Source organism: Hippoglossus stenolepis, chromosome 20 (genome assembly GCF_022539355.2).
Source record: "Hippoglossus stenolepis isolate QCI-W04-F060 chromosome 20, HSTE1.2, whole genome shotgun sequence".
Taxonomy (NCBI): Eukaryota; Metazoa; Chordata; class Actinopteri; order Pleuronectiformes; family Pleuronectidae; genus Hippoglossus; species Hippoglossus stenolepis.
Genome location: NC_061502.1, coordinates 16,003,505 through 16,074,220, shown reverse-complemented (window position 1 = coordinate 16,074,220; position 70,716 = coordinate 16,003,505). Strand labels below are relative to the sequence as shown.

The window sequence follows — 70,716 nt, the reverse complement described above, 5'->3', positions numbered from 1 at the left end:
AGGGAATTTTTCATATTTTTTTATTTTCTTTTAAACAACACGTGAGCTGCTGCTCTTGACACACTCACTACATACCTCTCTCTTACATGAAATAGACTGGACCAACTGATTGTCAAAAGAGCGAGCATGTGTGGTGCACGACTGACAGAGTGATTCAAGGTAATGAATCGATTGTTAGATTTCCACTTATGATTGTTGTATAATTAGTTTTTAATAACTTACAGTTTATAAATCATAGTATATGTCATTAATATATACGTAAAAGCCACAAGATATAATTGAAATTCTCTTAATTTTAAGTAATGCATATAAAAGGAATTAGCTCAGACGTAGGTGACTAGTCGTGTATATTGCGTGGGATACTTTTTATTGTCGAGTGAAAACCTACAGCTCTCTCTCTCTCTATTTAACCATTTTCATCCACGACAACGTTTTTTTATCGTCACGCCTTCTTATCGATAACTTCAGATCGACGATAATCACCTCAGACGCAGCGCGAAGACTCGTCCCGTTTTTATTGTAGGTGACAGCATCACAACAGCTGCTCCACTAACTTAATACCGCACCAATTCTTCCTCTTGGAAATGAATGTCACTGAACGTCAGGCCGTTTGCTCTCCCAGCTGTTTTACAGTGAGATCCAAACACCTGCTCCTCCTCCATCTGTGCCTACCATTTGTTAGTCAGCACCAGCCAGGCGAAGCTCCCACCAGCCGCTGCCACCGCCACTGCGTCAGACTCCCCAGAGAGAGAGAGACAGAGAGACAAAGTGAGAGAGAGAGATGGCGTGCTGCTTTTGGTATAACTTGAATCCCAAGTATGGCTTTAGTGGCACTTATTTGTGACCTTACAACTCTTCTCTGACCGTATTGAATGTGAAAAGAGCTCAACCCGAAGCCGACTCCTCACAAAGTTTACGCCGGGTCGCTTTGGAGTTGTATCTTAATGTTCTGACAAATCAAATAACTTTGTATGATGATATCGAGCTTGTGTGTTTTTTCTTAAACGAAGCTCTACGTAGACAACCAACTTTTTTGGGGTATATTTCTATACCAAAGAGTTTGGCTTTATTTTTTTGAAGGCATTTAAACGTTAAGACGTGCTGACGCGGTTGCTATCGTCGCTCTTTTGGAATGAGAAGGACTTATTGCGGAAAGGGCGACACTGCGGTTGTTTTTTTATGTTTATGTACAGCTTTTTGAATGTGTGCGTGCGTTAAAAATCGAATCTCAACAATGCAGCATGACAGAAAAAAAAAAAAAGACCAAACTACAGAAGGAGCACAGGCAATGCTCCAACCTCTATGGAAACAACATCTTTTTTTTGTATGATGTATTTTTTACATTTTTACACACAATTCCTCTCAGGATGATGAACTGTTCTCAGGGAATTAACCAAAAAAATGTATTGTGTTCTTTTGGGAATCATCCACTGACTGACTCCGCGAAAACTCTGTTAAGCAATGGTGACGAGACGTATGTAACCAGTTCATGTACTGATATTAGCAACTACCTCTTGAGTTATACATAGTTGTGCATTTCTTATTTTTTTTGTTCTGTATATGTTTTGATGAGCTTGTATGGTTAACAGTAGGTCTCTGTTGGACCGAGGTGTCGTGTGAGACGTTCCCTAGTGTTGCCACAGACTCCCCTGGTCTTCCTTCCCAGATTTGATGAGTTACTTTCTCCTTCTTTTTTTACTGCAGAAACTCTTCTTTTTTTGTTTACAGCAAAAGCCTACCTCATACGCGCTGTTCCTCCACACACTCTTTACCTCCTCCCAGCCCCCTCTACCTCCTCCATGCAGTCGTTTGTTAATTGCCACTCGTCGCACTAGAGTCTCACGGCATTTTCAACGAATCAGCCCCTCGATGCGGCTCATCACTCGTGACTCCAAATATATCTTACAATCAAAAAGGCCCTTTTTTGAAGTTTTCAGAATGGGCGTGTTTGCCTCACACATCCAGGGTGAAGTTTTATCTGCCAGCTCCGTGTTGTACTGCGGGTGTATACCCCTCATCACGTATACCCTCATCACGTATACCCTCATCACGTATATATAGCTGCAGAAAAGCCAGTGAGTTTACCTCAGTTTGTTGGGCCAGCGATAGACATTGGTAAATATGAGATATTTTACATTTCTGTGTGAACACATATTTGAAAAGACATGGACTGTTGTTTTTAGTTTATAAGTATTTTATCATAACCGTTTTTTTGTTTGGTAACCACTTGATATGAAGGGCTGAAGGTGGAGAAGAGTAGGATTGTACTTGGCACAAGGAGGTGCTTATCTCTATGTTCTGTTTGTCTGACCCTATTACCAAATAGATATTTTCTTCCTTTTGGGCTCCATGGTAACGGCCTTTGTCAGACTTCTTCTCTTTTTTCTTTAACAGCCCCAGATAATCAGATGTTACATGTGGTTTGGAGACGATGCCCCTTCTTGTTGCAAACTACATTTTGTAGTTTAGAGCGGCATTGTTAACATTTAACATGAAATCAGTAGATTTTTGTACTAATGGTGACATTGCATAGACCTCATTCTTAAAAAAAAAAGGTTTATGAAGATGACTATTATCATTACTTTTTTGAAAAACTAACTCATGAGATTAAAGATTGATTTTTTTGGGGTTTTGCTTCTGACTGCAGTATTACAGTTGAGAGAATCACTACGGAGTATTGCCAGTTATGAACAAAACACACAACCACAGTCAAATATAGTAATATTATTGTTCTTAGTAGCTTTATATTTTCTTCCAATCAATGTAACTACTGATTGATCTCTTGTTTATTGTCCTGTTCAGTATTCAACGCAGCCGAGGAAATAACCCCCTTAACTTAGAAATAATCAGATGGCTTGTCGAGGCTGCATGTAGGATGACAAATTGGTGTTTTTAATATTTCCCCACTCTTTCTTATTAATCATGCAAACATGAGACGACACATGCAAAGACTCCCATCCATGCAATCATCACAAATGTTGCATAAGGTTTTACCCAAGATGGAACATTTGCGATCACGCGTGTACCGGTTGTATCTCAGCAAAACCTTGAACAGTGAACATGGTGTGTCAGATCTACTGTAATACACAGACACAGTATTTACTGAGGAATAAAATCAGTATACTTACAAACTTAATTTCAAATTTATACCAATCTGAGACTCACTTCTGCCCCTGAAGATTGATTCACTCATATATTTGTTGAGAAACTGGGATAAATCAGAAAACTGTTTGAACCTGTAGTGAAATAAGAGTTTCTGTGTCGTTGTGTTTCTTTTCTAAAAATGAAATTCATGCTTGATATCTTTGTGGTCTCATGATCCAGTATTTAAAGTAGATTTTTTTGATTTTTGTTGCTGTCCTGTGAAAACCGTGTATCTCCAAATATCAAGGAAAAGTGTTTAACGTTTGGGGAAAGGCTAAATCAACATCTGTCAGGCTGTTAAATCTTAGCTTAGCTTTACACCTTATTATAGCAACACTACAGATTTTAAATGAGCAGAAATGTTAGCTTACCTTTGTTCAGAGTACGACTTGCTGATTCCAGACCTTGTGCTAAGCTAAGCTAACCAGCTGCTGGCTTAACTTAAGTCCCAGTTATTTGCTTCTTGTTTATTAGCATACTTTCCCCAATCCTAATGCTAGACTGAGCTAGGCTAGCTCCTTCCCTGGGTTCCGGTCCTTGTGCTAAGCTAAGCTAACAACCTGGTGGCAAAGAATCAGTTCTTTGCTTGTGTATTAACACACATTCATTCAAGCTAGCTGTTTCCCCTTGGTTCTAGTCTTTGTGCTAAGCTATCCACCTGGTGCTAGGCATTAGCCCTAGTGCTACACAGAGCTACGCTAGCAGTTATCCTCAGCCTCCAGTCTCTGTGCTAAACTAAGCTAACCAGCTGTTGGCAATTAGCATGCATTCCCTAATGCTAATGCTAGACAGAGCTAAGTTAGCTGTTTCCTGTTTTTGTGCTAAGCTAAGTCAACCCACCTCTGGCATAACTTTTCCATTGAGCATCAAGTTTAAATTCTAATTTTTAAAAGATTCAGTTTGTCTGAAAACTTCCAAATCACAAAATCTGGCAATACACGGTTTTCATTGGACAAAAACTCAACGCTAATTTAAATTAGAATAACGTGAATTGTATGTGTAATTGAAGGAAAAGTCTGTTTTCATTGAATAAAAACACGCACACCTGGTCCAAAGACTACACGAAGACCCAAGAATGATATAGAATATAGGCCTACATTCATATAATGAATATAAAAACCTTAATTATCATTAAAGATGTATGAAAAGCCTTTGGAGACGGACAGGATGTATCACGCCATGATCCCAGACGACTGAAGTTCACATACCTCAACTGCTCTGTGCTTTGCCTTGACTGGAGAACAATGTGTTGTAGGGGATGATGATGATTATTGTTTTTTTTAAAAACTGTATTATGTTGGATTCTTATTGTGTTTATGTACATGAAATCATACTGAACCGTTGGACCTCTAAAGAACCTATAAATCCAACCAAGGCAGTTTAAAGTGCAGATACCTCCTTGTATTGACTCGTAACCTCGCAGGTCTCATGTTTGTCTGTGTGTTCTCACTCTCTACATCAAGGCCAGAGGGAGTCTTCTAAGCTCGTTTCCTCTGGAGTACGTCTAGAGCCAAGCACTGATTGCTTTCGAATGGGGAAAATGTTCTTCTGTGTGCATATCACTCATTATTTTAGCCCCAATATAAGTGTACTGCCTTTTTTAATCTCTGTGAATCTTGGATTGGATTTTTAAATATGTCTTAAATGTTTTACTTGATTGGAAAATAAACATATTATATTGGCATTAAAGTATGTATAATTTCCTACTAGACATCGGAGTGGTTAGATGTTTGCTTCTTCTCTATGGGATTCAGATTTAAAAATTCACTCACACACACATTTGCATGTCTATCTGTCTATCTATCCATCTATCCATCTATCTATCTATCTATCTATCTATCTATCTATTTTTATACCTTAAATACATATATATGTATTAGTTTCTTTGAAATATTCTGGTGCTGAAACTGTTTCTTAATAAATATTGAAATCAACACCAATTATAACGAGTCATTTAAAACATGTATGGTGCAAAGGTCCAAACATCGGTTAACAAGAGACATATTTTTGGCTTCTAAGATTCTCAGTATAAACATCAACATGTATGCACATACAGTGGTTTCTAAAAGGCTAAAATCAATTTCCCATTCAAGTGAAAGTGGTCTCAGACTTATTGATCCCACTGCATATAGAGACAGGTGAGTCTTGAAACTCTACTGGAGGGATGAACACCATTCTTTCAAAAACATATCCCCTCATTGACCAAATAACCCTGTCAAATTACACATTTTAGGGAATTTGGTTAGTTTTCAAGCATAAAAACTGCTTTAAACTACATGAAAAATTATATGTTACCATAGCAGCGTTGTTTCTGGAAAATCAAAAGAGCATTTTTAAGGTCTCACAATACTCTGACCAGATTTGAAGCTCATCTGTTAAACCTGCTATAGGAGAAAAGAAAAATAAATTTTCTGTTCCCAGTAGGTGGCGCTGTGTCCTAGTCTGACATTTGGCCTGTAGCTGTCTTCAGGCCTGAACTCAAACATGTGGAAGATCTGATGATGTGACATCTGATGACAGAAGAAAAATGCCTTTTTCTTTATTCCGTCCGTTCTCAGCTCCGCTCACTAGGGGGAAACCTGGTGCTGTTGTATCCTCGCTCCCCCTCAGGCCTGTGAAGGACACAGCCAGAGCAGATTAATCACCTCAACACATCTGACTCACCAAACACACTGGTGTTCCTTCACAGCCGTCTCTCTATTCTCCTGCTCCTCTTTAATGGCCCAGCGCCTTGCTTTTTATAACCAGCTGTCTCTCTCACTGTCGTCCTCCTCAGCACATCCAGGCTTGAGGGGGTCCATTAAATCCACGCTCTTTGTTTACAGTTTCCCTTTGTTACCCGCCATCATTTCCCTATACTGCTCTCCCCCTTCATTTCCTCCCTGTGTACCATCTCTGGAGATGGCTTCGTCAAGGTCAGCTGTTTTTTACAGCTTGTGATATTGGAGGTATCACAGGGAAGCGGCGATAAGAGGAAGAGGAGGAGGAGCACGGGGGGGGAGAAAGGACGGAGAGAACCAAAGGATAAATACTGTCATGCCTTTGCTGCAAACAGTAAGAGGGGTGTGTTTGCACGATGTCAAAGGCATGTGAGCGGGCCGACGAGATGAGAGGGGTACATTTCTTCTCCGTCTTTCTCTCTGTCGTCCTATTCCTCATTCCTAAACTGCGTGTTGACCTTTGTAGTACCGCCTCCAGGCTGTATGCTTTAACCTTTCCAGTGAGAGAGAGGGGGCCCCTGCGCTGGGAATACAAGATAAATCACAACTGCTGTCTGCTAATGCGACAGACAACAAGACACACCGGCACGCAGGAGGCACCGCGGAAAGCTTTGTACCTCCTCGGCTGTGCCTCCATGAAGATGTTCACACCATTGGCGCACTGGGCTATTACTATCTACAAGTGCACCCTGAATTATTCATCCTTCATTAAAATGCACTATGGGTGATGATGGCCATGAGTGTGTTTTGGGGTATTCTTTTTTTTTCTTTTTTTCTTGAGTAAAACACAGAGGTCATTAGGAGTCATTTCTGGTCAATTTTGTATGATCAACCATGCTCCAGAGAAAGACAGGAGAGAAAAAAAAAATCCAATTTACTTTCTGTGCATTGGGAATTCATGTTGAAAGAGATCAAAGGGGACAGACAAAGAGATGAGAGGATCGACATCTTCTCATCTCCATTTGGCTCCCTATGAGAGGGGGAAAATTACTTTAAAGCTGCAGCCTTGATGAAAGAAAAGGGGCCTTATGCCTGATGTATTTCTCCAGAGGTGGAATCAACACTATGAATGACTCAAAGGCAGAGAAACAGAGAGAGAGAGAGAGAGAGAGAGAGAGAGAGAGAGAGAGAGAGAGAGAGAGAGAGAGGGAGGGAGAGAAGACGGGAGGAGGAGGAGGGAGAAATGGAACATTTGTTTGAAAGAACCTAATGGGGTATTTTGGTGAAGAACGAGAGTGCTATTTGACAGCAGTGAACAAAACAGCGATTCCCCTGTCAGGAGATGTGACTATAGCTCCAAACTCAATGGCGTCATTTCCAGTGTGTGCATTTTATAGAAATGGCAGCAGATATCATCAGAAGTTGCTCATACACGGCATCAATCAGGAGGATTTTTATCAGACTGAGCAGCGTCAACGCATCCATCTGAAATGTGATTTTTAGTCTCATATCCTCCACCCTCTCTTCTGAACAAGTGTAGAAAACAGGTCCTGGAAATGAAATAGCCTCCGAACGCCCCATTAGTTTCTCTCACCCCTCGCACTCTGAGAGACAACCGGCGCCGTCATCTTTCTGACAGAGCTGTCAAAGCATCGAGCCAGCCACCCTAGTTACACATAAAGCAAATAGAAATGAAAACATTGTCAGTGAAAAGACTCATGGGGTAACGGAGACGCCAGGAGCAGGGTGAATCACTTAGCAGGCTGTGCGCCTCCATTCTGCAGCTGCCACCCACCACAACACATCTGCCACGGCAAAGAATAAAAAAAAAACACTCGGGTAGAAAACCAAATCCAAATGAATGGTTATGTGACACAAAGGATCACTTCGTCAAATTGAAATTCATTTGCAGCCGAAACAGGGTTTGTCCCCCCGGGTACACGTGTGTGACCGTGGAAACCCGCCTACAGGTGGCAAATGGCGGGAAAGTCGACATGCAAACACACAGATTGACACTTAGCGGCAGTAAAACCATTAGATTTCTTTGTGTGTGGCCGGTGGTTCTTCAAATATGCCCCCCCCGTGCTATCTCTGGGCAGACACATGGCACCGCTGGGCAAGATCCTCATGCGTATCAAATCATCACTTTTCTACCGACGACGCCTCAGCCAGCCACTGCAATTCCCCGTTTTTTATTGCACTTCCCCAGGATTTCATATTATACATGCTGAACTTCACAGACAGGAGAGCTGAAAGTGTCGACTGTCGGGGAATCGTCTACCGCAGGCGGAATATTGCACCGACGATTGCTACCGGCTTTGTTGATATGAGCCACACAGTAACAAATGATTGAATTATTTATGCAGACCATGGCAGGAGTGATTGCTTTACACTGAGGGGAGGTGAATAAAGACATGTTGAATATTAAATGAATGTAGTTTAGCTTTTTCTTGGCAACAAGTATACTTTTGCACTCAGTACTTTAATTCACTTTTAGCTGATATTGTCTGTTTGGAATATATATTATTCAAATTTTATAATGTTTTCATATTTAACGCAATGCCTTAATAAATAAGTTAGTAAAATACTTTTCCTGTTAAAAGTTTCGGTCCATTTTCCTGTATTTTGCACTGATTTAAAATAGTTGATATTCACTGAAAAAGGAGATAAATAAAGTTCAATTGGCAACCCACAAATTAACCATGTTCTTTATTTTCATTTTCTGGAGAATTAAGTTAAAAAAGACTCAAAGATTTTAGCTAATTTCGACATGCCAAGATGCTCACAGTGCTAACAAGTTGTTTCGCAGATATGATGACTCACTGAACACAAATTGCAGCAGAGGCTCATGGGAACGCGATTAATGTGTTTGGTTGTGACCTCAGACTAATTAGAGATCTGACCTGATAGTAAGTGAAAAGTCACCTAATGTCATAGAAATCCATCCAATATCCTGCTGGTGGCGCCAGAGGAAAGTCTGGTTTCTCCTTCATCCCCATGGGAACATGAGACGTCCATCAGTCCAATGGCTGACGAGATATCTCAGTCTGGAATGACCAACGTTACCATCAACAGAGCCGCAGACAATAAAAAGTGTTTATAGATACAATGACCTGACAGAAATGTCACATCAAAGCAAAAATAATATAAAAACCAGCTCCTCTCATTGATTCGTGCCCTTTCTCTTCAAGATTCTAAGAAAATAAGGACCACCAGTATAAACTACGGTAAAACCTCTGATGATATATATTTGATGGCCCACCCTTAATGTACATAATGACTTTACAAGTGCATATACTTGCTTCTTGTTCCACCGAGGAAGATCAAAGTGGGTCGACATGATTCTTACTCTGTAATCCTGAATTATTAAACTCGCTGGGAAATGAGCTGAGGAATACATTTCCTCCTTCACCGAACCTTCCTTGGCAGGTGCTATTACCCTCTAATATCTGTATGACAAACCAAAGTCACATTCAGAAAGCAATTTTGGGTCCACAACGCAATCTCAGCCATTAATTGCCTAATGAACAAGATGTTATCTAAGGATACCTTTCCAACGACCACTTAGGAAAAGAAGGAAGAAGACTTAATATGATGGAAATAAGTGTGACAGACTAAACGGCCCCTGCTGAACGCACCGACGCATGCTCTGACCTTCCCTGTCAATCTGGAGGGCAGACAGGGTGGCCATTTATGTTGTGGCGGCAGAGGTCGGCCCGCAGAAACAGTTTTCATCATTACCCGCATAGAAGAAACAAAAAGGCTGGAGCTGTCTGACCGCCCGCTGTCGTCTGTGGGAGGGAAATAACAATAAACAATGAAAAAAAACCTGAGAGTCAGAAGGGAGCATTCTCCTGTTTGTTTGTGCAGCCTCCTGCGTTTCATTGTGAGTTCTATACACTTACAGTCGTCTGGATTCCTGATTTCGGCCGCCCGGCACACAGCCAGGTGGATAGATGCACCCAACGGCCAGTCGGGAAAAACAGCTGCCCAAACATACTCACAATCCTAATTTAATTAACAATTTAGCAATTACCTAATGTAGTCATTTAGATAATACAAATCAAGTCTTTGGGCATTTAATCAATAGGAAGAGTCGGACATTTCAGAACACTGCAGGACGTAGTGCTCATCATCGAACGCACTCTACAATGAGGTCCCACAACAAATCCCAGTTTTCTGCTGCATCTCTTACCCAAATCAAAGGAAAGCACTGTAGGAGAATGGAAATAATATAAGGCAAAACTACAATTATGACATTTTTTTAATGACATTATTTGTAAAACCTTGCATCAATGTCAAATTCCATGAGCTCATTTTTTGTTTTTCGACAGGACAGCAAAGCCTTTGTAGTCGTTCCCTAATAAATTTTCTGGGTACTCGATCGGTTCAGCTTATAGCGATGGGTGGAAAATGACAAGCCACACTGGTAAGAACGCCATCGGGTTCCAGGCGTACATCTCCTCTGTCAATCTTCATAATGTGCAAATGAAATAAGTCATTAACTATATCCATCCATGAACAGCTGAGATGGCATCGTGTTTTATTCTTTTACTTTTTTGGAATCTGTGGAACAACAGATCAAATGATTAAATGGGTAGAATGAGACGACAGGGGCAGTGATGCCGTGACCTACCGAGTATGCTTGTCATTTCTCAACATGGAACAGCGTCAGACATGAGGTGCAGCGGGGCCACGTGTGATTGGGAAGAGAAAACACGTTTGGAGACAATTAGTGGATAAATGATCTGCTCCGCCCCCACGCCGCTGCCACCCTCATCATCATCATCATCATCATCATAACATCATCATAACATCATAACATGAGTGACTTGGCGGCTCGCGTAAGAGCGGAGGCGAGATACACGGTAACAAACAGCAAAGTGCCTCGTCGCTGGCCTTTATTCCCACATCTGCAGCCTAATGTTTCACACATCGACAAGTAGCTTATAAATTCCTTCTTGAGCTTAGAATCAGCAGTTGAAAAAAAACAAAAACAATATCACCACAGGGTTCGTTAAGTGGCCAAACTGGAGCTGCTGGTCCTATGACATGATCTTCATCAGCCAATGTTCAGAGTTCTCATCTCACGTTGGCTTAAAGGAGACAAATTATGCTCATATTCAGGTTCATAATTTCAATTTTAATTTCAGCCTCTGTCGGACAGACTTTTATAAATACACAGAAAACCTATAACACTGAAAAAAGCATAACACGTCTCAAATGGAGAATGATAACTGAGCTACGTCTCCTGATGATGACCATCTGAAACGACAGAAAGCTCCAGGAGAGCCCCTAAACAGACCATGTGGTGTAAATATCAACATCTTCTCACGTCATTTCTGTCCATCATCGAGTCCTAAAGGAAATGTTTCTGAGATAAGTGAAAAATATGAGATTATTTAAACCCATCTTTTCATTTTTTTTAACTTTTTCTTTATTCAAGTCGAGCCAACAGTCTTTTGTCTTAAACTGTAGATAGTGATGCAGAAATTTGAATTTGATGGCCTTATCCAAACTGAACAGCACACTCTTATCATTATAATCAATTATTTGTAGAGCTTCTCTGATAATGTGGTCAGGCGAATCTTAATTTAGAGCAGATACTTTGGAATGGACGTATATATCAGTTGATAAGTGACAAGAAACTGCAATAAAAGTCTTAAGTAGTTTAGACAATGTTTGTTTTCCCCAAAGAACGTCTACAAGTTGATTTGCTTTTACAGTTACATGTCCTGGTTTGTATGAATCCATATCAAATGTATTTGATTGTTTGTTATTTAGCAGGATTTAGCAAAAATAATACTCAAATAGTTTTCATGAGATTCTGTGGAGGAGTGGGACGTGACGAGAGGAGCCATTTACATTTAAAAAATACTGTTGGCTGATATATCATCAGCAATGACCTCAGAAAACCCAGTATAGGGAACAGTGTGTTGTATTATCATATTTTTTATTATTATATTATATTCACTAATCTAAAAAAGTAAGACTTGATACAAAAAAAAGAAAATCTGATTAAATCTGATTTTTTTTTTTTTTTTCAGTTTCCTGAGGCTAAAACGCAGCGTGATAGCAACATCATCGCCTGGTATCTACAAGCTAAACTCGCATATTTTACTATGACTCACCACAGCTAGTTGTCAGTTAGCCGCGCTAACCGCTCGGTGCGGACTGTGCTGACAGTTGCAATTTGTAGGATGAGTCACCACCTTCGTTTACAGTCTCATTGTTCTTACACACCCGCCAAAATCCACCACATTGTCCCCAGACACTGTAATCGCTGGCCCCACGAGGCCGACGGAAAGAAAAAGACTGACTCTCTGAGCGATGAGAGACAGAGATGAACCCTACACAGCAGAGTTTTGGAGCCGCGCAGCCGCTGCCGCCTGTTGTCGGAGTTTGAGGGCTGAGTTGGTATCTGCTACATATTTTATCCACGGGAGGGGCTACCATGATACAAAGTACTACAAAACTTCTTGTTCTTGTACAAAAAAAACAAACATTTTTTGTAGAAATACTGCATTTTAAACAACAACCGATACAGAGTGAGAGCTGCAGACCGCGCGTGAAGGATGGACATGGATGAGGACTTTGACAGTGTACGTTTGCTTTTGGAGGCTTCGAAACATAGAAGGCGTGATGGGAAGTTCTTATACGATGGCGGACCTTTGGCACGAGAAAGGCGTTACAGAAGAAAACGATGGGTGTTCAACAAGGTCAGCGTAGATGAATCCGAACTAAACATCACTTTTATACATCAGTCTCACGTCAGTAAACCTGCTTGGGTCAGTCTACCGCTCCCGCTGTTGGTGTGAGATTAGCGTTTTGCTCAAATCATTAGAAAGGAACTCAAGCCACTGAAGGGAGGGAACGGAAGGGGGGGGGGGTCACACACACACACATGGAGGTAAGACAAAAGGGCATTGACATCAACAGAAAAAACTACATCTGGTGTTACTCTCACAATAGACTTTCCCCTTCTGCACAGGTGTCAGATGAGTGTGTGTGCATATGTGTGTGCATACATGTGTTACGTGTGTGTGTGTGTGTTCACACTTATGTTTTTTTTTTATCCCAAACCCTACTTGGATCGTTTCAATTTTACACACGTCATCAGCACAACAAACCCCCACGAGTCCTTCCTTTTCCAGCTCCCTTCAAAGTAGTGAACGTCACAGTGAGGTGACACTGCTCAGGTATCTATATTTCCACAGGAAACATCCGTCTACATAAGCGAGTGGGTTCAAAAGGAATCCTGTTTTTTTGGACTGCTAACTTCAGTTTGGGGTTAAGTCAGCATTAATGTCTCCCAGTGTCCCCCTGTCCTCTTGTTGGTTTTACTTGGAGGGGGTGTTTCGGGGTGCGTTCCGCGCTTCACGCCATGGTTTCCTTTCCCGGGAGTCTCCTGTCGTTGAACGTGTGCATGTTAATGACCTCCTCGGTCTTAACGATGGCGGGGGGCTGAGGCTTTTGTTTGAGCCGGCGTTGGCACTTCAGAGACACGCGTAGCTCGTCCATCATGGCGCTGCAGAATGACCGCTGCAGGAGGCAAACGGGACAGAAGGAAAAGTTATGGCCGGCGCCATGACATCTGGCACATTACACACACTTACACAACTCTACTGTGTACTGCTAATGCTGCGGTAGAGGTTTCTCCAAGGATACATGTCTGGACAACACGATGGAAATGTGTAGCAACACTGTTTGCACTGTCCAACATTGACAAAGGTTACGTGTACAATTTGATTGTGACTTTAGCGTTTTTAGGTCAATCTTGAAGACATTTGTTTTTCAAGAAAAGGTTCATTCTCTAAGCGCTTTGAGTTGTTTAGTGTGTTACTCCACTAAACTGACATTTTTCTAAAATTGGTGTCATACCCCAATACCCCAAATATTTGTTGTTATCTTTCAAATTAGTTGTCATACCTGCATTATGACCTAATAGTTATCAAGTTATAAGCTTTTGCATTTGGGGATTTCAAGTAGGTGAACATAAAAAAAAGATTACATTTTAAGGGGTAACATTGTAAAAAACAAGATTGAGTTGTCTAATAATGTTATTTATAATCAACAAGTTGGAAGTAAGGTAAGCAAATGTAATTATAGATTTATTTTTTATGTTTTAAAGGCGTCTGTATATCTTCAGTTTTCTGCCGTCTCCTCAGGACCGTGTGGGTGTGGACAAACTGGGTTTTGACTGACAGCTCCACTCTTCTGTTAATTTTGCAGCACCTGTTTGGGCGGGTTGACTCGCTGACCTACCATCACTCTTATTGGTGCACACAGATTAGTGACATCATAAATCTCCTCCGCGGTCCCGCCCGTTTTTAACCTGAGCAGCGGGTCCAATCAGCCGCAGTAATTAAAAAAGCACCTGTGTGGGCGTGAACAGGCTGTAAAACTCAAAGTTGAGTTCCAGCGATGGACACGCCGAGTAAAGTCGAAGCTATTCACCGAATGACTGAACAATGTTTTGGGTCTGATGTGTCCCAGATTTCCTCCTTTTTAAACTTCACTGTCACACAAAGGTCTGAATGCTGCTCCGGAGGCTGTCGCTCGCTGCCAGGAGCTAAATCCAGAGCTAAACACGCTCAACAACACTTGCAGTTGTTGGCACGCGAGAGGAAAATGTTAAGACACTGCAGAAAAGACGAAAACATCCACTTTCAACAGATTAAATCCCCCTAAAAATATTGGTAGCTTCTTTTAAAGCATCAATCACCCACTCACACTGACACGTGTTATGTAACTTCTGTAATATGAGCGTCTGTTTGTCCCTGCATAATGCATGCGGTGTGAAATCCCATAAAACGCCAATATGCTTGTGCGCCGACGTTGCGAAGACAAATTCACACACATTCACTTACTGATTATGCAAAATCTAATTCAAATTCTCGGAGGGTGTGGGAGGAGAGGAGATATAAGAGCGGAGGGAGAGCATTAAAGTATGAAGCTATTATTTTTCTGTTTGTGTGGGTGTGTCAAATGGATATCTGTGGGTGGCTTATGCACCAGGTATATCTGTTTGTTTCTACGCTTTTTACATTTGTTTGTCTGGCATACGAATGAGATAGATTGTGCACTCGCGAAAAGATGAGTGATTATGGAAGTGGAGAGGGTCAGGGAGGGTGAGCGGGGGGAAAATAATGGTGAAAAATAATGAGGAGGGATATGGATTAGGCCGATGGAGAAGATGGCAACTAAGGGGATGGAAAAAAAACAGAAAACTGGTGATGTTGTGGTGGAGGAGGTTGGCAGGGCGAGAACACCGAGAAGGAGAAGCTTGTCGTCAGCATGTAAATTACCAGCACCTTCGTAGCCCAGAGACTGTGGCATTTGCAAATTATCGGAATATGTTTGACCCAGTCTTGCAGCTCTTGATTAATGACATCAAGGATGTTCTCTGAAACATATGCAGCCCGTAAAAAAAAAGGAAAAGAGAGCCAGAAATTAATAACCGTGGCAATAAAGTAAAAATACCGTAGAGCTGTAATTCTGTGGATGTAAATAATTAAAGCGTACCTTCTACAACATCACTGCACAAGTTCAAATGCACCTAAATACTCCACACTGCGATGAATCATGTGCACGGAAATAGAGCCCGGATGGGAGAGGCTGGGATTTCAAGTATAGAAACATAACCAGAGGCAGGAGACGCTGCACATATGTGTGTTTTCACTTCATATAAATCATGTGATGAAAGGATAAGCTAAGGTTTTTTTATTTTTAAAACAATACTCATACTCATATGTACTAAGAGGGTTGATGGATTTTTCTCGTTGACCCGGTTAATGAAGCGATATCAAATTATAGCAAGGTGGCAAAGATGGATTATTAAGTGCAGCAGGTGCTAATATGAGGCTTCAGAGATCTGAGTTAAGCAAATCAAGTGAGGAGAGTATCAGTCAATGTCTTTTTGCGGCTGTACCTCAGCAGCAGAGTGTGGAACCTGGGCTGGGTTCATAAACATTTGGAAACGACCTTCAGGTTCCCTCACGTCTTGTCTATCTACTATTGTTTTGTGATCCTATCATGGATCCATAAAAGAGAACGGACATACAAATTAAACATATGTTGAGTTTTATTAGATTTTTTGTTTTGTTTGTTCTATCCCCCCCTTCAAAATAAAGTGACTTAAGAAAATGAGACATGAATAAAGATGAGTGAATCCAAAATGTCACACAGCTTAAGAGGAATTGACTGAGACACAACGACAACAAATATACAGCCGAGTGTCTGATGCTGTGAATGTGTCAGAAATGGCTCCGGTACCTTCTCCAGCTGTGCGTTCTGTTTAGACTTGTAGAGGACCTCCCCCACAGCCACGAACACTGACAGCACCAGTCCCGCAGCCAGCACGATGAAGATCCCGCCGATGTTCTGCACCCCCAGAGCGCTGGCCTCTTTGCTCTCCTCTTCAGGACAGCCGTTCCCCCTCCACCACTTCTCCTTCATCATGTGCAGCTTCCCTTCCTCCTGCAGCTGCAAAATGGCTATAGTGATCTTGTCTCTGTATGGAGAGCCTGCAGGGACAGAAACACAACATGAATAAAAGCAAAACATATCAAAATAAGAGATTATGCCAAAGTATATCATAGTCATCGCTGAATAGACATTATATATATATGTAAAACTTGCATCGTATATGATCATATAACATGTTATTGTTGGCTGCTTAGAAGGAGTTTTTTTTTGTGTAAGTCCTCCTTCAAATCCCACTAATCCCCACATTCACAGAGTGATTCCAAAATTCTCACTCCTCTCCACAGTGTGTGAATTATAACGCACAGGGAGTTGGCAACAAAGACAACGGCTTTGTGCTGCCGAGCTGCTGTTGACTCTGACGAATTAGCTGCTGTTTGCACGCGCTTTCAGACGCCACAAACGCTGCACATAAACAGGCAAATCAGGGCAGCCCGGTGGGGTGTACGTTACACGGGTGCACATGGGTTTGGGATTATATGTGTAAATCGGAGATAGGGTTTCTCGATCAGTGTGTGTGTGTGTTTTTTAATGCATGTCGATGTCATGTTGAGTAAAAGCACCCAAATCCATAGACAGAGGGAAGGCGCCAGAATTAGCGACAAGGCATTAAAGCACAGCAGGTGCTGCCGTGATCAAAGGAGGAGTAAACGCTGCGGAGAACCAGAGTGGGGTCGTGTTCTCTTCCTATCCACAGCGTGTGTGACACAACAAGGCCACAAGACGCATACACGCACGCACACACGCACACACACACGCACCACGCACACACACACACACACACACGCACACACACACGCACACACACACACACACACACAGTTAGATTAATACTAACTGTGAACATTCATGTTTCATTTATAAACTCCTTTAAAAGCTTGTTAGTGTATTTATGCGATAACAGAAATCATACATAATGACGGCTGTTGGTACATTTAAGTCATTTCGGCTCATTCACACCGACTGGAAACGCTGGTGAAATGGGATTTTTTTTTTTGTATTTTGGCAACACAACAAGAATCATTTCACAATTTGCTGCTAAAACTCTCGGGGAGCTGAACTGAATCTGGCCCCGGGTAGAAGGTAGCATCACTTTGTCTGCTGCTCCAGAACAGTTTTGCCTGTCAGCCCCTTTAGTTGATTCCCCCTCTGTCTCATCTATCATTTATCCATCGCCATCCATCACCCCTTCATCTCGGAGTGTCTGCGTCTTTAGACTGACAAAGAGGACATGATATGAAAACTGAAAACTGCATTGAACCCCGCTGATTTTTGAACAGCGGCTTCTCTGTTCAAAAATACAAGTGTACCTGTGATGTGCTCGAGGAGAACATGTGCTCTTCTTTACGACGTGCACAGTTTGAGACCCTAAAGTGCACATGTACATCTATACATTCTGTGCATGTGCAGCAGATTTGTAGTCCCCAGTCGTGTACCGTCTATGCATGTGAAAGGCATATGCTCGCTTCATTTGAAGATGAGAGATCTATCAAATATCCGAGTCCCCCGATTCCGGCGTTGCTCATATTTCAAATGATTAATGATGGCCTAACAAAGAAGGCCTTGGATAAATGCTAATAGGACGGGTCCTTCGAGAGGATGATATGGAGAGTGGGGCCCGGGCGAATGTTAGAGCGCCGCGCTTGACACACCGCGCATACACAACTACCTGACAGATGTTCAACACCAGAGGACATCCATCACTCCCACACTGTCTGGCTTCAAGTATTAATGCGATCACAGTTTAAGGCGATAGCGGCAGATGACGCATTTGCGTTCTGGGAACAGGACGTGTGAAAACCCGACAAGCGCTAAACGGTTAAGACTTATTATACGTCTTTCTCTGGTTTATTGCTGTAACAGCCCTACAGGGAATGAGCCGCTAAACAGTGCTCAGCGGGGCAAAAGTTATGGGCTAAAGGTTGACGTGCGGGCTGAGGTCTTCGTCGGGTTTGGGACAAGGACATAAGGAGAACGCCACAATAGGAAAGAGGAAAAAAGGGTTCCCTCTCTTTGCAGAGGAAACGCTGGCACCAACACAGATCTCACTTTGAACTAATAAAGCAATTATCTCCAGCCCTCTTCTATCACAGAGGAAACATTTTACAGGCTATAATCAGCTTTATTTCTGAAATACCGCGCAATGAACATCAGGGTTAGAGATTGAAATGAGTTAGTGGGCAGTAATAACTTTGAGAGAGGACATTTTAAATCATAATTTTTTATGCATTTGAATACTAAACCACTTATAGCGGAGTTAAAATGATTTGGGCTATATTTCGCAGTCATATATTTGATACACTGCGCTGCAACATGAATGTAAAAAAAAAGAAAAAGGGACGTTCTCGGTCTGCGTCCGTCTCAAGGGCGTCGGCGTAAGTACTTGTGCACTTACGGCGCCACGGAGGGACTATATTTCACAGCATCACCTCAGCTTTGTTACAGCCGCAGCAATCACGGCATCTCTGCAGATCTATAACTGCCTCGCACTCATCAGCGGCACCCGGGTCCAGATGTGGATGGCCAGAATTAATCCTATATTTTGATGGCCTTCATATCACCGATGATAGATGTGGCCATTACAGCGGGTCGCAGTGCTCTCCCTGGCCTCGTCATGACTACTCTGACCTCCGTGACACTGGGGTTGGAACCATCACTGGCTTATCAGCGGCTCTCGGCCAGGGTCCCTGCGAGTGCCAGGGTTGTGAGCTGCACATTTATTAACTCTGTCATACGCTATGACATATGCGGTGAAACTTTTGGTGGATAATATGATATTGTTTTGGTATAAAAAAGATTGCTTTACAATAGGAGAACAGCTTTAAAATGTCAGGGCACAATTGTTTGACTGTAACTGGGTCGAATAAGCAGTTTAACACAGTTGTTAGGGCTCGTTTATACTTTCTGAAGTGCTCTGTTGTTGTGTTCCAATGCACAACCCAATTCAAACAGTGTCAAGTATCCCACGGGGAATTGCACCAAATTGACTTTGGGGTTTCTGTGATTGTGCCACTGTTAAAATGTTGCCTTGTGTGAGCTCAGTGTTGACTTTAAAAGTATTCGTGAGCCTTTATTTTAACCCAGGTTTGCTTCTGTAAATAAAACTGGGAGAAAATCATTAAAGCTAGAAAAAAAAACGGAGGTTTAGCGGCGCGTGTTTTTATATTTTTTGCCCTAGGCACAATTTAACCTTATCCATAAATTCAACCTCTTCAGCCATTCACTTTTCATTAAGCCAAACCTTTTACACCTCACTCTGTCGAACCATTATACCCGCGACCCCATCAATAAAGGTCAACCTTTCCATTCTCAGAGCTTATCCATCATCCATACCGCACACCTTCATCTGTCGCACGGTATATCTGCAGAATCTCACTTTGACTCAGAGCCATTCAAACATTTTTACAACACAGACGTATATCTGAGGTCAGCTACCCATCGGCGCGCCCACTCCGTAGGCCTTGGAGTCTATGAGGCCCCCGATCTGCGTGAGGTTGCAGTTGCGCTGCGTGACAAACTCGATGGTGGTGGACTCCATGAGGAAGGCGTAGTCCGAGGTCAGGGCACGTTGGATTCCCTCCTCCACGTCCTTCACCACCACGGACTGTCTCCGGCTGTTCATGAACTCCCACATCTTGTCGTAGGTGGAGATTTTCGTCTTCTGCAAGTCACCAGAGGGAAAAGAGCAGGATGAGAATGGATGTAAACTCATGGCGGTCTGCTCAAAATTCTGATAGATGACCGTACTTACTTGAAAAACTAAAGCAAAGTACATTAATATTTCTATGAAACAAGATTTTACTGATACTATTTGTCATTCAGCATTATTCAGCAGTAGCCATTCAATCTAAAATACCTCTTTATATAGTAGTTTCTGTGGCTACCTTGGCATGAGGGCTTCTCACTGCCACATACGGTTTACTTTGATGCCCCTCACCATGTAAGAGCAGCATTAAGTTACTGCTAATGCAAACTGAGCTGCTGCTTCATGCTTAAAATGTTAAACTAGTGGCATTTATTGTGAAATTCAATCTATAAAATGCATCCACAAAACAACACACAGTTGTTTTCAGCATTTCTTTGACGCCAGATCAGTTTAAAAACACTGCAGGAACACAAAGAGAGCAGCAAAGCCGAGTTCTCAGACGAGGATTTGTGTTAAACTCCAACTTCTCAGCGAGGTAACAAACCCCCAAAGCACAGTGGGGGTGCTTTTGTGTGAAAAACGACTCGCAACCGTGTGCGGAATCAAATCAGACTGCAGCTGCAATTGTCATCCACTGATTTCTTGATTGAAACAACATCATTTTGTCACTGTAAAGCCAACATGCTCTTTTGTGTACTGTTTAATTAAAGATTATAACAGAGAGACAGATTCCTCATTGGACGACTCTATAGCACCCTGACCCAGCTACCTTAAAGAAGGTCATCGTGGCGCCGTCCTCCACCACGCCGTACAGGATTTTAGTTTGTTTGGCCAGGTCATCGGCCGAGTCGATGGGCGACTCCATCCTCTCCACGGTGAGGAAGGCCGCCAGGTTGGCCGTGTACGAGGAAATGATGATGAGGGTGAAGAACCACCAGATGCCTCCCACTATTCGAGTCGAAAGGGCCTTGGGCATGAGCTCTGATCCTGGTGTGTGAGGGAGGTGGCATGGGGTGAATGTTACAACTGCAGCATCTATTCATCTCAGCAAATCTGCACATTATGATTCCAGTCTAGTATTTAATTGTTTACTGTGATCAGTTAAAAAACAAGTTAACTTGTTTCAAGAACTCTCCTCAAGTCGTCAGCGGAGGCACACGTGCGGAGGCACACGTTGTGATCACTTGAGAGAGCTCTCAAAACAAGACGACTGTTTGATTTCAAACGAGTGAAACGATCTCGTCTCAGTCACCAGCGGGTGCTTTAAATAATGCTGGAGACAGTGAAGTGCTGTTTAAAACGTCCTCCGGGGGAAATGGGCTTAGCAAAAATCAATCAAATCAAATAAACACATTGAATATTCATCAATCAGGACAGTGTGAAGAAAGTGACAGGCTGTTTGGGCCAGAGAGTCATGTACCCAAGGTAACCTCACATCCTGACTCCACACCCCACTGATCTCCAGGTGCTGGGGGGCCAGGGGCAAGAGGAGAGGACTATGGGTAACGTAGTGCTCTCGCTGCTATTCATCAAGAGCAGATTCAAAGACTGTTTGTGCTGCTGGTTTTAAAAACATTGTTTTTAAAACCACAAGCTTTTAAAACAAAGGTAATTCAATTTAAATGATGTTTAAATCCCTCTCATACATCCCTCTCTCCCTGCTACATTCACTGTAGCTTTACTGCGTTCCTATGAGCTAAGTTGATTAAATTAAAAAACCATTACATGCACATTTACTCTAAGTTCCGTCTGGACCCCCAGAGGTCTCTCTGTTGCCGCTGGCGTGCATAAAACAACCCGTCCCTCAGAGACAGTGGGATATAGAGAGCTCAAGCTCCGCAGAGCAACAGCAGCCACAGGCTGAGGCAACTACCTTGCTGCATGAGAGCCCCAACTCCAAACCAGAAACTATTGAGCAGCGTAAAATTGTTTTCCACTACATCTGAGTCGGGGTTGCACGGGTGCGGGTTGTACCACTCGTAAGGGCTAAACCTATAAAGGAGAGAGAACAGAGACAGATATGTCAGCACATAGCAAAGAACAGTGTGTTCGCTGGCGCAGATTAAACAGCAGAACAAATTATACATTTCGGAACGCCGGGCAGGAACAAGGGGAATGTAAATGTGTGGGAAACCTGTGATGTGGCCTCAGGGTCAGAGCTTCTGCAGAGGCCAAAGCGAATCATTCAAGCTTTTGCTGAGATCCACTTATTGGCATATTCAAATGCCATCAGTTTATTGTGAGAACAGATCAATAGGCTGGAATAACACTGTCACTGGCGATAATGTCCTAGTACGTGATGATCTTTGGGGCTCATTTGGATTCACTGACTCAGGAGCCTTTACTCGTTTCCCCCAGCAACTGCAATCACCATTACTCTCCAGACGCAACATCCCCCCACATCAGTAAAGTGGGAATTGGTCTCTCCTTTTCCCTTCTCGTTTCCCCCCCCGAGAGCCACCTCTGTTCTTCCTCCTCCCTCGCTGATTTTCCCATTTTCTCACATTCCCCTCACACCTTCATCTCCGTTGCATATCCTGCACCATTCCCTCCCCAACGACCCGCACCTCATTTTTTATTTTTTCCCAGATTGCCTTGCTTCTCCTTGCGAACCTCCGTCTTCCACCCCTCCCCAATCCTCTTGCTGCTTGCCTCAGCTGATTGTCAGTATCTTCAGGTCAGTCGTGGACATTTCTCATCTATTATCCTAAGTAAAAGTGGCATGGCATTAGCGCGGGGTGATTGGGTGTGCGTTAAGCATCAGGGACTGATTGAGTTTGTGCTGAAGTGGTTGATGGAGGGAACATTGCTTATGCAGAGTTGAGGGGTCCATCACGTAAGGCTGTTTAGGAGCTGCTCCCCCGACACGCTGCATGCTAACAATCCCGTGGACGTATATATGATTCTATATATGCCCACACCGTGTTTACACAGACACAGGGCAGCATTTCGGATTACAAAACCAAATGTTATATAATCAGCGGTGGCATTATTTACCCCCCCACCCCCTGACTGCTGTACATCTCCATCCAGATTTGTCTTTGATCGCTCTTTGTTGCCGCAGCAGCCCAATTAACAGCCTCATTTTACAAGCCTCGTGAAAGTGGCACCATTTTTCTCATGCTGCTTTTTCCCTTTACGGCTATTTCTTTCCGCCGCTCCCTTGAGAATCATCTACGTGGTGGCGGCTGCGATGACACACTATAATTCTCCCCGTCAACTCCATCAGGATGCCTGATTTACTGGAATGTCAATGAGCTCCGTCTCCTTGGAACCACAGGCAACAGAAATGGCACAATGGCCTTGTGGAGCTGAGCGGAATGCAATGTGTGTGTGTGTGTGTGTGTGTGTGTGTGTATGTTTTCATGCCTAGGTGCATCAAGCTGCTGGCGCATGAATGTTTGTGCATGCGCCTTGATGGCTGTGTGTGGGAGTGCAGCTCTCGGTGCTAGCGACTGTATTTGCATTGGCTCAATCAAATTCATCTCAAAGTCAAATATTTCCTGTGATGATTTATTTATGTTGTTCACAGATGTCACATATAATGTTTAGCTGCAGCCTGAGGCGAACCGCGGGTGCCACCAGGAGATCTGTGCTGTTTGGACGACGTGGTGGGTGTAAATCTATAAAACACACACTTGATTGCATTGCGTTTGTGTCTACATGTGTATTGTGCATGCACCAGGCCCGACACCTCCTCTGTATGACCTTTGCTTGCAGCTGGCCCGTATTCCTGCGGGCCGTGTACTGCACACCGATCACCAGGAAGAAGGGGATGTGGAACACGCAGACGTAAGGTCACCTCCTCACATCGAGCACGAGGGACATGTGGAATTGCACACGGAATTCTAAAAAGACTCCCCCCTCTCCCCACCGCTCCCCTTCCTCCTCCTCCTCCTCCTCCTCTTCGCACGTCCCTGGCCACAATAACACAACACGCTCCCTCCATTAACTGTCTGTTGGATTCAATTACTCCGGCTGGCTTTATAGATCTGTTGCCTTTCTCCTCTCAGGCCAAGTGAAGAGGCTGCGTTAGGGGGATGTTAAAATCACACAAGTCCGGGACTCGGGCTGCAAAACTGCAGCGGCCTGTACACATGTTATCGTGCAATTTAAATCAGCCATTCCATAGAAGAGCTTTTTCCTTTTTGCAATCTGAGAGAATATCATTTGTTATGCTAACAAAGAGAGAAATCAATTCATCCTCAAACAGAGCTGGAAGCAGCCGCTGAGTGGAAGGTTTTTCTCTGGAGCTTGAAATGAGATAGAAAAACAGTGTGTGTGTGTGTGTGTGTGTGTGGGAAGTGGTTCAAAGATGTTGTGAATCCCTGGTGAGACTGAGGTGTTTTATTGTGCAAAAAAACCCAACAACAACAGGACTTCACAAACTCACTCCACTCGCTCTATTTGCAGGGGATTAGAGAAAATAATATACTCTGCATTCGGGGGATTGACCGATCAATCGCTGGTTGTGTGATCAATACTATACAATTATGAAAGAACCGGCTCAGTGACCTGTAGCGAACACTGTACTTCAGGTTTAAACTTTGCTGAACATTGTTTTGGTCGCTGAGGACAAACACTATTCACTGCCATGGTGAGGGCACAAAGCATGCACGCAGAAAAGAGACAGGCTGATTTAATAAAAGAGACATCATACAACATGCTAATCACTTACCCTGACACAACTGTGGAAGCAAAAGGGCTATGGGTATGCAATTTGCATATTCTGAGCTAACTTAGGTGACAGTTGCAGCCTTCCTCTCATGTGATCATTTTGCCGGTAACATTTGATGAGATGTGTGTTAAACCCAAACACTCCGAGGATCAAAGCGGAAGACGAGGAGCCCCGGGGTTAACACACACACACATCTCTCTGCGTCGTTCATGCATCGGTGGTTCAGGGAGGTGGGATCATCCAGATGTTGTAAGAACTGCGCTCGCACAATGTCAACATTGCACTTGGACAATTCTTACAGCTGATTAATAATGCAGAGCTGGTTTTAACAGTTTGTGACGCTTGTGCGAAAAAACGCCTGGAATGGTGTGAGGAATCAGTTTGAAAGACTCATACCAGTGTTTTCCTTCTTCCTTAAGCTCGTGTACTGTTTTTAATTTCCTCTGAATTTTTTTTTAAATCATTCCCCATTCAGGTAAAACGATATATTTTTGTGAAATCTGGGGTTGGGTATGGTTTTTTTTTTTCTTCCCAAAAACGTATTGATGCCTTAATGGTGCCAGAACAGATACTTTTCTCTTTAAAAAAAGCACAAAATGACAGTCGACGATAAAAAGATAATACTTTTTTCATTGCTAAGGCAAATTGGAAGTAAAGATTTTACAATGGTAACAGTTTAAAGTATACAATCATAAATTGTCTCCCCACAGCCGGGGTCAGGGTCGCTCACACCGCCGGCTCATGTGCTTGTTATGGGGTCACATGAGAAGTCAAGCACGGAGCATCCATCTGCGTTCAGACGTATCCGTGCGTCACCGTGTTCTTCCATAACGTTTGTCTCATTCTTCCCTTTACACGGAATTGTTTTCAAACTTTTGCTGCACGCCCCGATGTTGGACTTCTTTCGCATGCACTTTCGTTTGGCTTTTAGGCATTTTGCTGTCACACCGACTTGAGTTTGATGTAGTTTGATGATTCCTTCTGGTAAATACCGGCCATTCGCATTTTGGTACCCAACCCTAGTTAGATCTAAAATTGCATTTGTATTTTTAAATGATGTCAACCCAAATTTGACAAAAAGAAAGCATCCAAAAAGCTTTCTTTATACTGTTATACTTTGGATAATGATTATCAGTTGTGTAAAGCATAAGCAAATGTGACATATTTACTGTGAGATTTTTATATTCTTTTGTCGTAGACCACATCTGCATCACCATAGGCCATAGAATAAGAAGCATCCACTGCCATTTACTGGAGTATGTGTGTTGTTTTTCTACCAGTCACAGCTTGATGATTTTCAGAGGATGAATTACCCTCTTCAGCCCCAGAAGGGAGCGACCGCTATGTTAGTGAAAGCAGGCAAAACAAGTATAGATAAGAAATGGAGGGAGGACGGAGAGAGGGAGGGTTGACATGTTACCTGGCTATGACAAACAGCACACAACTGACACCCAAGCAAGCCAGCAGAATATACATCCAGATATCGGGTGAGAGGGGGTTGAGGAAGGAAAAGACCCCGGGGTTGGTGCCGTTGGGCTTGCGGTACAGGATACTTATCCCCAGCGTCATGTAGGGCTTGGAGAAGTCGATGACCTTCTCTCTGACGTAGGTGATGGCCAGAGGAGCCACTGCCAGGTCGACTTTCTGCAACGAGATAACACGGGAGGTGACTGTCGTTTGTGAAAAGAGCAATTGAAAGGAAACCCCCCCCACAACCGATCGAATTAACATCTGATTCCTGTCGGCGACTGGTCTGGTCAATATGTACAGGAGGCCAAGCCATGACGGAGAGGAGGAAATAGGCCGGGGTCATGAGTTCGGCTGGATTATCAGGAGGGGGGGGGGGCTCAGTTTTTCAGGAAATTACAGGGTTAGATGTGTGATCCTTCTTATGCGGCGACAAAGGTGAGTCACTGAGGCTACAATTTTAGGATTAGATTAATCTGTGCGACGAATTAACTCTCTGTCCCCTGGGAAAAAAGATTAGCCTTCTCTGGTGCTAAGCATTTTTGCATAACTCCGTCAAGACATAACTTACATAATTATTACAGTTTATCTTTCCTTAGAGTTTTGAAACTCTGTGACACTCGTTTCAGGTTTGGTTCTATTTCTGTTTGCTAGCGCTATTTGTGTTCATTCACTTTGCTGGAAAGTAAATATACTTAATTTCTTATGTGCTCAAGACATTTTCTCTGTCTTGTCTTACCATTAGCCCCTTGAGAAATTGAGCCATTGTGTTTGATTACAAAATCATTTATTATAAATGCATTATTTCAGATTTTGAATATGATATAGTCTAAAGCAATATCTAGTCTCGGATATCTGGATAATTAATCTTATTCTAAAAATACAGACCCGTGAACTAAGCACTTTTCTTCTTCAAGTCTTTAAATATTAAAAAAAAAATGAGTCATTGCCTTCAAATAAGAATAAATCAAGCAGGTTGTGGATTTAAAATAAGGAAAAAATTAAACTTGATTGTAGAAAATACTCCAAACCATTAGTTCTGCTTTGGAAGCAAATTTAACTATTACCACTGTACAGGCAGTTTGGACAGAAAAAAATTTTTTTCTCTGAATCGTCAGAATCGTTCCTGTTTGCTGACTCACGTGGTCAATGAGCTCCCGCACCATGCCGTTCCACTGGCCCGTGCTCTCATCAAGTGCGCCGAACTTCCCATCCTCCACCAATCGCAGCTCATAGCGGAAACCCAGGATGGTGGAGAGCTCCCTCAGCAGGTCGATGCAGTAGCCCTCGAAACGGTCGTTCCCATACAGAGGCTTGTCTGACTTCTTAAACATCACGTACGGCTCCTCCTGTACAGGGAAGATATGTTAGTGTACAGGTGCAGAGGTCTGTGTGTCAGGTATTAGATTGTTGTTTTGTTTGGATTTGTCTGTCTACCAGTATAGTGGATACACGCAGGGATTTGTTAGCCAGAGAGTCGGTGATGTTGGACGTCCTGCTCCTGTGACTTTCTGTCATATTCAGGCCACTGGGAGGATCCCACGTTCCAATCTGTTGAGACAAGTCAGCGTCAAGCTCATATCACCTTGTCTCGTCTACGGATAGGAAATAAAAAACGCTTTGAAAGACCCAGACATCCGACAGTTTTGTGTGTCGCACTCAGAAACCACATCAGCATCATCTACATAAACGAGTGATACACCTTTTCCAGCCCTTCCTCCTTCAGACTGACCACGTCCAGGTCGAAATCTGTTCTCAGCCCATTGGTCTTGTTGAAGAGAACACGTCCCGTCAAACCGTCCCAGTGAGCCTGCAAACAATAAAACGCAGCTTAATAATCTAAAATCCTCCTGCGCAGTCATTCCATTAACCTTAAGGTATCGTCTTTCTCAGCAATATCAATCCAACCTCTAACCATAAAACTTTTTTCCTCCACAATTACGGATTCCTGCCAGCTCTCTCTCCTCACTGTCTCTCTCAACAACATAACAAGAGACAATAAAGAAGCGGGGAGAGAAGAAAGTTTGACAGGTAAGACTTCATTATGCATGTGGTTCATTGTGCTTGAAGTTTCACTTCAAAGCCATTGGAGGAACAGACGGGCATGGAGAGCGACAGCAGACACAGGGGGGGGATGGAGTGCCAGCTACCACAATGGCTCATTCTGAAAATTACCTGCAATGATACCATCCAGAGAGCTTTGCAGAACAAAGCAAATGGCTGACCCTGACTGGAGTTAAGGAGACGTACAGTGGCTTTGATATAAACAGGAGTGGAGATACGCAGGGAGAGGAAGCAGAAGAAAGGGAATGAAAGATCACAAAATGTAGTTATTGTGGATAATGCAGAGCTACAAATGGATCAGGATATTTGGGTGTTGAGACTCCGCAGTAAATTGGTTTGGGACGTTTATATCATCATCACAATTTACTACAAGAGAAATGTGCAAATAGCCTAATGTGCCATTTAGTTCATTAAAGGCGTCTCCGTGATTTACAAAGTGGAGACTCGCAAACACGTGACTGCACAAATCAATACGAGACACAAAAAGCCACAGGGTTCAGCAGATCCCAGAGGTCAAAGGTCAAGGCAGAGTGTGCACTAGACGCTGGTGATGGACTCGTACCTCTTTGATGAGGTTGATGAAACGCCCGCCGAAGCGCCACGGCTTGTGGCGATTGCACTGCAGAGAGCTGACGGTGATCTGCTGCGACTGCTGCACCGCCACCGCCACCACATGCACGGCATCGTACATCAGCGCCGCGTCCGTCTGCAAACAGGAAGGTAATATTATTAGGCATTTTAGAGCAATTGTCGATTGCCTTTGTCCACATGACCTTTAATCCGTCCATTTGTTCACCTGCCGAGGAGCATAAGAAATCGGGTGAAGTCCCGGGTGACTTGCTTTACTCCTTAGTCGGGACAAGGGAACGTAAATTAGGAGTAATGCCAGCAGTAAATGCCCTGCACAAATGGCACAGTGTCTCAGCCTGTTAGTAAAAATACCCGGCCACTGTCTGAGGCACTGCGAAAGCTCCGCCAGGGAGAGTCTCTCAGTGGAAGGCCGGCCTGTCAGTGTGAAGACTAATGGTTCCTGATGGTTGTGCCTGTTCCCCAGAGAGAGGGAACGCAAAACAGGCACCAGTGCAGATGGGACAACTCTGACTGGCACACTTGCTATAACACGCTAAATATACACACACAGCATAGTAGGGATACATGAAGGATGGTGCTTCACACAACGGCAGTAATAAGTCATCAAAAGGAGTAAAAATGCTCGACCTCAAATCTCACACGCTGCTGTGCTGAGATTTATCTTTATCTTTTCCTCGCTGCCTCGAACATGCGCTGTGCTCATTCCCTCTGTCCACACAGTTTGAGACGCAGCACGTTTCCCCAGATCAACACTGGGCTGCTTATAGTGTAGATCCTCTTTTCCATGGTCCCACACAGGCTGAAACACACTGTGGTGATCTTATTTGACAAGTCCTGGATGACCAACCTGCGCGGGAGCATGAAAAACGACTTTGAGACCACAAAGTATCCGCAGCTATAGGGTCTTTGCGGATGTGCCGGCTGTCGGGGAGAATGATCCGCGCTTCGGTACAGCCGGGCGCAAAAAAGCAGGAGACCGCTGAGCTGCTGCTTAGCGAGTATCAGTTCCCTATGTTGTCTCCATAGGCGCAGTGAAGCATACATGCCATCCACGTGGGAGAAGAGGGAACGCATGAGGGGGTCTGGGAGGGGCAAAAAGGAAAATTATGCTTCATGTACAATTTATTCAAAACCTTATTTATGGTGGCAGGCCAATTAAAGGAATAAATCTACCGTCCAGCAGGGAGGAGGGAGGAGAGGCGGGATAGAGCGGATGGAGGGGAGCTCACGTGTGGTTACCGCGGTTGGCAGATTGTCAGTTTTTAGCTCGCCCCCCCCCACAGTTCTCCTGTGCTTCTGGAGTTGGTGGCTGCTGATGTCAAAGGCGGCAGCAGATCAGAGGATGGGAGAGCAATCTCTGCACTCTTTCATCCCCGCTGCCTCTCTGGGAAATGGAACAGCTACAGCGCCGTATCTGCTCTCCCAGCGTCGGCATGCGTGTGGATGTGTGTGTGTGTGTGTGTGTGCGTCCGTGCTGGAGCGTGCGCGGTGGTGGTGTTTTGTGGCAAATGCTGATTAGGAAAAAGAGTCTGCCATTCCACTAATCTATTTCTTGAATAGAGAGGAGGATTTTTTATAACACAGCCAATATCTGAACACTTTTTTTCTCCACTGAAGGGAAAGTTCATCATGTTCAATCATCCAGTTGTTGTGTTGCCAACGTTGTACTTAAACACACAATTGGACTGAATCTAGGTTTTTCTTCTGCAGATGCATTTTCAAAAACAAACTACTCAGTGTGAATTCAGAGATGTTGTAACAATCACATTCAGACTCAGTTTGCCGCCTTCCATTGTAAATGAACAGAATGGGTTTTGAACTTTTTTGATTAATTTCAGTTTGGATGTTACATAGTTGAAATCATGAAATCCAAACCAAAAAAAACCCTCCTCTGCTTCTACAAATCTGTTTTTAATAAATATTTCTTCACTCGAGTTTTGCTTGTGTCCTTTCCTCCAACAATCATCACGTTCTACTCCTCCATCTTTATTCAATTTGGCCAAACTAATCACAACAGCTATAAATATCTTCGGTTTAAAACATAAAAAAAATAACAATCTGACAACTCGTCTGCTAAAAACAGACGCTGTCTTAAATTTCTGCTTGGAAGTTTATTTTTACTTTTCTTTTCATATAATGCGTAGAGTAAAAAGTCCAGCTGAGGATATTTTAGCAAAACCTTGATGTGTGTGACAGGAGGCTGATAATTAATTTCATAAAAGCTCAACAGATGTTACCTCCTACATTTGACTACAGGACGTGATGGACCACTTTGTTTTTCCCTGAACTCCACGCAGCACAAAGAGCATCCAGCTCAAACTGTTTGTTCCTGCCGTCTTTAAGTTGGGCTTTTGCATCAGAATCAGCCGGAGGTGAGACAGTTTCATTTGTTTTTCATGAATATGTTTTGTCAGTTTGTTTTGTTTCAAGGTATTAATACCCTGCACATAATAAAAACAAATCATTTAAACCAGCAAAGATTTCTTTTCCTGCGGCACGAATCTCACATGGCTCGGGGAGAAGGAAGATTTTTATGAATAAATGTGATATTTAATTAACTTCTAAAACAGTTTTATATTTTTGTATGCAGTTCTGTGTGGAAGTATAATTACCAGCCTGCGGTTGTATGCCTCCAACAACCAGTGCAGTTTCAGTCCTCTGTAAATGTATGAGGTCACCGTGACCTTCAACCATGGAAATCAGTTAATCAAAATCTGAAGAACTTCCCTAAACCCAGACTTGAGGAATCATGTTCACGAGGCCGAAAACAGGTTTTGACCACTCAAATCGAATCAGTTAATCCTTGAGCCTAAGTGAAAAATTGCTTCAAGATTCTTAAGATAAGAAATTCATGTGGCTAAAAGGGTTTTGAGAGGTTCCCGTGGCCTTGACCTTCGATGTCCAATCACCAAAATCTAGACATTTCCTCAAGGTGTTCCTGAGATGTTACAAGACAATAAAATGGTGTCTTGTAAGGTCAGTGTGACGTTGACCTTCGACCCACAACCACCAAATTCTAATCACTTTATCCGGGAGTCCAAGTGAATATTTGTACCAAATTTGAAGAAGATCCCTCAAAGTGTTTGTAAGATATCGTGTTCACAAGGCAACAAACGGGTCCAGTGACCTTGACCTTTGAGCATCAAATTCTAATCACTTCATCTGTGAGTCCAAGTGAATGTCTGCACCAAATTTTAAGAAATTCCCCTCTTGAGATATCATGTTCACAAGTATGGGACGGATGTACAACCAGAAAACACAACTACTCCCACTACTGGCATACAAATTTACGAATACAAAATATACATAACAAAAGTGATGAAATATGTTAACATGATAAATCATATTCAGTATTTGTGTAGGAATCTAGTTTTCAAAATGTAGACTTTGAAATGGCCTCACAACAACACTGACAGCTACTATGTTTACTCCAGGATTAATCTGGGCAACATCAGAGACAGGAATCAGTTTGTTGTAACACAAAGATGGATCAGGATGCATCCGTATATATTTGAGGAGGAGGAGGAGAAACAGTTTATTAGATGTCGTACAGTGCAAACACATTTGAGTTGCTCCTGTGTTTGCACTCCGAGGCCAAAATACTCCCCTGAATCCCCCATCAGCCTCTTTGTTTGAATGATTTATGTCATTCTGTTAGCTCCCCCACCTCCGACTTAACAACCCTTCCTGGAAATATTTCCCCCATCTTTTAACTTTTGCCCGCCGTGATATATCAAACATCGCCCCGGCTCGGATGATTTATGCGGTAAAGATCTTTTTCCCGACTTGCCTTTGGTGCAGAACAATTCCTGAAAAATCCCCTCGCGATGGAAGCAAAAAAAACAAGGGGTGGCGCTGGAAGGAGGAGAGATGTGGGGGGGTTGAAATGACGGCTCACACCACCGGCAGATTGCGCTCAATTTAAAACAATCTGAGAGCGATCGCGATATTTATTTCGCAGCCAAGCACAGGTCCTGTGGGGTGTTTCTTTTAAGTGCTTAATGCGAAACCAATCTTCAACCACGGGGGAAACTCGGACAGAGATGGAAGGTTTCAAACAAGATGCCCAGAACCTCTGCTGCCTCACCTCTCTCTGTCTCCCTCTCTCCCACTCCAACACCCACGTAATCATTCAAAATCACACAATCCCCTCCTGCTTCACTAGGCGTACTCGTAGATGACCCTGTCCTTCGCCAAATGACTCACATCCCCCCCCCCCCCCCACACTTTACATCTTTCTTTTCCAGGCCTTGATATCTCAGTTCATCTTTCCATTTCTCTCTCTCTCTCTCTCTCTCTCTCTCTCTCTCTCATGAACGCGATACGTGAGGAGCATATATATCAACACACATGCAGGAACCAATTAGCAGGATGTGGTGTGTACACAAAAAAACACACAGTGACAAAACTCAACTTGCTGGCTTCCCAGCGGCTTCTGCCTCATTTGTCGTATCTGCCTGCAGTTTCCTCATTTAGAGCAGGTGAGCTGCAAACTCTACTGAGCTGTAGCTGCTGCGTGTGTGTGTCTGTCTGTGTGTACACAAAAATATTCTTTTTTTTTTTACTGCATCAGTATTCACACCAGCTCTCCACCTGTGCATAATTCCATAACTCCTCTGATAACGTAGCACCCTGACAAACGACGTCTCTCTTTCTCTTCTCACCTCTTCTCAATCACTCACCCTTTTAGCCAGCATTCCTCGCACACTCACACACACGCACACACACACATGCATGCACACGCATTCACGCTCCACTACCCGTCTGGAGATGGACGTGTGCTGCGGCTGCTTGTGTACAGTGGAGCTCCACTGTTTGTACGTATCACATACATCTGATTAGCCCTAATAAGAATAACACTGACCTGTTATTCACCACACATGGTTGGAATGCAGCTGCCAGGCACAGGGCAACAACACACACAAACACACACTCACACTCACACACACACACACAGACTGGCAGCATCGCCATCAGCAGCAGAGTCACAATGTCATCAGGGGGGGAGAGAGAGAGCGAGAGAGAGAGAAGCTCATTGTTTTCTCCGAGCTTGAAGTCTCAGCCCTCAGATCACAGACAGGCCCGTGGGGTTTGATGATTTGATAGAAGAGGGAGGTAATTATTCATTTCATTCCATAGTTTATGTGTATTTGTGCCGCTTCACCGCACGCGGTCAGCGCAGCGCCAGTATCGCCGTCGTGATATTACGCTGTCAGCTAAATTGTTGCATTTTTTTTTTAACTTCATGATTTTTTAGCAATTAAACCTTCACTCGTCAAAGCAGATTTCCACGTAAGGAAAATACACCATTAAATCATCATTTCTGCTTCAATCGAGATTCAAACCGCACCGAGCGAATTATTAGCTTTATCTACCGAGATGAAATTCTCATGAGGGACACGGACTGTTAGCTTAGCATAAGGACTGGAACCAGGGTGAAATAACTGGCCAAACAGACACATGGTGGTTTTACAAGAGCCAGACAAATAGAAGTGTATATATTTTATTTTCAACAGATTAAACCAGGGGATGTAACATGTTAGTTTGTGATGCTTTTAGGCAAATGTTGTTTCCTATTGGACGGAACCAGGTTCCCAGTCTGTATTCTACGATATTACACTCACATCTATTGAACCTGAATGTCCAGAACACGCCACAAAGGTCTGACTCAATCCAATCAAGCTGCACCAAACACTCACAGATATCATTCCCTGAAATATGTGTGATCTTTTTCACCAAGACCCATGAATTTTTTCCTCTGAGAAGTTGGTGAAAATGTCAAAAAAACACACACTTGAAGAAAGTGAATAAAACATTTTCAGGATTTATTCAGATCCGTGCCAAAATTGAATGGGTTCTTTCTTGGCACATGTCCCATCCCTCCACCGAGTGTCATGGGAATCTGTTCAGTAGTTTTCGCTGCAAACAAACAAACAAACCAACCAACACTCAAATGGACGGGGGTGAAAACAACACCTCCTTGGTGGAGATAACAAACCAATATGACTCATGACTCAATGATACACATGTTCAGGCCTTTACAGAGTCTAAAACCGTCATTGTCTCCAATTGTCTCATATTTAGCTTCTTCTCTTCTATTTTCTGGATTTGTTCTATCCCTCTTTCTCCGTTTAAATTGGCTCATTTACCCTTAATGTAAAATGTAGCCCAGTGTATCTGGTGATGGTGGCTACGTGAGGCCCTCGGTGACCAAACCGTGTCAGTGTGTTGAGAAGTTTCACTCAAGTAATAGAATAAAAAGAGTTGAGAAACAGTGAAATGTGACACATGTGATTCATGGGCCACATTACGGCTGTTTCAGAGGGGCGAGCGGGCGGCGTCACATCATTTTGCAGAGGAAGAAAAAGCCCTCAGGTGACCAGGGCTCCTTGTGTCATCTCTCTCTGTCTCCAACTCTCCCTCCGTCTCTCTCTGTCTCCTCCTCTCTGACGGCCTGTTCACCTCCAGTTCACTTCCGTCTCTCCTTCCCTTCTTTTCCTTTTGTCTCTCTTTTAGCATCTTACCTCCTCCTTCTTCTTCTTCCCCCGGGTTGCTCTCTCCAGTATTTCACTGAGCCGTGGGTATATGTGGAGGCTTTGCCAGCGCCGTCACTGTCATTTTTTACTCTTTCTTTTGTGCGTTGGAGGTTTAATCCCTTTCTCACATTGCATTTCCACATGCTGAGGCAACAGAGCAGCCCCGTTGCATTTTTTAAAATTAGGTTTTTGTCACAGGGAAAGGAAGTAAGAACCGGCTTTCTTCCGATGAGGACCCCTGGGTAACGGATCCATTGATTTATGGATTTATGTGAAAGCACATTCATGGCTCTATTGTAGATTTAAGTGCACTTTAAAGAGGGATAAAGAACTACACAGCAGAGAATTCTATAGTTAAAAAGAAAGGTTCCTGTGGGAGTGATGAGAGAATGAGCAGAAGTCTGTTTGATGGATGTGAATATACATTTATTCAGTATTGATGTTGTCTTTCTCTTATCAAATACTGACAGAAGCTTTAACGTTGAAACAAAACCTCCACTCTGACCTCACATTGCTCTTTTCACATCATTTTCACCTTTTAGTTTCCCCAGTATTAATAAAATAACATATTTCAACAGGGTCAGATTCTGGTCCACTGACCAGAGGGTTGGCGGTTCAACCCCAGTCTCCCCCATTCCGCGTGCAAACGTGTCCTTGGGCAAAATACTGAACCTTAACTCATGTTAGTGTGAATGGGTGAATGTTAAAGCTGTGAGTTAAAGAGCTCTGAGTGATCATCAAGACGATAAAAGCACTACACAAATACAGACCATTTACTAAGCGACTTTACGAAACTTTGAAAACAATTACTTACAAACTTACATCGCCAAAACAGTTCAAACATTCACCAACACATTTGTACAACTGTAGGGATTTGAAATCTGAGCTGCTAATCAGTGAAACATCAACCAGAGTAACTACAGTTCATTCTGAGGTGAATATGTGCACGTGTGTACATTTCATGACAATGTTTCCAGTTGTTGTATTTCACTCAAAACAAAGCTGTGAACCTCAAGGTCATGCTAGTGGAGAGGTCGGGGGAATCTATAGAGTCAGTAGGATTCATCCTCTGGAGGCCATGAATACGTAATAGTGGAGATATTTCAGTCTAGATCACAATCTGTATATAAAGACATCATTTCGAACATGGTTCCTGTCTTTTTACATAGTTCCCATCACACTAATATATTCAAGTGCTAATTTATTCAGTAAGTTTTGTTCCGATGAGTTAATTAATGCATAAAAACGTGGGTGAAATAAGATGATTAATGGCTGAAACATTTTCCAATTAGCACACACTTTGGCTCCAAATGCGCAAGATGGTACCAATCGTATCCAGGATATTTTGGCTTAATGTCTGGATAGTGGGAGGAAGTGGAGACGCGTCGTCCATCTTTACATACAGTCTGCGGTCTGGACTGAAGCGGTGGACAAACGGACGATCCCCGGAGCGATGCTACTAGTGTGGCTGAAAATGTCACAGATTGTTACTGTTAGGCGCTGCCCACGAGGAGCGACCAATACGACACTTGTCAAAGTAGAGGCGGTGAATCCTCAGAGCAGTGGTGTCCCACCAGAGCCTTCAGGCAACAGCATGCTGTTGGCAGCACTGTCCACTTCAGAGTCCACCCTAATTAGCACCACGCTGCCTAACCTACCTCTGATTAAGTGGCTGTTTAACATGATGGCCTTTCCTCATATTTAATCAGCCTCCAGCCAGGTCCAGCTAAAGAGGCTAGTAGGTGCCCACTCCACAGGTTTTTCACCCCCTCAGTTCATTACTTACACTGTCCAATATTTCCACAGCAACAAAGCTTTCACAACTCAAACCCCTTGAAAACAAGCCAAGACACGAGTTGTGATTAAACGGGGAGTCACTTAAGAGCTCGGCTTCGTCGGTGGGCAACCAGCAGTTAGAGCCGGACGCTGCGGAGTGGAGGAGGAGAGAGGAGTTTGTTGTGACGGCTAAACAGTCCTTCGCATCTCGCTACCATCTGGTGGAGAGGATGCAGGCGCTATGGAGGGAGTCTGCACTTGATTTATAGTGTAAACAACACAGGGAGTGTTAATTACATCTGGGGTGCTCCTAAACAGTGGGCAAACAGGGCGCCACTCCACAAGTCCCAGATAGACCGATGCTACCAATTAAAAAAAAAGTGTAGTCGGGACATCTTTTTGTTTATTTTATATTTCATGAGAATATGCACTTATTTGAACGTAGCACTAACAGTGCTACGTTCAAATAAGTGCATATTCTCATATTCTCATGCTTTTCCCAACGCATTTCATTTGTGGGTCACGACAATGCACATGCAAAGATATATAAGATATAAGTTAGCGTATAAGAGGCATTTTAATACTGTAGCTGGTTGTAGTGTCACCAATTTTATATATTTGATAAAGTTTTTGGCTGCATAATACACAGCACAACAAAATACAAAAATTGGAATGAGATGCATCAACAAAAGATTAAAACTATGGGGGAGACAAATTAACTCTATGCTCTTAAAACTTATTTTGATTTAAACATTTGGCACTCAGTTTAAATAAATAGGTTTAAATAAAGAATTGTGATATTTGACCAGTCCTGTGATTTTACATCCTCCATCCTGAGTCCTCCCCATATTTCTCTATACATCTGCCTGAATGTTGATCAAGGGTTTTACTCTGACTCTCCATATTCTAACATTCAACTAGACAGAGATGCCTCTGATAAGGCGGTAAGTTTTTATGACAGCTGTTATCGAATATCTACTATTGATGTGACTTGAATTCTGTACGTGAGTTTATATTTAGCATTTTGTACATTATTTTCTATGTACATCTATTATGATATCTACTATGACGTGATTTGTTCAAAAGGGATTGTGGTGATTTAAGATGGCGAGTGAGCTCTTTATCAGAAGTCTAAGAAAAAAACTTCGTGCTGGAAACGTCACTGGCAAATAAATCACAGGAGCCTTAGGTGCGCAGATTTTCTCTTTTTCAAACAGCACATCATCTTTCATACTTTTTTTGGAAATTGGTAACTAAATGTAGTGGAGTATAAAGTACGATCCCTGCACCTGATTATATATACTGTTCTTGTTCTTTCTCTATACATTCGGTACAGTATATGTGCGTATAGGTGGGAGGAGCCACCTCTCAAAGGATGACAGCTTGCCTAAAGATCCCAAGGCCAGCCAATATCCCTGAGCACCAGTGTGACCATGACACTCGGCTCCCACTGCCTGCACCCGTCTCCAGGGGCTGATTGTGTGATAGTGATCTGATGATGGTTGTAGTCCCTGATTGCACAGGCTTTTATTGTCCTATATAACATCAGCAGGCGCCTGCTTGCATGATACTGTCGAGGAATGTCTGTGACCTGCAGGAGGATATTTGTGTGGTTTTTTTGTTTAACTCATTTGTATTGTACTGAATTTCCCCACTTTCTTTTTTAGTATATAAAGATAATAAATAAGAGCCACATTAAAGTGAAATGTGCTAAAAAAAACAAAGGGTAATATATCTCTCCTTTTAAATACCTCCGCTCCCTCCGCCTGTTCTCGCTCCACAAAAGGCTTCTATGGACCGAGGGAGCAGTGGTGCTAATAACGTTGATGCTGTGCCAAGCCCAGCTGGTGGTGCCCGGCACAGGGCATCGAGTGTCTGCTCTCCACAGTTGCTGTCTTTAAAAGGCTCGCTCCTCTGCCAACTGGGATCAGACGGAATGAGATCACATCGGCGTAATGGACGCAATCGACCTGGTGCATGTGTGCAGAGCTCGTTCTGTTCCCTCGGTACGTCCTGTATCAAATGCTACATCAAAAACAACATGAGGTTCTATGTAGCTGCAGAAAGAGCTGGAGAGCAGGTTGCATTGATACCTAATAAGAGACGTATACAGATTATATACAGCATTTGAACAAAACGTATCTGATATATAAACCAGGATTTGCTCTGTAACCCAAATATATACTGAGGGTGATATTTTGGACGTTTTTTAAAGATATATTTTGGGTATTTCGGCTTTATTGATGGACAGTTCAAGCATTAAGGAGAAGAGAGGATGTGGAAAACGTGTGTTAGCGTGGGTGTTGTGGTTAAAAGATAAAAAATAAACTTGGAAATGCTCTTTAGAAAAACACTGTTTCTGTTTCTGAACAAAGTTTGGGGGCATTTCTCAACCTCAACTCCTTCTCACTAATTGGTTGAAATGTCGATACTAATATATCTGAGGTAACTCTGCAATAATCACAGTCATGCTGATGTATTAGTTGATGCATCCAAACAGAAGCCGCTGCACAGAACTGCTCCGTATGGATATTGGAGATGAGTTCATTGAATGTGCTGCAGGAACGTATTTAAGCTGCAGGGTGAAGACTGAAGTCGGTCTCAAACAAATAAAAGAACTCCCTAAATGCCAGATCTAATATCCAGTAGAGTTCATTGGTGCAGTGATATATATCAGGCTAAATTAGAGTGTATGTCCTCTATTCAATACCGCATCGACTGGGGAGCACCACATTTGGCTCCACACTCGTGCTGAGGACCCTGATTGGGATGAAATGTTGTATGGATGCAGCTCGCAGGGAGAGGGATCCATGTGTCGGGATTCTCCCTCTATTGTCAGATTACAGGCAGCCGAGTGCTCCCCTACAACGAACCCGCCGGCGAGGCCAAACCTGAGCCAAGCACCCCCCACCTTCCTCCCCGCTTCGGAGGAGCCTCTAAATGTGGGGAACTGAATCAGACACCTTGCACCGTGCGCTCGGCGTGTTTCACAGCTCGGTACAGGACAGTACAAACACACGCTTGTATGTAAACATGCGCGGTAAAACACGCTCTAACGAGAGCATAGCCGCCACCTCGCGGGCTCCTCTATGTGTGTGGGCGGCTCCCACTCGACTCCCAGCAGTCCTTGTTAATGCAGCAAGGTGTCTGTTCTCTCTCTCGCTGTGCATTTCTCAGCAAACCTGCTTCCTCTCGTTTTCCCCTCGGACTTCACTCGCTGCTCACAGTATCCAGAATTCAAGCATAAATGGAGTTTCGGTATATCCACTCAAAGTATTCTCACTGTAGTTCTGCAGTAAATGTACTCCTATATGTTCTGAGAGGTTATGTACTAAGATTATTTAAAAGGCACAGTCTGTAACGATGTAAACGGATATAGACAACTGGGTCAAGATATCACATTAAAACCCGCTAAGATAACAAGTGCATTGTAAGAATGGCCCTCGCTAGAGTGCATCCCCCCCATGAAGGTCCCCTTATGAAAATTTACTGGATCCAGATCTTTTATTTGGATTTTTTTAACAGGACCCAAACCGCATCCTTCTACCAAGTTTAACAAATAAACAGAGGCAACAACTTGTCGATCACCTTCAAAAGTCAAAATATCACATTTAAAACATTAATAACTGCAATAATAAAGTTCAAATAGTCACAGTAGCTCAGTTCAGTTCCAAACGACACATGTATTGATGCCCTTGAACTCTGCAACCAAGTGAACCGGGGCTGAGAGGATTCATCCTGACACTAATGATGAAGTCAACATGATCAATGTCTTTCACATCTAAAATACTGTACATGCTCTGGATTTAGTTTTCAGAACAACATCCAGGGGCTCGACTCGCAGGAGAGATTTACAAGAGCGGCAGCGTCACGGCTCACAAATGTCAAGTCGGTCACAAATTACAGATAAATCTTGCCAGGTCTGCGGGGCTCTCGCTGGGCACGAGGCTGCAGGCGGGGAGTTTTGTTTTGATTAGTGAAATGTGTCAAAAAATTAACGGGGTAGGAAATGATTTCGTGTCGCAGATCACAGCTTTCACGCTCCAAATTTTCGCTGAATTGAGACATCAGCGTGCGCGTGCATCGATGAATCCCCTTGTGCGTGGGTCTGCAAATTGTGTCCCGTGGGGGGGCAGACTGCCAATAACAACTTTATAGGGAAACAGTAACTAAATGCGAACACTGCGAATAGCTACAGCTGAAGATGCACCAGTATACACAGAATTATAGAATAAGTTATAACATGAGTGGAAAAAATATCTCTTTAATCATCTTTGTGTCACAACAGCTACAAAAGCATTATGTACAGTGTGCAGGAGGAAGAAGAAAGGCAATTACACTCGTGCATTAGGGGCAAGGCTTTTTAAATCATTGTCACGAGCAATTATTTACAGTATCCTGGGAAAGTTTACACAGTCCTGTGCCGATTTAAAGGCATCGCTCAAGGGTGTGTTTGCAAATCTGCTGATGATGGAGAGAGAGAACAAAACCCCTTGCTCACATTTGGAAGCGAGTGAAGTATCTTGATGTGTTTTTCCAAATCATTTAGCTCGTATTAGTGTTGCGAGCTTCTTTATACTGTGAATTAAAAAAAGAGCAGCCTCATCTTGCCACACACACACACACACACACACACACACACACACACACACACACACACACACACACACACACACACACACACACACACACACACACACACACACACACACACACACACACACACACACACACACACACGCATCGCCCCAAACATCTGCTCTCTATTAATAACAGAGTCATTATTATGAGCTATTACACCAGAACTTTCAATTGTGTTGATGACACTGGAGAAAATCTAGTCCTCTGTTGTGGTAATTACAGCTCAATGAAATACAGACGTAAATGAAACGGTGTAGATGGAGGAAATATCTGCAGCCCAAAGCTTCAGATACGCACACAACTGGGAAACAGCTTTTTTTTCCTCCCTCTCTCTCTCTCAATTAAATCCAAGTATATACTTAGTTCAGTGAATGGAGAATTTAAAAGAATTCAAATTACAACAAAGCATTAAAATCAAATATGGCATTAGCTGCAGGCGATGATTATACGCAGATGGGACGGAATAATGATAAGATTAGATGCGTAAAATAAAAAAAAAAGATCCAATCTGTATATCTGTAGGTTTTTTCCACTGCTGTTAATTCACACACTGATAATGAAGTTTGAGGTAAAACAGTTTGAGCTGGAAACAACTCCAGGGATTTGGTTAAAGAGTCGACGGAGGACGGAGGCAGACGATGTCACGCCCACAAACTCCACTAATTAGCTTCCCCGCTCGTATTCTGCTTGGCTCCGGGTCCGAGGTACCACTGACAAAAAAGAGTTGAGAGGCCGTCTCATTATGCATCCTTCCTCCGAGACAACGCTCGGCCTCACCCAAGGCACCGAGTGTCACTGTGATTATACACCAGCCCACATTAATGCGAGGCCAGTGGTGTGAGAAAACATCACACGCACCTCCCAACGCTCGCGACATCCCCCCCTGCCTGTCCTCCTCCTACTCCTCCCTCTCATCATCAACCAGCCCTCCCTCCTGCGCCACCATTTTACCTACTTCACCTCCCTCCCCCCATCCTCAATCAATCAATCCCTCATGAAATCACAAGGTGACACGGAACAGCGTCGCCCTGGTAACCACCGCCACACAACTGTTGCCTGGTCACCGAGCGCAAAAAAGAAAAGAAAAGAAAATGCCGCCAGAGCCCAGCGAGGCTTCTGTGCAGCGGGGAACGACAAGGTATGAAGAGAGAGGGAAAACAGAGAAAAGGCTGGAGGGAGGGTCGGGGGGGTGGAAGGTCACACACTGGCTGCTGCAGCCCTCCCACATTTTAATTTAATGATACCCTCCTGGCTCCTCAGAAGCCCAGGGCGCCGTGGCATTAAATGTCAGACACATCTACCAATTAATTAAGGAACGTGTGATTTGAAGAGAAACCAAATATTATTTAAATCCATGCATTCGTAATGTAGGCAGGAGCTGGTTTTCATAAACACTCGATTATGCTTTTAATATAGCATTAAAATGACAATGTGTGGCTGTATATTCTCGCCGCGATATCTCTTTATTCGCTCGTTATGAAGAATCCTCTTAGGGAGGAACACTCGACAGACTAAAACACATCAGAGCTGGATTTGTAAATAGAGCGCTCTAATGAAGTACTTTATCAAGCTTGCACGAGGCTTTGGACGTATTATTTATTATTTAACGGCAGTTCTGGTCCAGTGAGATGTGTCAATATGTGGTATGGGGATCTGACAAAATGATTCATGCAATGCTAATTAATCAATTCAACAGTCTCCACGAAACACCCATTAATTTCCGGTGGAGGGGAGAAAAAAAATTAAGTCATTTAACCTCTTTGTGCATTGCATTAATCTTTCTGCATACATAACTGCTTTGCTTGTTTATCTGCACTCGAGTGCCACACGGGAACAAGAAAACAGGGATGCACAGGCTAACGCTGGAGGGAAATAAGATATGTTATTTCTATATTTACAGCAGTGTGTGCTGCCGGTTTCTGATAAGAAGTTTACATGGCTTTATTTAGGGGAAAGTAAAGTTAAAACACATTTGTTGCCGTGACAGCTTTTTATTTTTTATTTTTTGTTAGTTGTATATATATGAACAGGCATCAGGCACCGCGTCTAATTTGAAGGCTCGTCTTTAAGTCTCTGATGCAAAGAAACTTTTTTCATTACGCAGATTTCTGATCCTAAATCTGCCAAGAAGAAGGAAAGAGAGCGGCTGAAAGAAGGAGAGGGGAAAAAAAGGAGGTGTTTGTCTGCAAGGAAGGTGTCATGAGGGAAGGAGGAGGGAAGGTGGGGGGGGGGGTAAATTGACTGTTTACAGCAAGAGACACAGAGAGGGACCTTGAACGTCCATGAGCTTCATTCCAGTTTTCACTTTCAAATCACCTTATCCCGTGCTTTTTTGGACGGCATCCTAAAAAAACCAAGGCCATAATTTCCATCCAATTTGCTCCCTCTCTCTGCATGAACACTGACAGATTGTCATATTTTGGCCACGCTCCCAGAGGAGAGTTGTGAGAGGCAGGAGGGCAGATAAACGGCTATTACCATTCACACCGCCTCATTACTGAGCATTTAGACCCAAGAGCGCCAACCCAGAAGCCCCACGCGGAGGGGCGTGCACGCTGCTCCCGTGCCCAACACCATGGAACCAATGATTGACACCTGGTGCTCACGAATTCTCCTCTAAAAGCAATAAAATATGTAATCCACCATGATGTGTGGCTTCATGAAGAAGAGCCTCCAACACGATATCCCCCGAAGGTGCACTCTGCTACACACGGTTCCACTCGGTCACAGGAACGAGCTCCGAGCGTGGTTCTGCATGCACGACATACCGCGCGTTACGTAAGCAGCACAAAACAAGTCAAGCCTACCGTCATGAATCCATCCAGCAGGCCCGAGTCCGGTTTGGGCGGGGCTTGTAGCCGCTCCATTGACCACTTCTCGATGATTGACGTCACCTGAGAACTCTCCGTGTTGAGGATGCGGAACCCCGTCATGTTGACGCCGCTGAAACGATACGGCTCCATGTCCAGGGCGTAAAGGTCCTGCAAGCATAAAAAAAGGTCCGGATGCGTTTGAGCTGCGAAAAATGATTCCTGCTCATTCTCCACAACCTTGATGATTTTAAATTAAAACATTAAGTTGAGTGTCAGCTTTGGCGAAACGAGGTGAGAGGGAGAAGTGCGGTTGAAGGTGTTTCAGGAGTTATTTTATCTCATGCTGAGGCAGGAGCCCTGATTAAGGCGAGGCTCTCAAGGTTACAGGCAGGCTTTTGGTGGAGTGCCATCTATCATGTGGAAGTGAAAGGACAACCCAATTGTCCTGCATACAGCATGTCTGGCACCGCACCAGGCAGATGTCTCTGGGATGAAACAACACTGTTGACGGAGCAGCAGCGAACGATGGATACAGAATGTGTGTGTGTGTGTGTGTGTGTGTGTGTGTGTGTGTGTGTGTGTCTGTGTGTGTGTGTCACGGTCAATGTTTGCTGTCCCATTCGGACAGCAGCACGGATGGCTCGGCACCAGTGTGCGGCAGCTTTGGCCGGCGCAGTGGCCTCCAACCTGCCAAACACTGGCTGATGTTAAGAGCAGGCATGTTTCCATCTCGACTAGCAGCAGCAGCAGCAGCAGCATGTGGCCCAAACACGACTATAATCACTGTTCTCGTTCCTTTCCCGATGACATACCTGCTGTCACTCACCCAACCCCTCCCCCCTTTCATCTACAGCCTGGTTCTTATGTGAATGCACTCGGGGGAGCTGCGGCGTCCTGCACACGGGTAAATGCCTTATTTTTTTCCGGGGTCAGTTTTCTCCAACCTCTTCACTCAGCCTTTTGCGACCGTGCTCCAAACCACACACCCAGCGTGCCATTTGTTTGTTAGAACTATAATGGACCAAATGGGTGACAGTCTCATCTGCTCGGGGCTATTATCTGAGCTCTCAGTCCTCTGTTTTCCCGCGTGCTCAGAGAAGATGTGCTGCTCTTCCTCTGGAGCACAGCAATCTTTGTAGTGGCTACATCAAAGAACTTTGGAGAACTTCAATCGCCGCCAGAGTCAGGATAAAATATCTCCAACTGCTTTTGTTTTCTGCGCTCAGAGCCGCGGTGGGGTGAGAAAGGTTGCCGCGGAGTTTGGAAAACAAGCGCATTGTAAAACTTTTATTTCCGCAGCGGATGCTTTAAATGCAAATTGCTTATTTAAAATCAACTATGACAACGGGTCAGCTTTTCAAGGCCGTGCGTTTCTATTCGAGCAGCAAGTCGGGTTGTGGCCCAGGTTCAAAATGCTCCAAACAAAGTGAGAAGAATACCGTGTTTTCCTTTGAGCGGCTCCTGGTATTTAATTTTGTTCTCAGAGAAGAAAAGCTGTTATCAGACACTTGGGCAGATGGATGTTTTTCCGCCTTGCATCAAGTAAACTAGGTGAGCATTTGCAGAAAAACTCAACCTTACAAACACAGTAAAAAGCAGATAGAGGCATTCAAAAATAAAAAGACACGCAACATGCATGGTGTGTAATTGCATTTTTTCCCCCCAACATTAAACAAGTGCCGGCGTACTTACCAGGGTAGTAAAAATATAATGGTAGTACTCTGTCATCATACCCATGGCGAGGGCCTGTAGGGAGGAGAAAACAGTGGGTAGTGCTGATAAATCAACGATTAATGGCTTAATGAGCTCGATTCATTTTAATTCTTCATTTAGCTTTTATTTAACCGTCACTTTTGACGTGTCTTCTCTTGCAGGGGAAGCAGCTGAGAGTGAGGAATTCAACTATAAATAGACCATTGCATTTTGATTTGGTGCTGATTGACTAATGATTTACTGAATGAGCATCACACTGAGGCACACGCAGGTGATAATGTCTCAACCATTCTTCCTCCTCCATGTTCTACCCCTGAAAGAGAAATTCACACAAACACATTTAAAGCGTTAAAGGGTTTTTTAATTAGTTACTTTTCACACAGAATGTGTTGTTTGTACTGATATGGTTTTATTTATTTCACACCTCCGTCTCGAAGGGATAGGAGGAAAAAAACAACGTATAAAAAAACAACACCAATTCGTTGTTTTCTGTGAGAATGGCTCTTCATAGTAAAGAAAATACAGTGTGTGTGTGGTCACGATGAAAAATATAAACACAACTCGAAGATATTGGAGGATGCGCTGAACCGTGCTGTTGACATAAAGTGTTTGTGTTGTTCATGTGCGCACCAAGTCTCCACCATCAATAAATAATCCTTCTCGTTGCTTCCTGTCGACATACAGCTGTACGGAGACGCAGCAATATGCTCGTGAGAAGACTTCAATTCAATAAGAACCCCCGCAGTTCTCATAAATAATGTGCCTGTGTTAAATGAATTTAACATGCCTGTGAGCAGAATTAGACTTTCTAATTAAAAAAACCTTTATTGTGCAATGGAGTGCGTCTATTATGATGGGTCAGTCGTAGAGATCTAATATTCTGCGGAGAGATTAAAAAACGCAGAGAGCAGAAAGAAGGTATCCGAATCACTCGCATCATTGCTTAAAGAGAGAAGAGAAGTAATAAAGGTAACACACATGAGCTTATTGTTTTAGGACATGTGCATAATGAATGAACTATGAGTCGATGTGCCGGGTCTGTGTCGCTTTGAGGGGAAATTATGTAAAATTTGGCGCTGCAGTAAATTCACTTTTAATTAAATTTCAGTTTCGCTCTGATAAAATGACTTGTCTCATGCACAAATGCAGCAAAACTCTTCCATCAACTTTAGTTATAGAACTGTTTACCATAGGCCGTATATAAAGATGGACGACGCGTCTCTGTTTCTTTCCCCTATCCAGAAATGAAGCTAAAATATCCAGAATAAGAACGCCGCCATTTTGCCTATTTGGGGATGGAGGGAGCGAGGTCCCGTCATTTTGGTTTGGTCCATGTCCCATCTGTTAACATGGAGGAGGCGGAGTTTATGACCTATACTGCAGCCAGCCACCAGTAAGCAATCAAGATGCTTTGGCGCCATCATGAAGTCCATCTTCATAAACAGTCTATGCTGTTTACATATTGAACCTGAAGGTGAACATTAATTAATAGGGGTGCAGCTAATGAAAAGTCATTATTAGTTATTGATCAATGATTGAAAACGACTCAGACTTTAAGGTTACGTCTTCAATTTGTGTGTTTCGTCCCACTAACATTAGAAAACCTGTAGGTACAGTATTGACGACGCTTGAGGTCTCACACGTTTGGTTAAGTTTCTACTGTAGCTCATTAAGGTGGGCTCGTACCTGCTTTAGGATCCAGGCAGCCATCTCATGGCCACAATCAAAGATGACGTGGAACTCCTTTGCTTTCTTCATCTCCTTCAGAAGTGGCTTGGCGTCCTTGGTCTCGGTGGGCAGCTGTCGGATCTTCAAACGAATGTTGTATCGTGACGGCGCCTTGATCAGCTCCTGCAGTCGAATGAGACCTGCAGACAAAGAGGATACATATAGTGTGAAAAGGGACTTTTTAAAAAAAGATGCAGCAACGTAGCGTGTTTGATCTGCCGCCATTTTGTAGTGTCTCTGATGCTGAGGAGGCCAAAAGAGAAACAACTGGTTTCAGTTTTTCTCAGCATGAGAAAGGCTCATATGCATGCCATCCTAATCTGCAGTCTATTGATCCTCCCACTCGTGCCTGGCAAGCAAACAGACTGCCACAGACCTATCAAGAGAATTTAACACCAAGCCAGCACATTGCACTCTTTTATACCAATAGAAAGAACATCGATCTGCAACCCCCCCCAACAGAAACTTCCAATCCCACCGAAGGCTTCCAAATGTTGATTTGCTCTCGTCGTCTGCAGTGCGATGCGATACAGTAGCAATGAATAGGTTCAATTTTATCGTGATGGAAAGCCGCGGTCAATCCGGTCTCTTCTGTCTCTCACACACTCTTCAGATGTGCTCTGATGAGGGCGGCTCTGTTTGCCCGGCTTGTACTTGCCCCTGGGGAGCCTGACGCAGCCGCCGCCGCCGCCGCCGCCACATACCGAGCGACAATCTTCACCTTTCATTTCTCGACCACACGCTCAGGTAGAAAGCTCTCCGGGAGATGCTGTGATGAGATTACAATGAGTTTCTCCCTCAGTAAAGAACTTCAGAGTTCAGGGATGAAAGAGGCTGGATTGATGGGAGAGATGATTACTTGTCATGGGTATAAAAATGGCTGGAGCAGCGAGGATAGTTCGAGAGGGGGAACTGGAGAGAGATAGGATTTTTTTTCTTTCTTCCATGCAACCACTTTAAGATAGCTCAGCCTATTTTTTATTTTGAAATGAAGTGCTGTGTGAGCAGTTTAATGGCGTTACTGTGAGTGGGGCTGGGTCTCCCCGAGGCCTATAGGAAGATTGGTGTGAAATAGGAACATGCAGGTCTTGTTGTGAAAAGCACCATTGTAGGAGGAATACTGAACCTCCTGGAGCTTTCCACAGGTAATCCCAATAGATCCCCACTCTAGGTCATGTCTGCATCTTCCTGTTTTAGTTCGTGCCGACACTTTCGGAGGTGTTAAGCAAGGGGAAAAAAAAAATCTGTCAAGGGAGCTCAACGTTTGGGTAACACTGTCAGCGTAGATGTTTGTGGGCTCTGGCTAATGCCTTCAGACTTTCCCCCTGGATCTTCTAACGGCTGTGTGTGAATATTTTATCCCCTCCGATAGTTTTTCCTGCCAGCCGTCAGATAGGCTCCAATCAGCAGCGTGGGGCCCTGGAGCATGAAGCTGTGTGATTACAGCCTGGGACCGGGTGGAAGCGGCGGGGGGGATGCGGCGCGGCTATGCAGCTGTCACACTTTTCAGGGCGTCAGGTGTGTTGCAGCCGAAAAAACGCTCCCGAAGAGGAGGCCCGGGCTGCTCCGGTCTGACCGAGAGAGAGGCGAGAGGTCGCCCCTCGGCACCTCGCCGGGGCAGTTCGCCGGAGAACGAGGGTGTTAACATACTGAGCTGCGAGGCACGAAGCGAAGAGAGGTCAAGGAGATGAGCCGGGGTAATGTGGCAAGTGGGACGAGTCATTGGGATATCATCCAAGGTTAATGCTAGCATGCTGCAGGACTGGCTGTTTACCGAAATGTATGCAACAGCTGCAAAACTACACGTACTGGTGGCGGCAGTAAAACTAATATCACCGAGACGCCATTAGCTGATAAAAGCTGCGGAAACGGGTTTAAATATCTATTTAGTGGCACAATTTAGAACGTCAACCGCTAGACAATGTTCATTTTCTCAGAGAAGAGAGTGAATTCATTATGCAACCTGTCGAGAATTTAAACCTCCTCTCGACTCTGTCTAATTTACTTACATTAACTTGTCAGGCACATCATGCCAAATCGCTCGTAAATTGCGAATACGCATTTGAATATTGTTATCTTCTCCGCAGCGCTTACACTCTACCTCATAAAGATATCACGGCACTCCGGCTAAAATACGACTGGTCTTTTTAAAATGCACATTATGAGGCACTCCACAAAGTCACAGGATAGACAAAATGGCTCGCAGACACATTTGATAGCCACCCTCAGAGATCAAGTGTCTCCGTGTTATTAATGGCTGTTGTCAGCTCCCACATACTACAATTCTGCATTGCATTAATCTGAAGAGACACTGGGTCATTCTGGGTAATGTGGTTCTCTTTTTTCTTTCTTTGCTGCTGCTCACTCTCCTGGAAGACTGACATGGGCAGCACCTGGAGGACTGAGGCAGAACAGTAAGCTATTGATTTCTGAATTAACTTGACAGGTTACAAAGCACTCGCTGAACTCTGAGCAGCAGTGATATTTTTTTTTTTTGTAGTTCACCTGGTACAGCCTCCTGCTCTTCTGGACAGTTTTGGGGGTGCAGGGCTTCACACACTGGGCATTCATCATCACACAAAAAAACACAGACAGGACGTGAAGAGGAAGACGGACACCATCTGTACCTGTACCTGTGCTGTCGTCATAGACAACAGTGACCGTCCTCCACTTGAAGAAGTGCACCAGGTCCAGGATGGCTCTGCTGAGGGACGAGAAGTCGGGGTACAGGCTGACGTAGTACGAGTCCCTGTTGTCCGACACCTGGTGCTTCCACTTGGTCTGGACGTGGGGCACTCCCAGAGCATTGCAGATGGATTGGACTGCATTGGCCGACGAGCTGTGCGAGGGGCCAAAAATGGCCGCCACCCCGAGGGAGAGCTGGTCACATGCTGGTCGGGAAGAAGAAGGAGAGTCAGGTTTTTTGTTTCTGTTATATTTACCACCTTTAAACACGTACTGTTCAGTTTCCGTCCACGTCAAGCCAAAGAAACAAACAAACCAAAACAGACCACAGTCCGACTGATGTGGCGTTTTGGGGGTTGATGCCAATACCGATATTATGGAGTAAAAAATGTCTGATACCGATAAATCAGCCGATTTAAATATTTATATACATATAATTATCAAACTCTTTCAAATGAAAAATGAAAAAGAAATGTAACTGAGGCTTGAGAGTTTACAATTTAAGCATTAACTCTATTATAAATAACTAATAATAAATAAATAATAATTTCCGCATTGTTTTCAAGCTCATATCAACTGATTCTTATCGCCCAACTCATGAAAACGTCTTCCTCTGATGACAAACCAACAGATACTGCGAAGAAATGAGATTTATTAATATTAATAAATGTGAAAATATTAATCACATCAGCAGAAGCTCACAGAGAGAAACTAGTACAGACAACATTACTTAATTAAAAGCCCTTGTTCATGTTTCGCGTATCTCATAAAAAATTGATTTCTTCTCTTCTAAAACCTTATCATGATATAAAGTTATATGAGAAACTAAATAACAGTTTTACTTATCTAGATAATTCCACTGATCAATAATCAATCATGCTTAATTGCAAACAAAACAAGTTGCTGCTAAATGTGTCCGTGATCCCTCACCTTTCCTGGAGGCCTCAAAGCTGTCGAAGATGTTGATTCTCTGGATGTCATAGGTCAGCGTGGTGTTGGGGAGCAAGGTGCGGTTCCTGTTGATTGTGTTCAAGGCAAATTTAAAGGCTAGTTCCTCTGCTCCGGAGGGGCCGCTCTCAATGGATTCAAATATTCCTCCTGTGGGCCGAGAGGGGAAAAAAAACAATATGAGCTCAAGTTCAAGAACTCAAGGACTCACAACGGCCAATTCCTTCTCCTGTAATTGCAATAGATTCGTTAACACAAGTGACAATCAGGTAAATGATTGACCTGATCGAGGCAATTACAGCTTGAGCAGTGCTATCGTCTTTCTGTTCTTTAGCACCACTCCCGGTATATGTGCTCTCATATTATTGATGAAATCGAGTTCAGCCCTGTACAGAGCTCAGTCACGCGCTGACATGAGACGGATCTCGGGGCGTTCGGATCCGGTGGGGCTGATTTGCATTCCGTGGCAGTCGTCAGTGTAATTACGGGCAATTAGTTGCGTAGGGAGGTGAGTTCAGGGGTGGGCGCCCTTCTTTAACTCCCTCGCTCAGCCTTGACAGAAAGGTTCACTCTTCAATTTTGCCCAATTGATTCTAATGATTCTCAGATGAGAGGAGGGCAAAGAAAAACAAGAGCGCGGGGATTAAGGAGATTAGGGCGAAAAGACACAAAGATAGAGAAGGAGAAAGAAAGGAAAAGAGAAAGAGAGATAAGAAAAGAAAAGGACAGGGAAGATCAATCAAGTCAGAAATTGAGATAAAACATAAAGTATATAATTTTTTAATAAACTTATTAAAAGTTCTAACTATTTTGAGCGCATGATATTTCTCTGTTACTTTAGTTGTCGGAGTACCACGCTGTGACTGCCTCAGAAATCTTGGATATATGAGAATCACACCTTTTGCGATGCTCTTTAAGTGTAAACAGCCTCAACACGTAAAAAACAAACAACAAACCCTGTTTCACTGCCGCGCGAGCCAGACGATATAATTAACGCCGCAAAGTACGGCGCCGTCGACTTAAAGCGGCTCCTTTCAGACTTGTCGTTGTTATTTTGAGGAAAAAAACGTTTAAAGCTCCAGATGGTCCGTCAGCGTGCCTCAGAATCCTAAACAAAGGAAGACGGCGTTCCAACTGACCCGCTGCAAATGTGTCTCCATTTCAAGATTGTGTCGCAACTAATGGATTTATTTAAATCACAAGAAATGCATGACAGTAAATTTTTTGCTTGGCGATCATTCAAACAAAGTACCTGCTCGTGTGTATGTATTTTTGTTCCCGGTATCTTACAAGCCTATGTATGTGTGAGATTTGGAGAATAAAGTGCATCTTGCTGAGTTTATACCTTCGTGCGAGTTTCATAAATAACAAAATTATTAATCTTCTGTCTGAGGACTTTGAAAATATTGTGCAAGAAACTTATTCGGACGAAAGAAGCACACGGACTTGGAGGAAATTGCCTCTTTACTGGAGGAGGAAATGTTTTGCAACGGTCAACTCTGAGGTTACCGTTGGTTATGTCTGCCTGATATTAAAAGAGGTTACAGGTCTTGCGAGCACAGGTTCTCCTTCCCACTTAATTCTGTTTTTCTTTCCTTTTTCTTGGAATATTACGGCTTTATTCTCAAAACCTGTTTTTCTTCAATATGGCCCTGATACTTTGTCGTAGCGAGTCACTTGGGATATATCTAATTCCTACAGATGTTCCTCTCCCAGTTTCTCGATACCAATTCCGAGAGAAGGACATTGTATATCGGCCGAGTACAGACCCAATAACTTATATAACGTATTTTAACAATTGTATGCTACTAACCCTGTTTGGAAGTGATGATTGCCCTCATTGATGTATGGCTTATTACTTGTGGGGTTTTCCAACGTGAACTATTGCCAAATACTCACATACGGTACATCGATTTGTGTACTTCCCGATATCCGACCTGGCAGTTTTTCGGCAGTACCCGATGCTGATATCAGTATCATAACATCTCTACAAATTTTCAGGAGTGAATGGATTAAGTGATGACAGAGTTTTCTTACTCAACCATCATTCGACTGAAGTGAAGCTGCCACGTTGTGGATTGCATCACATGTAACAAAATACAATTTTTCAAAAGAGTATTTCTATGTCAAACAGCTCAAACAGCTGTAGAGCAAAGAAACAACTTTCAACTTTCCAAATAAACATGGTAATAAAAAAACAGCTCTAACAGCTCGTGCACCTTTGAGGACGGACTAAATCCTGAGAAAGCTTTTCAGAAATCAAACTTAAAAGAGAGCGGATGAGGGGAGGAAAAGGAAAAAAAAGATGAAAGTAAGGGGTTGTGAGAGCTGCTCTGAGAAACCCTCTCGGAGACAAGAGGCAGAGTTCAGGAGTCCATCCACGGCTCCCACCCTCTCTGAGGACGGAGAGTCGGCTGGCAAATCCAAACTAAGAAAAAAATAAAAAGTTTAGAGCCTGTTTATTGATTCAATTACAGAAAGCGAGGGAAGAGTGAGAAGGAGAGAGGAAGAGACAGAGAGGGAGTGGAGGAAGAGAGAGAGAGAGAGAGAGCTTTGCAGGGAGAGACGGCGGCTATAAATAGCAGCAGCGAATGATAGAAAGGGAGAGCAGGAGGGCAGAGAAGATGTCATTTACTTAGGGAGGTGAGCTTTATCACTGTCACCATGGTACAGTCATACTGGATGTTGTCTTTACTGTCTTCATTCTATGGTACTTTCTTTTTTTATTGTCTTTTCTTACACTCAAACACACACACACACACAGTTTGTGCAGCCAAACCAAAACCCTAACCCCGGACATTCACGATTACCTATTCATGCCTAACCCTAACCCTAACCGTGGCCAATTCATGCATAACTATGACCTAATCACAATTCACATTTTACCCCAAACATTATCCAGGACCACAGACGTTGTACCTCATAAGGACCGGGCTTTGGTCCCCATGAGGTCCACTAGCCCTGACAAGGTCGGTGTTTATTCTGGAGAAGGTCCTACAGAGGTAACAAAAACAAGTACACACACACGACCAGCTACAGACGAGGCATTCGAGTGCATGTTTTGTGTTTCACCAAAGCACTGAGTGAGCAACAATAATGAAGTTTTCATGTGTCCCCCTGCTATGCACCAGCAGTGTGACGTGAACATGTTGCTATTCGTGGTCATTTCATTACACTGAGATGCCACATTAATCTCCTAAGGAATGAATACCTAAGAATCCCCATTAAAGATGATAGGAATCACGTCAGTCTGGCCTAATAAATCATTATTGTGCCACAGCCCTGAGGGAGCAGACAGGTCTGCAGCGGCCTGTTCAACGAGTCTGAGAAGAGAGAGCATGGAGCATAAGGATATTAAGTTATGTTCATTGCATTTCTTTGGCACGATGTATAGCTTGGATATGCTGGTTTTAAAGAAATTGTTTTTTTGGAAATCACAGAGGAGGCAAAAACATCCCATTTGGTGTCTCGAGGGGTATTTCAAACATTGAATTACCTTGGAATATGATGGCAAATCAAACAAGAAATGTTTGATTTGATGTTACATGAGCGTAGGGTTTACGTTTTTTAGAGAACACATCTTCAATATTGTTTCTATTGAATGACGAGTCTGATATTTCTTCCCAAACTGGACCAAAAATACATTATAATAGATTGTAATGTATATTTAGCTTAAGGCCGAACACCCCCGTGTCTCGTATCATCCGTCCTCCCTCTCGCCGCTCGCTGCTGCAGTCTGTCCGATTGCAGGTGTGTGAGTTACAGCTGAGATAATCAGCGTGTGTGTGAATTATGGAGCTGCCGTCGTTGGGACTGGTGTGAATTATGGTGCAAATGAAAGCTCTAAGTGAGTTATGAGCTGGATAATCACCCTGACTAGAAAACAGACAGAGTGTCTCTCAGTGTGTGTGTGTGTGTGTGTGTGTGTGTGTGTGTGTGTGTGTGTGTGTGTGTGTGTGTGTGTGTGTGTGTGTGTGTGTGTGTGTGTGTGAGAGAGAGAGAGAGAGAGCATAAAGTTGAAATGAAAGTGTTGTGTGGGAGGGTGTCTCCTCTATGTAAATTTTATTCTCTTTTAATGTTTGCTCACACTTAATCATTGTGGATTGATCATAAAACTGGTTTCTGACAGAAATGGAGTTAATTTGAAATTAGTCTCAGTAAACAGAAACCACTCACCTCTGAAGGTCGTACATACATCACATAGTACCGTGTATTAGTACTAGGTATATTTTCAGTACATACATATTCTAGACATTTGTGACTTCAGTATACTGTGAATAATAGCAGGGAGGATTATTTACTACTAACAGATCTTTGAATGAAACTACACTTAGCTCTCTTTACTTGCTCTGCTACAAAGGAAGATGAGAGTCACACATGTTGCCATGGCGACTGATGCATCTATTATATGACACTGGCAGTTTTGGAATCTGAACAGCTGATTGGTGGAGGAAGGGCGTTGAGATAGCGTGGACGGCCTGTCTCTGTGACTAATGACCAGCAGCATAGCTGCAGGATGGCGGTGGGCTATTGGGGGGGGGTGGGGGGGGGCTGCCATGGCAACCAGCGAGCAAACTTGTCGCTAGGGCAAGTAGCTCGGGTATGCACATGGAGTCAGTGTTTAGGCTTTAAGACCCACCCACCACCCCCCAGCCCCCTGGCCTGCTTCTGTCTCCCCTCTGTCTTCCGGCAGTGAGGACCAGCGCTCGGAGCCAACAGGCAGGCGGCAAAAGTGATGGAAAGGCTCCGTAAATATCTCAGAAATTCTCAGTGGGAGCGCTCCCGTGACATGTTTGTCAGTGAATGGGACATGATGCATGAAGGCCTGCGGAGCGTCGCCGCTGCTGGTCATTAATCTGAAGCTCCCCTTGTGGTGGACTGACCTTCCTACGCGGCACAAGGGCCAATTCTCTCTCTCCCTGAAGATCCCCAGAAATCTGACCGGGGCACGGGATACATCAACTGAGCCCTGCGCTCACCAGGGCTGTGATATCACACAAACAAGCCATCATCAGTGACGGCTGAATAAGAGTCACTGGAAAGCTGTTTGTACAGATATAGGGCAGAACTTCATTTGTTCTTCATCCTTTACGAGTGACGTCCTTCTCTATCCACTTCCTCCGGCCTTGGCTCAGAGATAATATTTTACACAATGCTGTTTTTTGTAAGATCAAGATAAGGAAAGTACCAAAATTGGTTAACAGAGGTTTTTTTATTTTTCTAAGATGATACCAAGTATATTCTTGGTTGAATCCAACCCATGACTTTATCTTAATGGTAAAAGAAACTGATTAGAATACTTTCATTGGTAAAGTCAGGGGAATGCTGGTGTTATAAAGCATGAAAGATCAAGCCATCAAAAGATCCATAACCTGGAAACATGGTTGATAACCCCACTTCATATGAGCAAAAAACAAAAGTCAATGAATCTTGTGACTCTGCAATGAATCAATAATTTAATCAACCGCCCTGTTCAGAGTTATGGAAACTGAACCCAGAGAAGAAAGCAGCTCATGCGAACAAGAGTTGAACTGTTGTTGTTTGACTTGTTCTGCGTGTTACTGGTATTTTCCTCCAGAATAGAATCACTCCCGTCACCCTAAAGCCTCTTGACACTGGCCGGGACTGTCACCTGCCACTGCTGGACGCTAAGCCTCGGGCTGACTCACACACTCGCAAAGACACGTGTGGAACACACAGAATCACGCACTCCGGAGAGATTGAGCCTAAACAAACCTGTCAGGTAAGAAACAACTGAGTCCGAGGGATAATGTGACCGATGTGAGAATTTAAAGCCCACGCCTGCGGCATTCAAAGACACCTCTGTTCAGTTGCACTCAGGGTAATAATTAGCTCTACCGTGGCCAAAAGATCAATCTCATCCATCTCTTATAATGAGCGCACACACACACAGACACACACACACACAGACACACACACAAACACACAAACCCTCATCCCTGACCCCGCTCCAAGTAGGAAACCAGTGATCATATAACATGTATTAAGTCTGTGCACTGGCAACAGATGTGCTAATTTGCCAGACTCTCTCGATTCATAATAATGTGCCAGCTCGCTCCTCAAAATATGTGCTAATTTGCAAAGGGCTCATTGTGGATGTGCTAAACTACCGGCTGACATTTTGTGTGCTAATTTGTCAAGCAGGGACCCCTTTTGGTACTAATTGTGCCAAACTGTGAGTACACTTCCACAGGCCTCGAGTCGCTGGAGTCTCACACGGCTCCAGCCCTGCTCGCAGTTTCCAGCCTCTCCACTGCTCTCGAGTCGTGAATGCGACAGGAAAGAAATACCAACCACTGTGAAAATAAGACGTGCAAAGCGCTAAGTGCTTGCCTGCGCACAAATAGAAAGACACACTCACACAAGCGCACACACACACACACACACACACACACACACACACACACACATGCGCACATTACACAGAAATATGTGCCGGCTCTTGAGAATAGACAGGCTCCTTCAAGAAGTCGATTGTTATGATGGTTATGTCGTGTCATTAAATGCACATGCACTCACACTATGGTCTGTTCCTCAGCGTATACTCTCACAAACACGAGGCCATAAATATGTTTTTATATGATGATGTGTTATATTAAAATGCACTGTCTTACTGAAGCGTTTGCGTAAACATACATGTTGGTGAACAATCATGCTCAGACGCAGTGACAGGCAGGTTTAGCAGTGACACACACTCACACCCACAGTGTGAAGCTCTTCTCCCTGAAATCCACATGGACACAGTCTTTCCTTCCCTGAAATTGATCCATCAATATTTTTGCAAAAATGCCCATTATTCTATTTAAAGCTGCAACCTTGGATCATCCAGTCAGATAATACGATGGATATTATTTTCAGTTGACTGATTAATTGTTTGTTGTCCACAAAGACATCCCAAAATAGATTTTTTTCTTTTTAAAGCCCAGGGTGGTGTCTTAAAATAGTGTGTTTTGTTTTGTCAGACAGAAAAGAAACATGTGGCATGAAAATAAAAAAACAATAAATCCATCACATATTTTCTCTTGTATGAAATTGTCATTGTTATTCGTGGAGGTGAAAGATGAAACCCCAGAAATTCAATGCAATTTATAATCACAGAAAACAAAGCTAAGAAGCAAATCTTCTCATTTGATACGTTCAAACTTATTCATGCTGCACAATAAATCACATAACACATCTTGTTCCTGCCAGCTACTCTCCAGCTATGGAGCACCAGCATTAAAGAAGCTCTTTGCATGTGAAAACGATTAAAGTGTAGATATTTACTGATGTGCACAAATCAGCGGAGGCACACAGGGCAGAAGAAACGAGCCGTTATAGTGTCTGTAGTATAACATGCGGAGAGGTGAGCTCTTCCTCAGGCACTGCTGAGGAGCAGTCAAGCTTCAATAAATCTCTTTCACTCTTTGCAAGCAAGGAGTTTCCAATTGTCTTTATGTTGCATCTCTGTGGGTCACTTTGAAAATCCTTCTCCCCACTTTAACTGTCAGTTACCAAAGCTGAGAATAATGGTGATTTTCCAGGTTTTTTTTTTTTTTTTAACGCATTCTTCACATCCTCCCCTAACGTCCCGTAACCCTAACCCTATTCCAGGCTATGACAGGAAATAGAGGATTTAACGATGGGAATTTGATTTATACAAACAAAATGATTCTGTAAAATGGGGACAAAACAGGAAACTAATAGCACTTCAGCGCCTTTCGCACGCTGTAGGTTTTATGATCCTTAGAACTCGCACACTCGATCCTTCGAATATCTGACTTCCAAGTATGAGTATTCCCAAAACTGCTGCCCCCAGGATATAAAGTTCAAGTAAATAAGACAAATCCCAGATCTGCAGGCAGGAGCTTTTTCCGCCGACACAGAAACAGGTGATTTAGCTGTGATATACAGGCCACAGGGAGCGAGAGGGACTGCTTACTGAACAGAGCGCCTCCTGATGCTTTATGCCTTCACCCGTCGCTGCCATTTCTCTTTCCATCTCCCCATATTTCCTTTCCTTTATCGAAACGCCACGTACACACACACACATCATCCTCCTCGCCGCCTCTGACTGGAGTACATCTCACGGTGGCCTCGGCAGGTGACAGATGGCGACCTCACAGCACTGCTCCCTGCAAACTGAGTTTTAATCAAGCCTAAGCACGTGTGAGAGATGCTAATTATCCACTGCAGGCTCCGAGAGGCAGGAGTCCAGCCTTGAGCGCATTGTAACTATGCCCGTGCATGTGCATCTCGGTTTTATAATCAATTTTCTTGTTGTGATAAAAGCATTTTTTTGCCATTTACGGCCGCCGAGAAGTGTGAGGCAGGATGGGCTGGTGTGTCTCCGGCGTCCCCGGACACTCCAGCCCTCGGGCTGTAACGCTCACCAAAATAAATATAGATGAGAACCTGAGGAACAGTAATCTTCAAGTCTTAAAACAAACTCTCTGAAAGTTAAGCAGTAGGATTTCCAACTGTCTCTCTTCCTCCTCGCCAGAAATCGGTTTGCAAAGACTCTCATCTCCCTTCTGTGCCATCTCTGAATATTTACATTTCACCATCTGAAGAGAAAGTGAATAAAAACCCACTCTCTTGCACGAATCCAACATATATTTCACTGCAGCCGACCTCGGCCTATTGAGCTAAAAAAGAAGTTCAATTTATAATGTTGCAATTAGGTCACAGCAAATTATGTGAGACTCTATCATCCCCTTTACTCGCTTCTCTGCTCTCATTCTAATTCTCACTGTTCTGGCGCTCATCAAAATGACCCTGTATTACACTCTCCCCATTGTAACTTTGGACAAAATGGCTGTAAAATTAGACTTTCTTTCTTGTAGAAGGGCAGATGTTATCTGCTGTCAGAAGCAAAGGTCAAGAATTAATTCAGGAGGCGGCTCTTTAATGCTCACAGCTGGGTTTTCAGGGACGATAGAGAGGAGGAATAAAAAGGGGACGTTTGACAGGATCTTTGGTAAGAGATCCTTGCACAGAAGAAAAGTATTATTTAAAGATACAGGAAATGACACAGAGGCTGGTTGAACTTGAAAATGCTAAAAAACTTGATGTGGTAAAACATAAATATATCGAGTAAATGCAACAATAATGTTTTAATGTTCAACTGCAATCATTAGGAGAGTCATGGGTTGGTGGTTTAAACAGGAGTTATCATACTGTGGTATCTGTGGTATCAAAGCCATTTCTGCCATTAAAGGATATGGAGACTGAAGGAGGCAATATGAGGACAGGTTTCAGATACCGTGCAGACCCCGACCACGTCCCCTATGTGTGGGATACACTGTCAAGCAAGTCAGAGGGATGAAAGAACGTGCATCTCAAACGAGGAATCGTACCTTTGTGTGCAAGGACACTGAGAGCAGCGGACGAGAGGAAGAAGCGCTTGATGATAGTGAGAGAGAACAAAGTGGAGGGGAAGGCACTGGAGACAAGCTGAGAGCCAAAGGGAGACAAGGACGACGCAGAGGACAGAGAAGGACGAAGGCAAGGAAGCAGGGGGAGAGGAAGGGAAAAGAGAACGGGCAGAACATTCCATGTTCTGGATTCTGCATTGATTTGAGGCTGGACGTGCACCTCGCCGTCACACTTCCTCCTTCACAGCCCGCCGGACGTGTTCGAGGGGATAACAACAGGTGACGGGCACGGCGGCTGAAGATGGAGTAAGCTGTGGGAATTTCGCAGATGGCAGATGCTTGTGCAAAAAAAAAAATGGGGAGAGTTTGGAGAGGGATGGAGGGGGGCGGGGGTAAGAGGAGGCGGTGGCGGCGGAGGGGCGGGGCGTGACAAAAAAAAAAAAGAGATGAGCGAGGGGAAACGAAAGAGTGAGAAATGGAGAATAAAAGAGGTCACAGGAGGCAGATAAAAGACACTCAATTAAACGTCTGAATGGATGGCCCATTAGACCTGAACAGACACCTGCATCCTCCCCCGCCCCCCCTCGCCGCAGGGCAGGAAAATGTCAGCCCCTGCTTTGGGTTCATCAGCCTCCCATTAGCCACCGCCATACACAAGCTAGCGGATAATCACAGCTACAGGTACAAGTCAATACGCTACACTGTGCTGCAAAGGTGTGTCAATTATTCCTGCAACACGCACACGGGGGGGAAGAGAGGACGGAAGAAATGAAAGAGGAAAATAGCCAGAAGCACAATGATAAAAAAAATCACTGAATAATGAAGTTCCACCAACACGAACGCTCACTTTCTTTACAACACACAAGAAAATATATCTATTGAGGATAAATGCGCAAAAAAAAAAAGACAGAGGAGGCGAAACAGTCGGAAAATTAAAAGTCCGTCTCTTAATCCTCCTGATCTGCAGTCTGCCGCTCATTTCACCATTTCTCACATTCATTCACACCCCGTTGAGCAGGAAATTCAAAGTCTTTTGTCATGTTCAGAGAGCGCTGGCCGGGCGTGGGCATATCTCACCGTTCAGCGTGCGAGGGAAACGCAGGAGACCGGCTTCATTATGCCTCCTCAGAAAACTTAAAACAGAGCGTGCGAGATGGGAAATCAATCCGAGTCTGCTCCAGTCCACTGTGTGTGTGTGTGTGTGTGTGTGTGTGTGTGTGTGTGTGTGTGTGTGTGTGTGTGTGTGTGTGTGTGTGTGTCAGGGACCAATTGTTGAGTCAACCAAAGAAGGGGGACGTTTGTTATTACCTCCCCCGAGGAGGTTGTTGTTTTGTCTGTTTGTGTGTTGGCAAGATAACGCAAACGGTACTCAACCGATTTCCATTCAATTTAGTGGAGGGGGTGCAGCGGGAGCCAAGGAAGAACCTTTTCAATTTTGGTGCAATCAAAGAATAATTCATGGATCTTGATGAAAATGATTGTGTGAACTTTGGTGCAGCTTGATTGAATTAAAGAGGACCGCTGGGCCTTGGCAGAGGTCTGCGCTCTCCTGAGTGTTATTCTAGTTTTGACTGTGAGTGACCAACAGTGGAACACACACGCGTCAGCCATTAATCTTTGTCAAAACGTTTCCAAAAATGAAGTCGGATCTTTTTAATGTCTCATCTTCTGCGTTCTTTTAACACTAAAGTCACTAAATCAGACACAAATCCGCTGGTTTCTTTCCTGCGTGTCTCCTCTTTCACTTTCCTCTGGCAAATACCTTCGAACACCAAAAGATTGGATGGATGATTAAAGAACGCCACAAAACCACTTCAAGAGAATAGGAGAGAAAAATGAAATTTCCCATCACAGGGGGATGTTTTGCATAGCCCTGGTGGATCGTGGATAATAGAGTGTCATGCTGATTCAAAGAACATGATTTTAAGTAAGCCTGCCTCAATACGTCCTCCCCCAGAGCCCATTTCCCCGTGTGTCCTTGATTCAGACGGAGAAGCGTTCTCACATCCAAAGGGCTGTGCTGCTGTCAATGGGGGCCGAGAATTCTCTCTTTCAGCCAGTCGCTCCCCTCCTCCTCCCTCTCGCTGCTTTATTCCGCTGGCTGTGGATGAAGGCGAATCGCCGCATCCTAACCTGATCGGCGCCTCACATCATACCCAACACAGCCGGAGGGCTTTCTGTAATCGATTGACTTCTGAATCCCATGTAGTTTGGACGTCAATGCTTTCATTTACGGTTTATGTGCCTTCCAGAATGCTTACTTGGTCTGTGTGCCTGGCATCCGCACTCGAGTGTCTCTGTTTGCAGGACACATCGGGACACAGGCTTGAATTCATGTGGATGAAATCAAAAATGCGTATTTACATCTGAGCCCCTTTAGCAGCAAAAGACAATCGATGAGCCCTCAAGCAAACACATGAAACATTTACTCCAGCTCCCGAACGGCATCATCACCAGCTTCCACAAGAAGCCACTGAAAAAAACCCCTGTTTGTTTGCCTCTGAGCGATCACTTAATAATTAATTACCACAGGTGAGCTCCTGCAAAGTTAAAGATCTCATATCGCAGAGAAAGGCGCGACACTGCAGCGAGAGGAATTTCTCAAAATCGCTTGAAGCGCAGACCGTTACGAATCAAACTGAGAGTAAAGGAGCGAGCGCAGCTGAGTTTGGACGGAACTCGGATGTCGAGACGAGAACTAATGTCGGCATCAGATCCAGAGAGAAGTCCCTGCAGCTTGTCGCAGCTTAAAGTCGTCATCAATTCAAGGCAACACATTAATATAATCAACTCCAAGTTTCCACCTTAAAGTACATATTTGTGTTTTTTTGCTCAGCGTCCATGTTTGCGTTGTCACAGATGGTAACCTGTGATGGATACACAGTGAAAGGGGCATGTGGGACTTGGCAGTGGTTCATTGCTGCGCTGCCAGTTTCTGTCGTCTCGTCTATCGCTATGCAAACATATTGATTTTTATTGATTCCCGCCATCTTACGCTCCAGTGGAAGTGGAGACAGCCAAACACGTAATGAGACATAATGGATCATTTCATTGGAGGCTAATGAAAATACATATTTGGATTTCTTCCCCCCCTGAGGACCCTGCAGGGATATTTGTGCCATAACATTTTTAAAAAAAAAAGCAGTTTAAATTCCCTTTTTAAAAAGGTACTTCGTGAAAATCTGTAGTCTCAGGCAAATTTTCAACTTGCTAATGCTACATTGCTGACATTTATTCCGAGCTGCGGTGCGTGACTCCTGGCCTCCCACTGCATTTCCACAGCGCACTCGACTGTCCTTCCTGCCTCTTTTCAGAGAAGCCATCACAAAACAGTAATAAAAGAGCACAAGTGAGAGTGGGCTGAGAGTGGACTGCTCTGAGGCAAACTAATCTATCTTTACTCCGTATCTGCAGGCCTCAACACTCACTGTTTTTCTTCTCGCTCGCACTTTACTCCCTCCCTCCCTCCGACAAACACTCTTGTTTTTCTTACACCTCTCTGTGACTTTCTCCCCCCCCCTTTGGTGGGCTTGTGAGAAGGACGGCTCTGGTTAAAAGATGCAAAAGAGGGGAATGATTCCTTGTGAGGAGTTTCAGCTCTGACCGTCAGTCAGCCTCGAGCCAGACGACCAGGGCAGACACGCTGCAGGGTTCTCCTCAGGGGACATTTTCAAAAACAATGGCACATATAACCTATGACCCCTCTGATATGCAGGGAACTCCCAGAGTGACAATGACAAGAAGTGATAGGCTGTGAATAATGAAAGCCTGTGCAGAAATCAAGCTGTCCACGAAGCAGCAGACGAACAGGACTCAGAATAAAAAAACAATTTGTTAGAGGAGGCACGTTGTGTTGGAACCGGTTCCCCTGCAAACAAAGTCAATCATCTAAAGCCACCTTGAATGTAAATAATCTTTTTCCAATGTAGCTGGTAAATCTGAAAAAAAGAAAAGAAAAAAGAGACTTGATTCTAACCACTGCAAGAAAACTAATTTCATACCTCACAGATATTTTCCATTTTCAAAATGCCAGGAAATCTGCAACCTGAATTAATCACCATTGAGCCTTTTGTAACTGAGGCATGACAGCAAGACCTTCAAAGACTCAGGACTGTAAACATGTTTTTAGAAATCCATCTCGATATTTCCCTGCTTCCAGCCCATGTGTGGTGCCGCATGCTAATGTACGACAGATCTCCTCTTTGTTCTTGAAACCCACAGCGGGTATTTTTAAACCATGGAAATCATTTGCCAGCAGAGAAGAGATAGTTTCATATAAGCTATGGCGAGGCCAAGTGACACATGAATATTTTAAGCGGCTTTGTGCCTATTTAAGTGTGTTTGCCGTGCACACGCTGGCAGAGGGCCAGGGCACGGGGTGATATCCATAATTCCCACGAACCCAAACTAAACTCCGGCACGCTGATAATTCAGGCTGGAGGAAAGGAAAAGCAAAATAAAGTCAATTAACTACAAACTCCCCTTGAATTTGCTCCCTCTATACTCCTGCTTGTTCTTATAGCTTGTAATTTTGCCGCAGTAGTTTACGGGGGATGAAAAGAGTCCTAAATATTAGGGAACACAACAGAGGACAGGGCGTTGTGGAAGTACGCAGATAAACTTAGCTCGCACCAGCGGGGATTGTGTCTTTTGCCAATGGACTGAAACACACAAAAAAAGAAAAGACTTGATTTCTTTTCCAAAATGAAAAGACAATGTTGTGTTTTGGTCATAAATATTCCCTGGCATGGCTGAGCTGGGAAAACATAAACATGAGCGGGAAATAAACAAACATCTCTGAGTCCACAATGCTTTCAGCAGCAGTCGACAGCCGGGGGCACACTGCATCTGCCAATGTTGTCTGTAGATGGTGGTGATAACGTTACCACTCAGCCACAACATGCCGAAGACCAACTATGGACATTAAAAATACAACACTATCTAACCATCTCATTTCCACTGTTGACATTTGTTGCCTTTGATTTTGTCGCCGTGTAATTGACATTTAATGAATAAGACATGTCTGTAAATAAAACTCAATCAACTCTAATGAAATGGCAGATATGATGAGTCACTGCTTACTGAGCATTTGTTGTGGGGAAGGCTAAAAAAGATCATGTAAATATGGCTCCGTTTCCCTGGAATTAAGCTCAAATGAGCTCCGTTAATTTGTTGTCACACCATAATTCATCTTTAGCGCAGCCCTGAATTTTCACCTCGCTGAATCCTAACAAGCAATCGAGAAGGTTGAACTTTCACAATAATGGCTTCGTAAAATACAAAATTATGGACGCCAAACATCGTTCAGCTTGCAGAGTCACTGCCGGGAATTTAAGCTGTTAGATTTCATTTCTTGAGTAAAGTGGACATTTTACAGCTTTTTCCTTCAGCCGACGAGAAAACCAAAACTGCAACTCCAAATAAACCTCCCCCACTTTGTTCCTGTTCTCTGAGATCCTTAGCCACAAAGTCTCATTCAGTTCTCGCAATGTAGGTGTGATCTAGTTAGAAAAAGAGCAGTCTCGCTGAAGCAGATTTTATTACACCTTGTAAGGGCTGCACCGGGTCCATTTCAGCATCTAACTAAATGAATTACCTGTATGATTTATAAATGAGGAAGCCTGAACACAATAATCCAATTCTGTCTGGGAATTAGCTCAGCGTATTTGCCTGCAGCTGGTGGCCCGTACACTTCTTGTTGTTTTTTTTTTTTCCCCCTCACTCTCTGACACTTGTCGCTCCGCGCGGTGAGACCGGTGCTGTGAATACAAAGGGCCGACTATGCTCTGGTGTGTGCGTGTAAAGGTCTCGTTCTGACAGGAGAACAGTGGTAGTACAATGTGAACTGCCTGTCTGCGCAGAATGGAACCTGGGCAGGGAGGGAGCAGACAGCCCAACGGGGGAGCTGACCTCCTCATATGGCCAGCCTCTTGCAGGAGCAGCTGGGATCTATCTGCTGATAAGGCACATGCTGCAGGACGGGGGAAAAGCACGGGAAACGGACCGGCGGGCCCCGATGTTTCTCAACGCAACTCGGCATCTCCCCCGTCTCCCCCGAAGCACACGCACTGACATACATCTTACTTTCTTGATAAAAATCGCCCACACAAAACTGTATCTTCATCTGTCTTTCTCCGCTCAGCCCCTTTACAAGCAAACCGAGACAAGATAAGTATATCATCTTTTCAAAAGACAATGAAGAAATGGAGCAATCTTACAGCGGGTAGATGTGAAGAGGATGTTTGACTGTCAAGGGAAGGCACACACACAAAAAAAACTGGAGCTTTTTTAAGCAACATAGGCTGACAGGGAGTTGGTCCCTGTCCGTGGTCCTGAACAGGCGGATCGGGGCTGGTTCAGAAACTGGGACGGAGATCAGAGGTTTTTCACGAGGGTCATTTCACTGGCACCGACACAACAATAATCAAATAATAATAATCAAACATGAGCTCTGCCTCAGAGCAAAAGATTTCCGTCAACTGAATCACCTCTTATCTCGCGTGGTCCCGTCTGTAGAGATCCCCTCCAGATTCAACATGTCAGGCAACATATTGCCTACGTCGCGCAACGCCCACACAAACACACAAGATACAAATGATTACATTTATTCCTTGTTCCTTGTCAGTCAAGCATCCGCTCCTCATGTTTCCTGTCAGAGAGTCGCTGCGTATACGTCAAATATTCGCACAGACTGAAAAAAATATGAAATAATCAAACCTGAGCTTTGCCTCAGAGCAAAAAGATTTCAGTGACCTGAATCACCTCATATCTCGCATTATGTCTATCCATATTCTCACACTCACACACACACACTCTCTTGTACTTCTATCTACGAGGATACTCATTGGCATTATACATTCCCTATAGACCCTCACATTGACGTTGACCATCCAAACTAAATGCCTAACCCTAACCTAAACCTATTTCTAACCCTAAACCAATGAGCAAGTATTAACCCTCAAACAGTCCATTGAAAAACCAGACAAAATGCCCTCACTCTATAAGGTATAAAGAACACACACACACACATATTACATACATATATACAGTATCACCCACACATATATTTACATATATACACACATACATACTCACATATACACACACACATATATATTAGGATTAAAAGGATGTGTTGTCAACATAATGATATAATGAAATATATATCCCGTGTTCCTGTCCACTTCACATCTCTCCCTGTCAGAATAGGCGCGTATACCTCAAATATTACTGTTCCCTTTTCTCTCCCAGGATTTCAGTCATTAGCCCATTTGCCGGCTTGGAAACTTTGGTGTCAAATACTATTACGCTGGGACGTCGCCGTCCCCCCCAGGATTACTTTACTGACGCCCGGCGTCTGTCAGACAACGTGTGAGACGGGAAATCGCTCGTCGGGCCGAGGATGCAGCGGGAGGAAAAGCACATCCCGTTGCCATAGCGGCGGCTCTCGCGGACGCAGCCTGACTCTTAAACAGGGCCCTCGGGGGAGCTGGGGATTGTAAGGATGTGTTGTCAACACTTGATGACATCCGCTGTCAGGAGGGGCTCCCCTGTCACTCCGTGATGTTCCCTGCACATGCGACAAAATGCAGCCATCCTGAGACGGATCGAATTAAGCAACAGTTGAAACCACCAGAGGCCGCGATTTAGTGGGTTTTTTATGGAACAGAAAGAAATGGTATTAATTGCGGTGTTACTGCTATGAATCAGCAACAAAGCCACTGGAGGAGCAGCTGTTGAAGAACTATACTGTAATAATCAACATTAGGCTAATTATACATTTCTTCTGCCGATAGGTGCTCTGTAGTTCTTGAAGAGAAGTGGCTAATCAACTTTCACCAGATCAGTGAGAGTGATGATTATCTGCACTTAACAGTTATGTGGGGACATTTGTGACTCAGCCAATCACCACTGGAACTGTCCTTTAAATCAAAGCCAATAAAACAAACAGACACATCTAAATAAACCACTTCTAGCGGTTCATTGGGATTAAGGATAACAAAAAGTGGTGCTGTCTGGTCTATCGATTGGCCCATGTGACAGATCAGAGTTATCGATCCGTAATGTCTGCATGTAAACATTTACTGCAGGGGACGTGTCGGGGTGTCAGCAGTTTAAATGAGGCAGTGGAAGATAGAAGAGTCCGTGAGGATCCTGGATGTTTGGGTCGAGTTTCATCCGCTGCGTATCCCCCGAGCTGTTGCGTTTGGAGAGGCACCTTCTGGTCATAGCCACAGTTGATTTTCTTTCCAAAGTTTACTGTAACACCGGTTTGAAGGTTTGTGGAAAACCCCATTCCCCCTTCACGGTGTCATGCGTGTTGCAGAAAGGCACACGGGACAGTGCCACGAGACATTATGAGATAATAAAGATCCAGAAATATTATTTGTTGCGTGCAGGTTTTGCAAACTCTACCGTCAATTGCAAGACGAGGGATAAGAACGGGACGAAAACAGAGCATCGATGTCGTTACACCGTGGATTTCCATACATGCAGGCACCGCGTGATCACACATCGCTACAGCTGATATCGTGTCATAAACCAAAAATCTTACCGAATCTCAAAACGTGTGGCATCCCGCGAGTGTATCCAAGAAGCAGCAGCAGCAGAAGCGGGATCAGCCTGAGGTTGGACCTGAAAACGAGACTGGTTATCATCAGATGATGGGAGGTAATCTTCATGTTGTTGTGGAAAAAAAAAAGAATGCACAGTGGTTTAAACCCCCCCGGTGCGCGGGTTCGATTCCCCCGTAATTCTTCTCCGGTCGCTGGGCAAGGCAGGGTGACGGCGGCCCTGGATGCGCAAGATCACGGCATGGTCACTTGCGCTCTCCCTAAATCCATTAGCAGTCCCGGCATGATCCCTTCCACCGTCTCCTTCTCCTCCTTCACTGCGCCAAGAAACAACAATCCTCCGGGTCGAGGGACGGCGGGACATCCATGTCGAAGGGTACGGATCCAGTGGGGAGGGGGCTGAGAGAGAGAGCCCCAAAGCATGGGCTGTGGGAGATGAGCTGGAGAGGCTTGGTGAGGAGCCGGAGAGCGCCGAGCAGAGGATACAGCAGCGATATGCAGCCCCCTATGAGGCGCTCTGGGTTGCTTGCGCTCCCATTATACTGCACTGCTGCACAGGCTCTGACGTCGAGCCAAGGTTAGTGTTGTGAACGCGCACCAGAGAGGGAGAGATGGGGGGGTGGGGGGTATGGATAGAAAGAGAGGATGAGGTGGGGAATGAAGAGAGGGATGGATGGATGGATTGAGAGAAAGGTAGAGAAGGGGGAGAAAAAATGGGTAAGGTGAGGGAAAAACTTTATTTCATATCATATTTTTAGGCTGCTTTTTTTGTTGTTGTATCAGTTTCTTCCATAACTCAAGTGGCACCAAGCTCACACACATGTTAGCAACATTCACGAAACCAAAGCAATCTGCTGTAACCGATGTAAAGTTATTTGTTTACTGATCGATTATGACCATCTCGTCAAATGTGATCATCTAATGTGATAAAGGGAAACTTCAAACTCCATCAAACGCTGTTTTTTAAAAATATTCTCTTTTCAGGACCATGGACAGAGACCAGTGGCGGATCTAGGATTTTTCTAAATCAGGGGCAATAAAAGGCACCAATTTACACAAAGGGCTCAACTATATGTTCTACATCCGTGCACACGTCCTGGTTCCGTAAGGTGCACATTTAAGTCATTCCTTAACTCTATAACTTTGAGTAAAACCACATAATACTGAATATATGGGGAAAATTGTTCCCTG

The 70,716-nt window shown here is 43.9% G+C and overlaps 1 protein-coding gene across 2 annotated transcripts; it reads right to left on the bottom strand.

Moving 5' to 3' along the window:
- Positions 1–10,050: 10,050 nt before the first annotated feature.
- Positions 10,051–70,069, bottom strand: LOC118099814 (glutamate receptor ionotropic, kainate 2). 2 transcript variants are annotated; one of them, XM_035144590.2, is made up of 16 exons: positions 69,507–70,069; positions 51,558–51,725; positions 50,570–50,833; positions 47,901–48,082; positions 46,194–46,247; positions 44,496–44,669; positions 28,707–28,850; positions 27,783–27,890; positions 27,518–27,631; positions 27,223–27,429; positions 26,034–26,257; positions 21,809–21,927; positions 20,705–20,922; positions 19,725–19,950; positions 16,080–16,330; positions 10,051–13,346 (listed from the first exon to the last, which is right to left on the bottom strand). In XM_035144590.2, the coding sequence occupies exons 1-16, from the start codon at positions 69,631–69,633 to the stop codon at positions 13,182–13,184; spliced, it is 2,745 nt and encodes a 914-aa protein (XP_035000481.1). In that variant the 5' UTR covers positions 69,634–70,069; the 3' UTR covers positions 10,051–13,181. The 2 variants fall into 2 exon arrangements, with proteins under 2 accessions (XP_035000481.1, XP_035000482.1); XM_035144591.2 differs by having other exon boundaries at positions 50,576–50,833; positions 69,507–69,660.
- Positions 70,070–70,716: the final 647 nt, after the last annotated feature.

Coding starts and splice junctions, on each gene's coding strand:
- LOC118099814 (XM_035144590.2), bottom strand. CDS start 69,633: ATGAAGATTACCTCCCATCATCTGATGATAACCAGTCTCGTTTTCAGG. Junction 27,632..27,782: donor AGGAGGAAGGGCTGGAAAAG/GTGTATCACTCG, acceptor TTGTCTCAACAG/ATTGGAACGTGGGATCCTCC. Junction 16,331..19,724: donor CGGAGTGGGCGCGCCGATGG/GTAGCTGACCTC, acceptor CTGTCCCTGCAG/GCTCTCCATACAGAGACAAG.